The sequence below is a fragment of the Leptonychotes weddellii genome, chromosome 4 (assembly GCF_054177405.1).
Source record: "Leptonychotes weddellii isolate Sample4059 chromosome 4, ASM5417740v2, whole genome shotgun sequence".
Classification (NCBI taxonomy): Eukaryota; Metazoa; Chordata; class Mammalia; order Carnivora; family Phocidae; genus Leptonychotes; species Leptonychotes weddellii.
In genome coordinates, this window is record NC_138372.1 from 16,732,950 (window position 1) to 16,802,656 (window position 69,707).

General features: G+C 51.5%; 2 protein-coding genes and 1 long non-coding RNA gene across 8 annotated transcripts in view; 1 reads left to right on the top strand and 2 right to left on the bottom strand.

The window, feature by feature from the left end:
* Nucleotides 1-8,901: 8,901 nt before the first annotated feature.
* Nucleotides 8,902-25,663, bottom strand: LOC145721202 (uncharacterized). 5 transcript variants are annotated; one of them, XR_014144730.1, is made up of 4 exons: nt 25,168-25,662; nt 22,647-22,795; nt 21,510-21,719; nt 8,902-10,953 (listed from the first exon to the last, which is right to left on the bottom strand). It is a non-coding gene; the product is annotated as an uncharacterized LOC145721202 (long non-coding RNA). The 5 variants fall into 5 exon arrangements; XR_014144729.1 differs by having other exon boundaries at nt 21,611-21,719; nt 25,168-25,649; XR_014144731.1 differs by lacking the exon at nt 8,902-10,953 and adding an exon at nt 12,076-12,170 and having other exon boundaries at nt 25,168-25,663.
* A 9,019-nt stretch (nt 25,664-34,682) lies between these two features.
* GRHL3 (grainyhead like transcription factor 3) lies at nt 34,683-56,206 on the top strand. Its single transcript, XM_006744710.3, has 15 exons — nt 34,683-34,863; nt 37,865-37,926; nt 39,315-39,660; nt 39,917-39,990; nt 40,455-40,608; nt 40,819-40,930; nt 42,337-42,431; nt 44,535-44,693; nt 45,274-45,352; nt 45,474-45,607; nt 47,275-47,309; nt 48,453-48,541; nt 49,630-49,715; nt 51,196-51,260; nt 55,274-56,206. Exons 1-15 carry the CDS (start codon nt 34,798-34,800, stop codon nt 55,386-55,388), a joined length of 1,671 nt encoding a protein of 556 aa, XP_006744773.2. The 5' UTR covers nt 34,683-34,797; the 3' UTR covers nt 55,389-56,206.
* Nucleotides 56,207-58,720: 2,514 nt separating this feature from the next.
* Nucleotides 58,721-69,707, bottom strand: part of STPG1 (sperm tail PG-rich repeat containing 1) — a 50,435-nt gene continuing 39,448 nt past the window's right edge. For both annotated transcript variants that reach the window (XM_081817756.1, XM_006744711.3), the window contains 2 exons: nt 63,664-63,854; nt 58,721-61,444 (listed from right to left, as the gene is read on the bottom strand). In XM_081817756.1, the coding sequence (XP_081673882.1) occupies nt 61,368-61,444; nt 63,664-63,854 (268 nt within the window). In that variant the 3' untranslated portion in view covers nt 58,721-61,367. The remainder of the gene's footprint in view (nt 61,445-63,663; nt 63,855-69,707) is intronic.

Genomic DNA, 69,707 nt, shown 5'->3' on the forward strand with positions numbered 1-69,707 from the left:
TCTTCACTGGGAAGGACAAGGGACAGGTTGAGGAACAGAAATGGCTGGCTCATTCCACTGGGCAGGTGGGAGCTACTTCAGCTCAGGCTGAGGTGGCTCTTAATCCCCAAGGACCAGAGGCTCACCATTTCCCGTTACTGGAGGGGCAAACCCAACACATACAGCTAGCATGGAACTGAGGAGATTTTGTATATACATTCTTCTAAAATTCAGAGGGCTAGGGTGCTCAGGTGGCTCAGTCGGTCAAGCGTCTGCCTTGGGCTCAGGTCATGATCTCAGGGTCCTGGGATCGAGCCCCGCATTGGGGGTCCCTGCTCGGCAGGGAGCCTACTTCTTCCTCTCCCTCTGCCCCTCCATCCTGCTTGTGCTCTCTCTCTCTCAAATAAAATAAAATAAAATAAAATAAAATAAAATTCAGAGGGCTAGAAACTGGTCTCCAGAGACAGCAGAGTCATAGTCACTGCTTTTTTGAGCTTCTGGGTTTCTGAGCTAGATTTGGGAGGTGTTTTCAGCCTCAGCCTCAAGCTCTCTCAGGCTGGGGTGGGCAAGGGAGGGACCAGAGCGAGGAGATACAGTCCCAGTCAACAAAAACACCTTTCTTTTCATTCTGCGGAGTTTGACACACGGGCACGCTTAATAAAACAGGTGGCCGGCATGGTGAACGTAAAGTGCTGATTCAGCCACATCTCTTTCCTTTCATCCTGGGCCCAGGAGTGTTTAACAGCCACACTTAACAAGAAGAAATGGAATTTATCTCCTTAATAAGCCACCCTCAAGTTGCTCTGCTTAATCATGTTCATCTCCCAGGAAGCTGGTGGAGGGGAGCCTTTCTGGTTATATTAACAATTTCCCTGGTGTGCCTAAGAACTCTTGAGACAGTCCTTTAAGAAAACAACAACAAAGAAAAACCATTGATCTGGTTTTTTTGGAAAAACAAGTTTATAAAACATAGCACCTTGTGTGCATTCCCAATTTTGTGGGAAAGAGTCCGCTTACAGACAGGAAAATCGTGTGGAAGGTTGAAAATGTTAGCATTGAATGGTGGGGTAACGTGATTTTAAAATTTTTAGTTATTTATTGCCTTTAGAGATTTTGATAAACTCCTTCAACAAACATCCATTACGCTTGAGCATTCAAGAAAAAAGTAACCCCTCCCCAAAAAAAGAAAAAAAAGAAAAGTAACCCCCAGGATAGCCCTGGTAAATCGAACGCAATCTTGGCTCAAACGAACTCTCCAACTCAGACAAAAAGTCTAGATGTCATAGCTAATTTCTGCTTTTATATCCCCTTCCTAGTTCAGCCCAGGAGTTGAAGCTAATGAGAAATTATTGTTCATTGATTGTGTTTGCTTCTGTAGTACATTTTCCCCCTAGTCCTGGCTTCTTCCCGTAGTGAGAACTGTCACAAAGTACGCAGCTGTCTTTCCACAGACCTCAAAAGTTGGGTTTCTCCTAGCCTCTGCTTTATCCTGAAGGCCAGGGGTTAGGACTACTGTATGGTTCTCCGAGGTGGGGGGCGGGGGGTGTTTATAGAAATTTGCTGGTTCAACCTGGGTTGGGGCGACCAGAGCCTCGGGGGGTGGGGGGGCAGTGTTCTCAGCAGGAGCTAGGGTGAGCAAGGCCTCAGAGAGAGGCTTCTGGTACTCTCTTCAGCCTCCTCAAAAACAGCCTGATTCCCTCCCCACCTGCAGTTAGGCCTGGAAAGTCTTGACATCCCCCTACTGAGGAAAGAAAGAGAGGGGTTTATAAAAATGATCTGGAAGATCAGGAAGATGACAACAGGCCATTTGAGAGTAAAACATTTTTGGCTGATGAAGCCTGAAAACTGATTGTGAACACCCAGGTGATAGTTTCCCAGGGATGGGGAGAAACACCTGAGCCCCCCCCCACCAACCCCGCTGCCCGGGGGAGTCCGCTGATTGCTGGGCAAGGCTCCTTGGATGTCTGCCTGAGCCTCCCTTCTGCCAGGCATGGCTGAGTGGCCCGGGGCTCCCCTGGGCCTGCCGACCCAAAGCTGCTATTGCAGATAGGAGGCTTCAAGCTTCAGAGGGGGCCCACCTCCCAGGAGATTATGTACCCGGCCCCTCAGCAAGGCTTATGTGAGGTGGCGTGATGGGTGAAATGGGGGACTCGAATGAATACCAGGTCCACACTGGGCACTCAGTAAATGAATCGCATAAAGCAGTGGTTAAGGATGTGGACTTTGGAGCTGGTTGCTCTGGGTTCACATCGCACCGAATGACCACTGCATAGGAGTTTTGAGGGAATTAGGTATGACAGCTGACATGCAGTACAGAGATGGGCCTTGTACATGGGAACTTGGGGAGTGAAAGAGAAGTTCTGTAGCTTGATTATAGCGGAGGACACGAGATATTATGTATTCGTTGAAGCCCACAGAACTATACACCACAGAATGAACTGTACTTTGTGTAAATTTTTTTAAAAACTGGCTATCTTGAGGATTTCTCCTGGTTTTGACATACTATGGATTTCCTCACCTGTGAGATAGAATTGTTGGGGGGGAGGGTGCCTGGGTGGCTCAGTCAGTTAAGCATCTGCCTTTGGCTCTGGCCGTGATCCCGGGGTCCTGGGATGGAGCCCCAGGTCAAGCTGCCTGCTTGGCGGGGAGTCTGCTTCTACCTCTGCCTCTGCCCACTTGTGCTTTCTCTTTCTCTCTCAACTAAATAAATAAATTATAAATAAATAAAATCTAAAAAAAAAAGTTGTTGTAAAGGAAGAATAAAATTGATATGATTTTGCTCATGGTGGGAAGAAAAGGGTCTCTATTCTCTTAATGCTTCATTCATCCACCACCCTGTCCTAGTACCAAGCTGCCTCCCATCCCTTCAGGATTCACCTAGGAGTGGCCGAGGATGGTCAGTTAGAACCTCTTTCCATCACCCGAAGCAGCAATACCACAGAGCTGCCCTGTCCAATATGGTAGCCACTGGTCACGCGCGGCTACCGAGACTTGACTGGAGGCGAGTGCCACTCAGGACCTGAATTTAAATTTTATTTAATTTTAATTAATTTCTATTTAGATTTGGAAACTGAATCAGTATAAAATATTTTCCTATTAAGGACCACTTCATTGTTTTGGTAGGACTACATTATATTTTTAATATATTTTTATCATTAACTTTTTTATTGAGATGTAATTCAATACCACTAAATTTGCCATTTTATTTTATTTTTTTTTAAAGATTTTATTTATTTATTTGACAGAGAGAGAGACAGGAGAGAGGGAACACAAGTAGGGGCAGTGGGAGAGGGAGAAGCAGGCAGAGAGCCAGATGCGGGGCTGGATTCCAGGACCCTGGGATCATGACCTGAGCCGAAGGCAGACGCTTAACCGACTGAGCCACCCAGGCGCCCCTAAATTTGCCATTTTAAAGTATACAATGCAGTGGCTGTCAGTATCTTCACAAGGTTATGCAATCATCACCACTAATTCCAGAACATTTCGTCACCCCAAAAAGAAAACTCATACCTATTAGCAATCACTCCACATTCCCCTTGCCCCCAGCCTCTGGCAACCATAATCTACTTTCCGCCTCTATAAATTTGCCTATTCTGGACAGTTCACATAGATGGAATCATTTAGTATATGCTCTTTTGTGTCTGGCTTCTTTCACTGAGCATTTTTTTTAAGGTTTCATCCATGTTGCACTTATTCCTTTTTATGGCTGAATATGTAATATTCCTTTGAATGAATATACCACCTTTTGTTTATTCATCAGTTCATGTATATTTGGGTTGTTTCCACTTTTGGGCTACTAGCCCATGAAAATGTAGCATCCAGGGGTGCCTGGGTGGCTCAGTCGGTTAAGCGTCTGCCTTTGGCTCTGGTCATGATCTCAGGGTCCTGGGATTGAGCCCCACGTCCTCAGCAGGGAGGCTGCTTCTCCCTCTCCCTCTGCCTGCCACTCCCCCTGCTTGTGCTCTCTCTCTCTCTCTGTCAAATAAATAAATAAATAAAATCTAAAAAAAAAAATGTAGCATCCACATTGAGATGTGTGGTAAGTGTAAAATATATTCCAGATTTCGAAGACTTGTACAAAAAAAGAATATAAAAATACCTCGGTAATACTTTATTAAGTTGACTGTATGTTGAAATCATATTTTTTATCTGTTGAGTTAAATAAAATATATCCGGGACGCCTGGGTGGCTCAGTTGGTTGGGCGGCTGCCTTCAGCTCAGGTCATGATCCCAGTGCTCTGGGATCAAGTCCCGCATCGGGCTCCTTGCTCAGCGGGGAGCCTGCTTCTCCCTCTGCCTGCAGCTCCCCCTGCTTGTACTCTTGCTCACTCTCTCTCGCCCACGTTCTCTCTAACAAATAAATAAATAAAATCTTAAAAAATAAATAAATAAAAAAAATATATCCTTCAAAAGAAATTAGGCTGCAAACAAGGCAGGAGAGGCGCGAGCTGCTGAGGAGGAGGGCAGCTTCTCATCCTCAGCTCACCGGGCGCAGTGGTGGACCCGAAGGGAGGAGCGGGGCTGCCTGGGCAGCCAGAGCAGCCGCTTGGGGTCCCCCTGCCTTGGCACCAAGGGCAGCGGCGGAGAGGGCAAGTCCAGGCAGGAGTTGGGAGATTAATTCCCCCCTGGCAGGGGACCCGAACCTAGAATTACGGGCAAAAGGAGTAATTGCAGTGGCCAATGGCAACAATGGCTTCTCCTGGCGCCTGGCCTGGGCTGGGCTGCAGAGCTGCTCAGGTCCCCACAAGCTCCCGGGCTCCGCTCACTAGCCCAGGAACAAGGGCAGCAACAGGAGAGGCCTCCTTGCCCCTGGCACCAGGCACCTGGCTCCTGAGCGGCCTTCGGGAGCCTGGAGCCTGGCCCTGCGCTGTCATTACCCTGCAGGGTGGTGGCCTTGGGCAAGTCCCTTCCACTCCGGGCCTTGTCAGGTGAGGGGATTGGACTAGATGATCTGGACTATTTTCCAGCTTGAATATTTAATATAACTTTAATATTATTTAATAGTTAATGTATTTTAAAATACTTAATATAAATTTAATATTATATTAAGTATGAATGTTTCATATTGTAAATGGAAAAGTCCTGAGTCCAACAGACGTGAGATGAGTCCCGGCTTCCTCCTTACCATTTGTGTAACTTCTCTGCTCTGGGTTTCTCCATCTTTAAAACGGAGTCAATAGCAAATAGTTCCCTCACAGTGTTACTGTGAGGTTTAAATCAGATAATGGTTGCTGACACTTAGTGCTTACTAGGTACCAAGTACTGTCCTAACTGCTTTGCACAGATGAGGGTGCTTAATCTCCCCACGAAACCCTCCAAGGCAGGTCTTATTAGTCCATCGCCAAGTGCATATACTGACTGTTTCAGAGCAAGGGTTTCGAACCCAGGCTGTCCAAAGTTCCTGCTGCATCACGTTAACCACCCCCCAGCACAGATAGGAGGAATAATAAATCCTCAGTAGATACTAGAAGGCAGAGGGAGGCAGAATCCCATGCTTGTGGATATACTTCCGTGGAAACACTATTGAGCTCCCCACTGAACAGACAGGGACACCAAGCCCAAAAGGATAAAGTGACGTGTCTTGGGCCACCGCCAAAATGGTGACAGTGCGAAACCCAAGTATCCTGGCTCAGAGCTCCCCTAAGTATTTGAAACTGGAGTGGATCTCGAGTTACACATGCAAATCTGCTGGCAGATCAGTGGCCCCAACCCAGGCTGATCTCAGAACTTATCACTTGGCTGATTAACATCTGAATATCAGGGCAGTGCTTCTGGAAATGCCTTTGTCTTCCTCTGTGTACAGTCCCTGAATTTCATCTAGGTAGAATCCTTCGTTGTTAGGTCTTGCATTTAATAAGAACTGTCTGCCCAGGGCACTTCAAAAATCACTCTTGGCTTCTGAGACTCAGTTCAAATATTTCTTGAGTGTTTACTGTGGGTAGAACATGTACTAGGCACAGGACTACACAGAGATGAAGGAGCTACCTCCCTACCCTGCCCTCCAGGAGTTCCCAGTTCAATCAGACAGATAAAAGAAAATCCCTTGCTCAAGAATAATTGCTGCTTAAAGATGGACAAAAATGATAAAAGCCAGTGTTGGTGATGGTGCAGAGAACAGTCACTCTCCTTCCCTGCTGGTGGGAAAGGAACTTGGTACAGCCTTTCTGGAGGGCAGTTTGGTAACAGGTATCAAAAGTCCTAAAATCGTGCCTACCCTAAAATGCTGCAATTCTATTTCCTGAGATTGGTCCCAAGGAAATAATTGTGGCTGGGTGCAAAGATTTAGCTGTAGTTATATTAATGCAGCATTGATTATAATAATGAAATACAGGAATGTAACAGGAATGTCCATCCTTGGGTGACTGGTAAATGAGACCAGGTCTTCCATACAAAGGTCTTCATAGAATAGTTAATGCTGGAAAGAGATTCACATTGTTGCCTAATGGGAGAAAAAAGGCAGGTAACAAAGAGTATCTATGGAGTGATGTCATTTTTCTGGTAAGAATATGTATTTGCGGGGCACCTGGGTGGCTCAGGACATGGTCCCAGGGTCCTGGGATCGAGCCCCACATCGGGCTCCCTGCTCCGCAGGAAATCTGCTTCTCGCTCTCCCACTCCCCCTGCTTGTGTTCCCTCTCTCGCTGTGTCTCTCCTGTCAAATAAAATCTTAAAAAAAAAAAGAATATGTATTTGCTATGATAAGAGCATGGCATTATTTCAACCCTATAACATAGATCATTTCTTTAAAAAATTATTAAATAAACTTTTTAATAGATGCTGTCTTTAATTTCATTTTACAGTTGAGGAAATGAGGTTCAGACAGTTTAGGAGACTAGCCCACACGTGTACAGCTAGGATTAGAGTGCAGCTCAGACAGCCTGTGCATTTAATCCTGGGGCCAAGGCCTTCCTGTAAGTGGAGAAAAAGGTAGGGAAGAACACGGTGGTTCTCTTTGGATGAAAAATTAGTTATTTATTAAATGTATTATTATTTTATTCTTCATTATACTTATCTGCATTTTCATTGCTTTTCTCTCTCTCTCTCTCTCTCTAACCATGGGTTGTTACTTTATTTCAAATAACACTGGCCTATTGACTCTACAAATCAAGAAGACGGAACACTTGAACTGTCAAGAGGGTTTTTTCCCTGCCACGCTCTCCACCTGCCAGGGGGTGTTTCAGGCTAAGAGCCAGGAAACCCTAAGGTCTAGTCTTCAGAACTACAATGAGGGGAACCTCATCCCCAGCCAGCCCCTCTCACAGGATCCCAAAGGGCAAGGTTCCAGCCAAAGGGGTCCAGTCTTCCCACCAGCCCCGGACCTCTGAGGCCGGGACCTTGCATGCAATTCAAAGGTGGGCACTCGGGTCACTGTGGCCCCATTCCTCACTTCAGAATGAACTAGGCAAGGAAAAGCCCAAAGCAGGTGGCAAGGATTCTTAAAAAAAAAAAAAAAAAGTTTCATGTTTTTCCCAAATCAGCTAGGGATCCCCCAGTCACCACCCGCCAGGGAGTTAGCTGACTCTTTCTACTCCCTGAGCTGACTGGCTGCAGTCGTAACTGTTCCTGATTCAAACTATCTGTCACAACTGCTCGTAGAGTGTCCCATCCTGGGCTTCCACCCTCTGAGGAAAGGGAGAGGCTGGAAGCAGGCCAAAGAATTGTTTGAGGGGGGTGGGAGGCGGGGGAGGGCAGGGAATTGAAATCCTACTGAAAACAGCAAAATGATAGCAATAAACTCAACAAACATTTACTGAGAACTTAAACATGTTGAGAGGTTTACGTGCTTTATCTCATTGAATCCTCCCTCAAAACTGGTATTACACCCATCTCAAAGGTGGGAGAACCCAGGCTGAGTGGTATCGAATAATTTGCCCAAGGTAATGTCATGCAGCTGATAAATGGTGCATGCAGTTAGGACTCGACACCCAAGTCCTCCTCTTGCTAAGCAGCCCCTTCCGGGACCCATGGGAGCCCGTAAGAGCCTTTACACCCCTCAGAACACACACGCACACACACATTTTCAATTTCAAGGAAACTGTTTTCAAGTCCCTTGGCCAGAAGATCTCACATTTCTTCTGGATTTATGTGATGCCACTTTGGAAATAGTCCAGCTCAATGCCCTTGAGGCACTCTGGGTTTGTCTGCTATTGTCAGTCCTACACGTTTCTGTGACCTTGGGTCTCACTATCTCCATGTAAAACGGAGACTGATAATAATATACACAGACACATCCGCACACAGTCATACACTGACCAGAAAGTTGGAAATATACTATGCTTTTGCCTGTATTATAATGTAATGTAGCTAAACCATTCGCATTTGTTATTCTTATTTGCCTGTTTTCAGACTTAATGGCTACTCTGTTTACAATCTTGTGGGGGTTTTATATATATATGTGTGTGTGTGTGCGTACATATATAAGCACATGTATGTATAATGAAGTGTGTGAGGAATTTAGCATACAGCCTGACACACAGCAGGTGCTTAACACATGAGATCTACTGTTGTTTTCCTTTATTTTTATGAATCTGGCCTCAACTCAATCTCACCAATGTCAGTTCATTGCTGGCTATGTGCGGGCTCCCGGGGGAAGCTCACATGCAGTGGGGGAAGGAAATAGACACGCTCATGAAGACTTCTCCTGGAGGGCGGTCTGTATGAAAGTGATGTGCTGGGGCACCATGGATGGCTCAGTCGTTAAGCGTCTGCCTTCGGCTCACGTCATGATCCCAGGGTCCTGGAATCGAGTCCCGCATCGGGCTCCCTGCTCAGCCGGAGGTCTGCTTCTCCATCTCTCTCTGCCCCTCCCCCCTGCTTGTGCTCTCTCTCCCTCTCTCTAATAAATAAAATCTAAAAAAAAAAAAGTGATGTACTGCCTGTGTAGACAAAGTGCTTTGAGAAAATAATGGACAAGAGAGTGAATTATTGCCAGGAAGACCTAAGTGGTATGATTTTTATTCTTAGATTAAATGTACAATACAGGTAAGTGCACAGATCTTAAATATACAGTTTGGTGAATTTTGACAAAAGTATACAGTCATGTAACCACCACCGGAATCAAGATAGAGACTATTTCTATTCCCCCAAAAGCCCTTTTGTGCCCACTCCAGTCAATGCCTACTCCACAAAGGCAACCACAGCTCTATTTTTGCCATAGTAGACTAGCTTATCTGTTCTTGACCTTCGTATAAATGGAATCATTCATAGTGTCCTTTCATGTCTGGCTTCTTCCATTGAACATGGGTGACAGGTTCTAATCTGGGGACCAGTTTTTCGATCTTCATTCATTCATTCATTCATGCGTGCATGCAGCATTCATTCACAGTCTCCCAACCTTTTGACCAGTCAGGAAGTCTGTTCATTCATTCACTCAAAAACAATTTATCTGTGACCAAGGTCTGGTTTGATTATTCTCCATTCCTGGCTTTGGTCCTCTGATTATGAAACAAAAATTTGGTAAACACTGTCTGCTGTTGTTTCAAATTCTACTCCCTCTCCTTCCACAATCTAGAAAATCTTTGATCTGTCCTGGGCATCATCATCAAGTCTTAAGAAAATCTTCATTCCCATCAAGTATATGTTTCTTGAAGACCCTACTGGGCAGGAATCACCTTAGATTATTTTGTGAGATTAGCCCCAAGAAACAGGAAAGGCTTAAATCAATGAAAGCAAGATTAACTGCAAACTTGGATGGAAGGCTGGAGGTAGAATTTCCCAAAGTGTGTTCCACTGTGGATCACTGGTTCTCCCGTTATCACAGGTATGAAGCAGGGACAGGGAAGATGATTATGTGGACACCTCGGTTTGGGAAACCCTGGGTTGAAAAAGCAAAAAAACCCAAACAACAACAACAACAACAAAAAACAAGTCTCCTGACTGCTGGACTTTTCAGAGACTTGACTGTGATTGTTCATTTTTTTTTAAAGATTTTTATTTATTTATTTATTTATTTGAGAGAGAGAGAGAGAGAAACAGCATGAGAGGGGAGAAGGTCAGAGGGAGAAGCAGGCTCCCCACTGAGCCAGGAGCCCGACGTGGGACTCAATCCCAAGACTCTGGGATCATGACCTGAGCCGAAGGCAGTTGCTTAACTAACTGAGCCACCCAGGCGCCCATGATTGTTCATTTTTAAGAAGAGGGTCTGGTGTGCAGCTTTGCCCAAGCGGTTTGATCCCAGAACTTTTTCTGCCTGGAACAACTTGGGCATTCCTGTGTTGTCCAGGACGCATCTGTGGGATTCCCTGACGTGACTTTAGAGAATTCATAAGTGATTGGGGTCCAGCAGAGGTAATGGAGCAAACTGCCCGGGAAGGTTGAGCCAGAGCAGGGTAGAGCCAGGCGCTGTGAAGAAGAGAGAGCTACTTCCTGAGGAAGGTAGGAGAAAAGGGGGGAAGGGAGTGGGCTTGAGCGGAAAGAAACTTCCCAGCCAGAAGAGGAGCTGGCTCAGGCTGGACTGGGGCCTAGAGAGGATATCCATACTGCAGAATTTCTATGGAAATATTCTCCTCACAACTGGCTGCATCTGGATGCTGCATTTGCTGGGTGGAAGGAAAAGGAGGAAAGAGTTCACGGTTACTGGCCATTGGACATGACAGTGACTAGGAAACCGAGTCCCCCATCACCGTCTCTACTGCTAGAACTGCCTGTTTCCCACAGAGGAGAGGCTGAGCTCTGCCCTTTCCTGGCCCGGCTTAGACAAGTCACCTGCACTCGCTGTGCCACAGCTGTCCCAGCTGTTGGGACCAGATGACCAGGTGGGCCTTCCAGAAAAGAGTCTGAGATGTCACAAAAGATGGGCAGATCTGGGTCTCATCACCATCGGGGCAGAGCTTCCCCAACAAGGCTTCCAGCAAGTTTGCTCACAAAGCTGTGGCTGCCAGATGTTCTGGGGTGATTCCAGCCCAGGTGCAAGTCCCAACTCCACCGGTCACCTTGAGCAAATCACTTTACTTCTCTGGGCCTCAGCGTGCCCACCTGAAAAATGAAAATCGTCATATTTTTTCCTCATGGTGAAACTAATAATTTTTTAAAATAATAAGATAATGGGTATAAAATATTTGGCACGTGTTGGGCACTAAGGGCTTCCTAGAAAGTGCCTCTGTTTGTTACCACCAATAAATTCCTCCAAAGCCCATTGTCTCTGTAAAAGAAAATTTGTTACGTTAAAATGGTTAAGTGATGTTTTACTGTAGGGGGGAAAACTGGTAGAACTAGTTGAAACCAATTGCTTTTTATTTTCTGTAAATCCCACCAATCGCATCCCCCTGGGGTCAAACAGGGCATAAGAATAACTCAGTGGGACTCTGCACTAACGGACACTCCTGTGGGGAAGGCCTCTCATTCCCGGGGATGCCAGACGCCTCCTCTATCCCCAGATTTGTCCCCCTGCTGGGGGTGACTCAGACTGCATGAGAGGGGGTGGGGGCGGGGACTGTGTCAGAGGTCACTACACCAAAAGAAAGAAGAAAGAAAGAAAGAACGAGAAAGAACGAAAGAAAGAAAGAAAGAAAGAAAGAAAGAAAGAAAGAAAGAAAGAAAAAGAAAGAGAAAGAAAAGAAAAAAAAAAAGCCTTCCATTTCCCTGGCGGGGCCGGTTTTATAACAGATCACTACACCCCAGGCTGCAGGGGAAACATCGTTCCCTTGCCATAAACTAATCCATTCTGAGGAAGTGAAGAGTAACTGCTGCCTGAGGCACTCAGGGTAACATTCTGGGGTGTGATGTTTGAGGCTGGCCCTTCATTGTGATGCAGGATTCGCTTTCTAGCCCCGTGCCTACCCTGGGGTCTCATGGTGGCTCCAGAAAGCCTCTTGGGGTCTTGCAAACAGTTCTTGGGGTTGATAAGCTTCAGTGTAGTCGCTGCTGGATGGTGGGGTGGGGGACGGGGGACTTCTGAAGATGGTGCCAAGTTGCCGGGGCTTGTGAAATGTGATCCTGGCAGATAAAGACATCTGGTACTAATTCTTTCTTCCACTCTGTTTTCTTTTGGGGGGTACCTTCAAAGTCACAGATCACAAATCTTAGCTAAAAAGAACTTGAATGACCTTCAAACCCAAACTTTTCATTTCACAGTTGAAGAAATTGGTTCAGCGAAGGGTGTTAACTTGCCTAAGGTCAACACGGCCAATGAGCAGCAAAACTGGAATTCAACACTTGACCTCTTGACTCTTGGTCCAGTGCTCTCTCCCCCACTGCTTAACAAAAGAATGGGTGACAGCCATGTGCCAGGCACTGTGGTAAGTGCTTCACATGCATTTAATCCCAACCATCCTATGGAGTCAATACTACACCTGTTGCCATTTTATAGATGAAGAAAGAGACTCAGAGAAACAAGTTATGAAGCTCAGGGTCACAGCTAACTAAAAGAGTCAGGTTTCAAACCTAGGCCTGGCTAGAGACCTGGAGCTTATAATCATTAACACTAAACTATCTAAGGCACAGTAAGTCTTTAAGTTGAGGACCTTAACTTTCCCCCAAACCGCCTCACAGGTTTCCGGGAGCCTGGAGAGTGGATGAGAGTGAAACAAAAGCCTCCCAAACTTGTCCTGTCCAGATGGGGCCGAGCGTAAGCTGTCAGTTACCCAAGTGCAACCAAATGAAATACGGTGGCCCTATACTGGGTGATCAATTCCGAGGCCACTGATAGTTTTGAAATATGGCCAAACAGCCAAAGCCACTGGCTAGAGTCAGGTCCCTGTCATCTGCCAACCGAGTCTCTTCCTCCTGGAGGTGTCCTCAGGGCCCATTAACAGGTAATCCTGGGGGTGTCTGCTCATGACTGGGGAAGGTGTGAATGACAGAGCTCATTGTGAAAGGGGAGAGGGCTGAGGCTGCAGCATCTCTTCAAGGACAGCTGTCAAGGCATGACTCAGATTTCGACAGAGTCTGGGCAGAGAGAACACTCATGCTCACATCCCCTCTGAGGAGAAGGAGCCTAGTGACTAACGTCCATCACCAGGTGCATCTGCCCTGGGCTGGGTGCCGTGGTGGCCAGAGCAGAAGAAGAGACAAGACAAGGAACTCACTGTTTCCCTGGGAGGCAAGATGAGCCACCCATAATGACAGCAACAACAGCTGACATTACCAGGACTTAGCGCACAAGAGCGGTGCGAAATGCATGTGTGAAATCATTTAAATCCCTCCAAGTTATGCCTACTTTCAAGATGAAGAAACTGAGACTCAGAGAGATCAAAGTACTTGCCCAAGGTCACCCAAGTAGGAAATGGTAGAGCCAAGATACGAACTCAAGTAGTTCGGCTCCAGAATCCAAGATCTCAGCTAGAGGTGCCCTACTGCACGCACACGTGTGTGCACATGCGTGTGTTTGGGGCGGGTGCTCTGCGTACAGATTCTACGTCACCTGGAGGGGGAGACTGGAGGTGCAGGGCTTGAGCTTTAGAGACAAACGTCCCGGGTTCGAATCCCAGCATGGTCATTCTAGGGCTGTAGGACCCCATCAAGTTCCCTGGCCTCTTCATGCCTCTGGTTCCGCATCTGTGAGTTAGCAGCGGTGACTGTATCTAAATCTTTGTGCGGTTGTCGGGATTGAGTGAAACAGGGCAGGGAAAGTGTTATCACAGTCTTGGCATATACTTAAGTGCTCAAAAACTAAGAGCTCCTGTGATACTTTTTAATGATTCATATTCACACAGTAGGCCAGAGAAGCTCCTCCCCTTCCTACTCCCCACTGCCTGACCACCTGCCACCAAACTGAGGGCCTCAAAAATCTTCCGGGCAGGGGCATCTGGGTGGCTCAGTTTGTTAAGCATCTGCCTTCGGCTCAGGTCATGATCCCGGGGTCCTGGCATCAAGCCCCGCCTTGGGCTCCCTGCTCAGCAGAGAGTCTGCTTCTCCCTCTGCCTCTCCTCCTTGCTCTTCCTCTCTCTCAAATAAAATTTTTAAAAAATCTTTAAAAAAAAAAATCTTCCAGGCAGATCAGTCATGGATTCACAAAAATCCAAACCTGAATGTCTGGGGTCCAAGGTCGAGCACTTAACCTGTGACTACATGGCCTCTGCCTTTCTTTTTTCTTTTTTTTTTTTTTTTAAGATTTTATTTATTTATTTGAGACAGAGAGAATGAGAGAGAGAGAGCACATGAGAGGGGGGAGGGTCAGAGGGAGAAGCAGGCTCCCCGCCGAGCAGGGAGCCCGATGCGGGACTCGATCCCGGGACTCCAGGATCACGACCTGAGCCGAAGGCAGTCGCTCAACCAACTGAGCCACTCAGGGCCCATGGCCTCTGCCTTTCTAAGAAGGTTCAGGGCTCAGGAGACCCTGGCAGATCCCTCCCCACCCCCTTCTCCAGTGAGATCAGATCTCAGCAAACATCAGGGGCAGGCCTTGAAGGAAAACTGTAAAGAAATAGCAACAACAACGGACCTTATGGGTTGGTTAATCGTGCCTACCTGAACCTCACTGAGTCTGGAGCAGGCCCCACCTCACCCCGCCCCACCCCACTCTAACCTAGGAATGCATCGCTGACCCCAGTTACCCCTGTTCAGCACGGACACACCAGGGCTCTGTGTCCAAGCCAGGCCTTGGACATTTTCCTTGTAGTTCCTTAGGGAAACCCTCATCTGAACCCTCCAAGCTCCCAGTTTGACCCCTGCAGATAGATTAGAGGGGGAAATACATTTTTAGCCACGGGGGTGGTGGGGATTAACAGGCATTCCTCAGTGAAGCTCTTTTTATTTGGAAATGGGCAGTATCTTTTTTTTTTTTTTTTAAGATTTTATTTATTTGACAGAGAGAGACACAGCGAGAGAGGGACACAAGCAGGGGGAGTGGGAGAGGCAGAGGGAGAAGCAGGCTTCCCACGGAGCAGGGAGTCTGATGCGGGGCTCGATCCCAGGACCCTGGGATCACGAGCTGAGCCGAAGGCAGATGCTTAACGACTGAGCCACCCAGGCGCCCCAGAAATGGGCAGTATCTTATTTAATGGCCCTTTTAAGATGCAGGCTGGTGATGGCCTGCAATGGGGGTAGGTCCAGGCCCCTGGAAAGAGTGGGCCTCCAGGGCTGGGCCAGCTGGGTTCTGTTCTTTCCAGTGGACCCTCTCTTGGGATGGGGGCTGCTTTCCCTGGCTGCCTTCTGCTCTGACCAGTTCTTGGCAACACAGAAAATCTCCAGACAGTACTCTGTCTGCTTCTTCCTTCCCAGCTCAGGGACAAGCCTTCTCTGATTTGTTACTTTTTAATAACTGTAGTTTCTTTCTTTCTTTTATTAACAGAAGAAATAATGCCCACAGATAAGCCAAAAGAATAAAATATAAATGACCCCTGATCCCATTATCCATGATACTCTCTGGTGTGTGTCCTTCCTGTTCTCTATTCATATCAACGGATTTTAAAAACAAGAATGGAGGGCGCCTGCGTGGTTCAGTTGGTTGGGCGACTGCCTTCGGCTCAGGTCATGATCCTGGAGACCCGGGATCGAGTCCCGCATCGGGCTCCCTGCTCAGCGGGGAGTCTGCTTCTCCCTCTGACCCTCCCCCCTCTCATGCTCTCTCTATCTCATTCTCTCTCTCAAATAAATAAATAAAATCTTTAAAAAAAAAAAAAAAACAAGAATGGATTAGGAGCACCTGGGTAGCTCTGTCGGTTTAGCAACCAACTCTTGATCTCAGCTCAGGTCTCAATGTCGGGGTCGTGAGTTCAAGCCCCGTGTTGGGCTCCATGTTGGGTGTGGAGCCTACGTAAAAAAAAAAAAAAAAAGGAATGGACTAATTTACTAAAAGTAGAGTTTGAGACTCAAAAGTAGGAACTCAAACCCAGCTTCAAGACCCAGAGGCTCCCTGGAACGACCCTGGGTAAGTTGCTTCATGAATGGGCCTCCCTTTTCTCATTTGTAAAAGGATTTTAACAGTAGTTACCTCCTAGGGTTGGTGTGAGGATTAAATGAGATTAAACACTGAGCCCTGCACACAGTAAGGACTCATAATGCTAACAACTGTGCTATAAACTCAGTAAATAACTTCCAAGCACTAAGGGGCTTTCTGCAGCACCTTGCAAACTGTGGCTCAGTATGCAACTACATTTGGGTATCTTATTTATTTCACTGAGCTTCTGTTGAAGAGTAAATTAATTCTAATTTTTCAGGATTATAAACAATGCTCTGATGCATATCCTTGCAGATAACTCTTTGCACACAGAGATTGCTTGCTTAGACTAAATTCCTATGAATGAAATTGCTAGATCAAAGAGGAGCTAAAATCTAAAGCCCACATTTGGACTGATTCATACTCCTTCCAGCAAGGAGGGAGCCTGTTTCTCTCATCCTTGCCAACACTGGGGTTTGGCATTTTCTTTTCTTTCATCCTTATCAACTTGATAAGTGAAAAACAAAACAAAACAAAAAAATAACTTGTTTTCCAGGTATTCAGAGACTTTCTCTTGGTTTTTTTAAGGGATACTTTGGGGACAACTTTAGACCCCATAATGATTCTTCCTATCCAGAGCACTGCTAGGAAGGAATACAGGTGGTGTTAATGGCAGAATTGTGATAAAAATCTCAAGTACACTACACAAAAGGGTCTGGATGCTGCCCACCCTGACCCTCTACGAGCACAACTTCCAGTTCCATGTTTTTTTATTTTTATTTTTTAGAAGATTTTATTTATTTGATGGAGACACAGCAAGAGAAGGAACACAAGCAGGGGGAGTGGGAGAGGGAGAAGCAGACTCCCTGTGGAGCAGGGAGCCCAATGTGGGGCTCAATCCCAGGACCCTGGTATCATGACCTGAGCCGAAGGCAGACGCTGAACGACTGAGCCACCCAGGCGCCCCTCCTTCCATGCTTTTAAATTTGAGCTATATTCTCTGTGTAGGGTGAGTGGCCTATCCCTCTACTTAAGTCCAGTGATGGGATAGAAAAGAATATTATGATGGAATGTTTACAGAGCTTTTAGGTGCATGCCCAGGATAGCACTTTTGGGACCCATTAGGATTTGTAAAGGTATCTAGGGTAATGCTTTATCCAAAATCTGAGGTTCCAATCCAAACTCCTTTGCTTAAGTAGGGATGCTTTCTCTGAGCATCGAGTTCAAATGGGGCCAAAAATACATCACCCCCTGGCTACCACCATCCACTCTGGCTCACCAGAGGAGGTAAAGCATAGGAAAACATGTTCTCAATTGAAAAGAGCTTCACTCATCAAACAGGCTATTAACAGGGTTTCTTGGGTGGTTCAGTTGGTTGAGTGGCTGCCTTCGGTTCGGTTGTGATTCCAGGGTCCCGGGATTCAGCCCTGCGTCCCAGGATCAATCGAGCCCCGCTTCCTTGGCCTCCCTGCTCAGCGGGATGTCTGCTTCTCCCTCTGCCCCGCCCTCTGCTTGTGCTCTTTCATATAAATACATAAAATCACAAAACACACACACACACACACACACACACAAAACAGGGTGTTAACAGAGGTTGAGTGCTGAGTGCTGGGAACTAAGCTGTGTGCTGAGGCTGTAAGCAGGTGGTGGCTGAGGCGGACCCCCTTCTAAGCTGGGTGCTCACCTATAACCCTGGCTATCTTTTATTAGGTACCTATGGTTTACTTGCCAATGGCTTTCCCCTGAGATCTTATTTAACTTAATCTTCAAGTCAACCCCATTGAGGGGTGATGGGGAAACTGAAACTTCCAGAAGGGAGTCACTGGTCCAAAGGTATATGCTAATGAGAGGGAGCACAGCAATTCAAACTTTGGAAATCTTCTCTGGGGAGTGGGGGCAGAAGGCAACAGCTGATTTGGCCAGAATGTCAACTACCTTGTGTAAATTATACATGTTCATCCACTTTTCATTTATTCAACAAGTATTTATTGAACACTCATGTTGAGCCTGGGATAGGTGCCCCGTAAGATTTAGTTTTCCCGGTATGGTTTCTGCAGTCCAGAAGCTTATAAATCCATCCTACCTTACAAATCCTATCAAGCCAACCTATCTACTTTCCTTCCTTTCTTCCCTCCTGCCCTTCATCCTTCCACGCACCAAGGCTTTGTTCCAAAAAGGCATTCAGGAGGCTGAAAGAACGGTTTCCGAGGCTTTAAGGTCAGGTGGACATTGGTCTGATTCTGTCACTAAGGAGACAGACAGGTGACCTTAGCTGAGTTACCTCACCTCTTGGAGCCTGTTCCTCTTCTGGAAAATGGGGAGCTCAGGAGAATGACAGGATATGCACAGAAAGCACCCGGACCTGCGTCTGGCCCGGACGGTGATGACGGCACACACTAAGGATCTTATCTCCTTCAATCCTCACAGCAATCACTTCAGTGAGGAGGAAACTCAGGTAACAAGGAAGAAACCTGCTTGTCCAACGTCTCAGGCAGTTGACTGCAGAGTTGATATCCTTTAGTAATTTGTCAATACTCCAGGAGCCAAGTCCGTCTGGGGTGGATTAGGTGACCCCATTTGACAGGCAGTAACGGGATAAAGCATCTGAAGCAAGTATCATGGGATGAGTGCTCGATAAATGATAGTAATTTGAATGAAGGCAAGATTAGAGCTGATTCCTGAGCTCCCTGCTAGGAGCCTGCGAGTTGGGTAGCCCCCGTTCTCCATTCATGCACTTCACAGGGAAGCTCTGAGCAAGGACTCTGAATCTTTACTAGCTCTATCTCCGCTTTTGCTCCGGGAAGAATGGGGACACGGGACCACCTAGTTAATGGGCATTAAAACTGGGGTTTTTGTGGGGGTGCCTGGTGGGCTCAGTCAGTAGGGTGTGTGACCCTTGATCTTGGGGTCATGAGTTCAAGCCCCACGTTGGCTGTAGAGATTACTTTAAAAAGGTAAAAAATAAAAATATTAAAAACAAAACAAAACTGGGGTTTTGCATAGCATTTTGAATTACAAAGCAACGCAAGATCAGTACAGAAACTTGGTAGGGGAGAGGGAATAGGGAAAAAATTTAAATTCTGTCATTTTTGCACCTACAGAGAAGTTACATTTGGGAATTTGCCCTTTCAATATTTTTATGCAGGTCAAGAGATTTTCATTAAGTTCTGGATAACCATAAAGTCTTAATGTGTTAGGAAAAAACAGGACCGTTAGCACCGTGTCCAGTAGCCCAAGTCCTGTACTGTGCAATGGCAGTGTGATCGTGCGGTACCCGACCTTCGCAGACAAACAAAACAGTCCTTGCTCTTAGCACGTACTTAAGTCGGTAGTCCTAACCTTCACGCCTCCCTAACATGCCAAGAGTTTAACGCTCTTTTGAAGATAATCCTGGAAAGGAGGAGGAGGGATGAAGGACCATGACAGCTTCCAGAGGGGGCAGATCATGTGTTGAGAAGAGGAACATTTCTTCTCCGGAAGTAATCCAGAAAAGGAAAACTAGATGATTTGATATGCAACTCCCCCCTTACAGTGATTCATTAATCTCGTCTCAGAGGGAGGGAAACTGAGACCCTGAGAGAGATTTACCCAGTCATACAGCTAGGAAGTGGTCAGGCAGAACTTGAGCCTAGCACGATCCCTGACTTCATCTACTCTACAAGAACGGAGGCAGGAAGATGTGGGTTCAGATCTCAACTCTTTTACTTACTAGCTCTTCACTTCTGAGATGTCATTTAACTCCTGAGTCAGTTTCTTCATCTGTAACATGAGGGAACAGCTTCCTCATGGAGTTTACACGAATATTAAATGAGAAAAAAAGGTCCTTCCTAACAACGATGGAGCGCTTCATGCCAGGCGCTGCCCAGTGCACCTCACATGAACCGTCTCATTTCATCTTCACATGACCCTCACTCTACAGCTGAGGGAACGGGAGGCTCAGAAAGTCTAAGTCATTTATTCAACATGACATGGTTGGGCCTGGATGTGAACCCGGATCTGTCAGACTCAGAGCAATACTACCAGCTAACATAGACAACTCTCAGCATGGTGCTTCCCACATACAAAGGGCAAAATAACAGCTACCATTATTTACTGTTGCTCTCATGAATATATAATTATTATGTCACATGTGATCAGCTGATCTCTGTTTTCACCCTCCTCAGCCGAAAAAGAACAAGAATTGGGCCGATCCAAAGAAGGGAAGAGATGGCAGCCCAGCCTAGGCCTGGGCCATGCCCATGCTACACCGGAGGATGAAAGGGGTGGGTGCAAAGCTGGGGCAGTGTCTCTCTCAAACCCTGGCATCTCTCATTCGTTTAATGAAGGGCTGGAACAGCCCGTACCTCACATCTGGGAGGCAGAGCTCCTGCTGAGGGGTCTGCCAACCTTGTAAATAGTCTCTTGGTGTCCCTGTCTACCTATCCTAGACCACTAGTCCCTCCGTCCCATCCAGGGCGCCCTCCCGTGTTTGCAGACCTGGGGCCCCACTGCTCCATGATTTGGGCCTCTGCTGATCTCGGCAGATGGGTGCGGGTGATTAAAGAGGCAAAACCCGGAAGTAGAGAGAGGACCCATTTAAAAAAGTCCAGCGAGCACAGACACGCCGCCTGGAATCCCAGCCTCCATCTGAGCCCAGCCAACATGAGTCACCTCCACAGCCCTTTCCCTGTGAGTTGCAACACAGCTGACAGAAACTCCCAGCCTCTCAGGAAGCGGGCAGACAAGTGTGCCGTCCTTTGGGCTGCAGTGAGCCTTGCAGTTGCTGCCGGCACCCAGTGGCTCTCCTGCCACCAGTAACATCTGTGAAGTGGTTGGACACCAGGCTCTGCTCTTGGATCAAATCCCAGCTCTAGCTCTACCACTTCTAAGCTCTGCGGCTTGAGTGACACACTTCATCACTCTGTACCTCAGTCTCCTCAGCTCTAAAACAAGGATCACCAAAGTGCCCGCCTCACAGGGTCGCTGGAAGCCTGACGTGAGACGAGGCGTGTGAAGGCGTGGCACGATGCCTGATACCCGGTGTACTGAGCACCAGCTGCCTGCCCGACACTAGCAGGCACTGCAGATTCACCAGTGAGCGAGACAGACAAGGTCTTTACTCTTACGGAGTTCACATTCCGAAAGAAGGGGAGACAGACAGACAATGAGAAAAATATCAGAAAGTTGTAAGAGCTTTGCAGAGAACCCAGTAAAGTGGTGTGATACAGTGACTGAGTGTTCACTTTAACAAGGGCAGCTGCGAAGGCCTGCTCTGAGCTGGTGGCTTTATTAGCAATTACTGTTACTCTTTACTATTACTTGTCAGGGCCCCCTTGGCTGCCACACACACAGCCTCCGGTGAGAAGCCAACGTCTGACAGTTCTCAAACCTGGTACCCCTTCTCCATAGGCCTGACCTCCCCATGAGAGAGCTCTCCTGTGGATTCTGACTTTACCCTGAAAACCTCCATCATATTGGCAGGAGTAGCTGAAACCCCGCCCTTCCCTGAGAGAGAAAGGAGTGGGCCAAGGTGAGGCTCCCAGGAAGACAGAGTAAAGAGATAATTTGTTAAAAGGGAAGAGGGGGTGGGCAGAGAACAGAAAGAGAGAGGGGAAAAAAAACAGATACCAAGATCTCTGGCTTAGATTTAATTTCAAATTAATCCTGGTGGAAGCTCTAAAAATAGCTCTAGCATTCTCCTACTTGTGTTTGTGGATCTTTTGGGTTTACCAACCTTGTTCTTTACAGGGGCAGCTCACAGAAATTATTCCACAATTTCTTAGTCTGCCAGGCATCTGATTCTCCTGTGTTTCCAATGAGGAAGAGAGCACTTACTAGAAGGTGAAATGACCAGCTAGCGAAGGCATCAGAGGCGGCCGACTTCAACCCTTCCATCCCTTCTGTGTTGGCCAGAGGCACTGGTTTGCTCATATCTCATTCAGATCTGCATCACACCAAATAAAAGGTTGCCTCCCACCCTATCCCTGGCCGCCCCTCTGCCACCAACATGCACACACACACCAGATTGTAGACTCCTCCAGAACAGTGACCCCTGACTTCTTGGCCTCTGTCTCCTCAGAACCCACAGTAAGGCCTGGGACCCAACAGGTGCTCAGTAAGTGTCTGCTGAATTGAGGCCACTGAGAGCCAGTCAGTGGAGATGACTGAAGGGACAGCCAGACTTGGAGATGACTGAAGATTCAGATCTGGGCTCTGACACTCACTAGCTCTGCCCTTGGGCAAGTCAATTTACCTCTCCAGCCTCCGTTTCCTCATCTGTAAAGTGTGTTGGGAAGGAAGGGGTGCAATATCTACCACAGCGGGTTACTTCGAGACTCAAAGAACTCACTTGAATAACTGTAAAACATTATTCAGAAAGAAGCTATTACTATCCTAAGGGGAAAGCTCTGAAAAAAAGGACGGAGGCTCACACAGAGACAACTCTCCCCCTTGCCAGCGGGAGGGGTGAATCTGCACTCTCCTTTGAGAATTCCCCAGTGGCTGTGAAGTATTTGATGGTGGGCAGAAGAAGGGGCAACGGAATTGGGGCGGGGTGGGGGGGGGATGTTCCTGAGTATCCGGGATACTAACTAGAAACAGGAATCAAGATTTCCTTTAGCCAAGTATCTGTCTCTGTACTTTTCCTCTAGCTATCTTCTCTCCAACACTTTTTGCTGCCCTCCCTCCCTCCTCATCTCCACCTCCCACCCCCTCACCTAGGAAGGAACTGGCCAGCTCCACCCAGCGGCCCCCTTAGCTCCGCCCCCAACGCGGCAGGCCAAGAGTTAACAGCTGCACCTGTTGAGGCAAACCTGCTCTCGCCGGCACCTGTACCCACAGCCAATCAGCACCAGTGCTGCCGGGAACCTACCTGTCAGCAAAATCCCGACACTCGAACCTCAACATAAATCAAACACTTCCCTGGGCAGGGAATGTCTGTGTCAGGCAAGAATTAGAGACAAGCGGTGGGTCAGCAGAGCCTCGGTGCTGGTGTGCGTCTTGGTCTTGGAGCCTGGGAGCCTGGGAGCAAGAAGATGTCGAATGAACTTGAGTGAGTAAACACTGGTGGATGCCTGGCGCTCTCCGAGCGTGGAGGCTCGATGGGGTTTCCAGAAGGGGGAAGCGCAGGGAGGCCGGCGCCAGGATTCACAGAGCAATTTGTAAGGGTAAATGAATGGGCTGACGATTTCACTTTGGCGTGTTGAGGCAAGCCCTATCTCAAGCTAGAGTTGAATGTTTCCCTGGGAAAATAGGTTTTTTTGTTTTTTTTTCTCTGTCTGCTGAGCAGTTTCGAGCCAGGTGGGGAAACACGGGACTGAAACTGTGAAGGCTTTCGGCACCACTTTCTGATACCGTGAAGGGACTTGGAAATCGGAGACAGCCCCAATTCCATCTAGGCTTTTCTATCTTCTTGCCAAAAGGAACTTCTTTGAGGTAGTTCTAAGAGCTGTCTTAGGCACAGAGTTGGGTTTCTCTAAAGGGACTTGTTTGTTGGGTCCCAAGTGGGAAGGTTACAGAATGGTGTTTAAACATATGCCCTCTGAAGTCAGCCTGACCTAAGTTCAAATCCAGACTCTGCTCCTTATGGGGCATGTGATCTTGGACAAGTCATTCAACTTACCGGAGCTTCATTTTCCTCATCCAGAAATGGGTACAAGAATGCTTTGTAGGAATCCTGAGAGAGTTAAGTGTGATAAAAGCTGTAAAGTGCTAGGCACAGAGCCAGGGTCTGAAGATGCATTAATAAAATGCAGCTGATTTTATTCAGAGGCAGTTCTAAGGCTGAAGAAGCTGAGATGTGGTTTTCAGTGAGGTCGTCTCTATTGCCTGGCAAGATGCAGGTGACTTCCTGCCCGTATCTGGGATTTAGACTCCCCACTGGCTGACGTTGACCTTCACCACGGGCCCCCTACTTCAGGTCCAGATCTCAGAGAAGGTGGGATAAGGCTGGGATTCGGGGCTGCTTTAGCTTGGGCTCAGGGAGCTGGCAGAAGCCAAGCTTCTAAAACATATACTCTCCTCCTCTTGACATGCTCAGAGGTGAGTGAGCAGAGACAAGGATTGAACAATCTTTTTTTCTAGCTACCTCTCAATAGATTGTTTTAAGAACGTGAGACCGGGGCGCCTGGGTGGCTCAGTTGGTTAAGCAACTGCCTTCGGCTTAGGTTATGATCCTGGAGTCCCGGGATCGAGTCCCGCATCGGGCTCCCTGCTCGGCGGGGAGTCTGCTCCTCCCTCTCATGTGCTCTCTCTCAAATAAATGAATAAAATCTTTAAAAGAAAAAAAGAAAAAAAAAAAAGAAAGAAAGAACGTGAGACCGGAGGGGGCAGTTGGTGGGTCCTAACTACAGACAGTGTTCCATGATACCGGCTAGCTCTTGAGTTCTCCTAGGTTAGCCAACTATGTTCGTAGTACACTCACTGGGCATCAGATTTCTCTTGAACAAATTCCCTGGGGTTGACAATGTGTTGACAACTGGAATAAGAGCAGGGGCACTGGAGGCACCATGTGGGTTCAAGTCCTGGCTCTGCCACTAATGAGCTGTGTGACCTTGGGCAAGTCACTTCACCTATCTGAGTCTCAGTTTCCTCACTTGTAGGTTGTGGGCCATAGTGGTACCCACCTCATGGAGTTGTTGGGGGATCTGGACCACTTAGTTTAAAGCCTGGTAAGGAGCAAGCTAAAAATACCCTTGTTACTTCATACAGAAATAACCAGTGAGTATTTCTGAACCTCTCGCTATTTTTCCACACTCTGAAAAGAGACAAAAATCTTAGGCTGTGTCTTCATCCCACTTGGATCTGCCGGTAATACTGCAGAGGGTTCAGACAGAATCTATTCATTGGTGCCCCTCAGGGGGTGGGCGTCCTGAAGCTGGGTTACTCCAAAAGAAAGTTTCCTGATTTTCTCCTCCTTAATGATTTGGGTTTTGAAGTCAGATCCGCTGACAGTTGAGGCTTCTCCGTTTGGGGTGGGGTGAGGGGAACTGTGCCTGCAGAGTAATTGCAGACAGGCTCTGAAGCGACCATTTGAGATTACAATGACAGAGCCTCAGTGCCTGGGGGCTCAGCTACCCTTACTGAGAAGTGGGGGTTGGGGGGGGATCAAGTGCTTGGCTTGCAAGTTTTGAGCTGTTGCGGTTGGTGCTGCTGTGGCCCCTGGCTTGGCTGCCGAATTCCCCCCAACAGTGCCTGCCGAGGGCAGAGGGCTGGTCCTAGCGTCCATCTTGAGCTCCGACAGAATGACAAACTCTTGTTAGGCCTTGGTGTGGGGGGAAAGGCCGAGCTTGCATGGGGCTTAATTCTGCCACTGAGCACCCGTAGAGGGTCCTGGTGAATTTGTTTCTCCTCCCTGACCCTCGGTTTCCTCCTCTGTCCAACAGGGGCTATACACACCTACCTGGCAGGGGAAACAATGCGCTCCCACATGTGGGCCACCTGGCCCCGGGGCTGGAGCTCCTTAACCGCGAGCCCGATCCCTAGGCCTGGGGAGGAAGGCGGCCCTTCGAAGGCCGGGTCCTGGGGTGCATGGCGGCGGCGTCAGATCCCAGCTCGAGGCAGCTGGCGGGTGGAGCGCTCCCGCCTTTCATGTGGTTGGGCCCAGCGCTTGCCGGGTGCGTCTACCAGCCTCCGGGCCAATGGGGCCGCCTGGGGTGCCGCCAGCCAGCGCCGCCGGCTGCCCCCAGGCTAGAGCCGCCCTCAAGGGATCCTGGGGAGGCTCCGGAAGTCGCTCACTGCCTGTGGCTCTCTCGCGGGAAAACAGCCCGCGCCTGCGCACTGCCCGCCAGGGCCCCGCGTGCGGGGGAGGGGGGAGGGGGCAACACGCTGGCACGCCGGGGTCTTAGGCCGGTTGCCGTGGGTCTTCCCGGCCACTCTGGAGTTACAAGGAGAGTGGTGCTCCGGGGCCCACTGTGTGCCAGGCGCACCTGCACTGGCTCACTCCTCCGGGGAGGAAATGAGGAGCCGGGAGATGAAGTGATCAGCACACAGTAGGTCTATCGAGTGGAAGACAGAGAAGCGAGCGAGGCGCACCAGGATTCCCCTCTACAGTCTTGCTCAGTCTGCAGACTGGGAGCCCACCCGCCGCCTGGAATCTCCCTCCGCAAAGCCCTGGAGAGAGAGGACTGAGGGTGGGAGGGGGACAAAGAACGTCCCAGTGGGTGACCACAGGCCTCTGTCTCCGCTCCGTGTGATCTCCAGGAGCGCCAGGCTCCAGACTCCCTGGAGCGCTGAAAGAGTTAACCAGGAACGCCTCCCCGCTGCGGTTTTGTGGTCGAAACCATGATTGCCAGGAGCAAATTTTTGTCGTGCACAAGGTGTGTTATTAAAAGTCGGAGTTACGCTGCTGGTGAATGAAAAGTTAAAAGCCCTCATTAAGCTCCGCCTGTAAAACAGGCGGACTAGAGCTGAGACAACCCTAACGGCGGAGGCTTAGGGTGCAAGGACACTCCTGAGGTTCCTGCTGCTCGGGCACAGTGAGGCCCGGTCAGGTGCCTGGAGCCACAGAGGGCTTCACGGGAGTCCACACAGAAGAAGGCCAGCGGGGGGAAGGGCCACAGGGCTGAAACACAAATAGCATATGCTGGAAGCTTTCCCTTTGGTTGGAAAAAAAAATAATAGCCAAGCACTGATTGAGAGCTGACTCCACAGCAGACTCAGTGACCAGTGCTTGATAAATACATTATGTCCTTTAACCTTCCGGACGACTCAATGAGGATGGGAGTATAAATTCAGTTTTGCCAAGGAGGGGTCTGAGACTTGCCCCAGGCTTGCTCAAGATCTCAAGGAAGACCTGGGATCTTAACTAGGTCTTAACCGAGGGGCTAAAATGATGCTCCACACCAATATGTCACCCTGCCTCCTATCTGTACAGATACCGAAAAAGGAGGAGACATGCCAAACTTCTAACAGTGGTTATTTCTTAGTGGAGGAAAGCAGGTGAATCTAGCTCTGCTTCCAATTTTCTCTCCGTTTTGCATTTTATATATTGTGTTTTACATACCTATGTTACTTTTGAAATGGGGAGGGTGAGGAGAGGGAGTCATTATTTTTCAAAGGGAGAATTATTGGTTCACCTACAAATGGTGTTCTCGAAATATGGTTCCTGGACCAACATCATCATCTTCACCACCTGGGAACTTGTTAGAAATGCAAATTCTCAGCCTCACCCTAGACCTACTGAATCAGAAATTCTGGGGGTGGGGCTCAGCAATGTATGTTTTAACAGGCCCTCCAGGCGATTCTGTTGCATGTTCAAGTTTAAGAACCATTGGCCTAGAAGACCTGGCAGAGGATTGGGAGGCAGGAGGTTCCCAGATCCTTTTCTGACCTGCCACGTAGTCGCTGGATCAGCAGGCTGAGAGTTTTGCTGCGGGGGGTCACACTATGTTTGAGTCTAGCTCTGCCACATGTGGACCAGGTGACTTTTGGATGAGCTCCTTAACCTCTCTAGGTGTCAGTTGCTGTGTGTAAATTGGTGCTAACACCCCCCCCCACACACACATACATACCCCTCACAGGGCAAGTATGAGAATGAAAAGGCACAGGGCCTGATGCTTTTATTTATTTATTTTTAAAGATTTTATTTATTTGAGACAGCGAGAGAGAGAACAGGGTTGGGGTGGGGAAGGACAGAGGGAGAGGGAGAAGCAGAGTCCCCACTGAGCAAGGAGCCTGACGTGGGCCTCTATCCCAGGACTCTGAGATCATCCCAGGACCCTGAGATCATGACCTGAGCTGAAGGCAGATGCTTAACCCGCTGAGCCACCCAGGGGCCCCGGGCCTGATGCTTTTAAATAACAGTCCTTTTCCTTCTTCCTCTGTCTTCCTTCCCCTCTCAGGAGCTCAGCATTTGCAAAACGGAGCGAAATAATCCTGGCTGGCTGCCTCCCTCCAATCCTTTCATCTTCTAAAAAGTCAGAGCAACTGACCTAGTAAATGTCCTAAAGGGAAATTATCTCACCAATATTTGGTGTTATTTCCCTGGTGGGTGGAGCACCTGGGCGGCAAGAATTGGAAACTCTTGAGGGCAGGGACAGCGTGGTATTTACGTTTGTGTCCTAATACCCAGCACAGGGCCTATTATAGAGTAACCCTCAGTGAATGTTTGTTGAATGAATCAGTGAATGAATGAATGAAGGGATGTGGCACCCCGGGTTTACAGGTGGATTTCAATTTCTTTCACATCTCAGTTGAAAGAGGAAAAAGAAACCCCTGGAAAATTGGACAGGAAACCAAAAGAAGAGCATAGGATGAAAGATGAATTCCCGTAGAGGGCAGAATTTTTCAAAGAGGAGAAAGTGAGTTTCTGGTATAATTAGAAAATGGCACGTAATTCATTCCCATGCAACTAGAAGCGTTGGCCGGGGCTTGACCACCTTCACCCTGCCCACCCGAAGCCAGATGATGCTTGCCTCTCTTATCTGGGAATCTCCAAGCTTCAGGTTTCCTGCTATGGCTAGGAAAAGATGTCCCATTTACAGGTGGGAGAAGGTGAGGCTGTGAGTTGTCGTGCAGTGTGCTGGGGGCTACCCCACAAAGTGAGTTTTAGTAATAATAATAATAGTTCACGGTATTATGCGCTGGCACTCTGCTGATTACCTGCATTATCTCATTGCATTTCCCAACAGTAGTACCTCACAAAGCTGTAAAGATGAAGTAAAACAACGACTAGAAATTGTTGGGCCAGCACCTGGTGCTTGGTAAACCCTCAAGTGAATAGCAGCTATCCTATGAATTCTGTGAGGTTTGTACTCCCGTCTTTCCCCCTTTTACAGGGAAGAAAGCCAGGGCACAGAGAGGTCAAGTTGCATCAAGTCCCACAGCTCATAACTAGCAGAGCTGAAACTGGAACCAGGTCTGGGAAGCTCTGGGGCCCACCCGGGAGACATGAGCTCCCACTACCTCATTCACAGTGGAGGCACTACAGAGCCGTGCCCTAGAATGGGCTCCACCATGTTTCCATCCAGGACCCCAAAGAGCCCCCAGCCTGTGACAAGGCACATTTCACAACCTGGGCATCCAGAAACCAGATGGGCCACTGGCAAGCACGAGAACCCCGGAGCGCTCCTGTCCTGTCTAGGGAACACCTTGCATGGTGCTGACTGAAAAATGATTCTTCCGTGAGCAGCTGTAGCAGGGCCTCCTTGTGGGTAATTACTGAGTGTGATTGATCACTGCTGAGGAGGCTGGGTGGCTCACGACAGGGTTTGGCAAGTTATTGGGTGTATCTGGGTGTCAACACCCAGCTCAGGTGGCCCCTGGAACTCTTCCTCCTTAGGCTGAATGGAAGTGGGACCCAGCTCACTAGATCTGTCCTGTGTCAGGCACGTCCTTTGGCGGGGCTTGAGCCCCCCAAGCTCCCCTTGGTGAGTTTCCTTCTCCCTTCAGCAGCATTGAGTAAGAGTCCTTCCTTTTACATCTCTGAATTATTGAGGTGCCTTTGAGATGGGGCAGTGATTCAACTTAGTACCAGATAGGAGGCCAAAAGACTCAAATCTCAGTCCTGCTCTATGCTGTGTCATTCGGCAAAGTCACACCTTCTCTGAGAAACTAGAGTTTGAAAGTCCCTTTGCACCCTAAAAGTCCTCAACTGGTGGCTGAGACACATTTACTTAGTCTCATTGGGAGTTTCAAGTGGCGCTCAGCCAGAAAGCTGTGGGCATCGAGAGTCCAACAGGACTTGGGATGAAACCCACTTCACCACCCCGGGCTTCCTCCATCCTGGTGCCCAGAGTGATGCATGGTAGAGTCAGGAGGCCAAGAGTCTGGCTAGGTGTGGATCAGCTGGTAGCACACCCCTCCCATGCTGTGGGCCCAGAGTGAGCTGCTAGGGCAAGGCCCGGTCCACACGAGAGCCCCTGCATGGGCGGTTTGCACAACCCCACGGGCTAGAGACAGGGAGCTCAGGAAGGGAAGCTTATCAGCTAGATGCCCGATCTCCTCTCTCTTGATCTTCTATTCAACTCTCTCCCAAAGGGAGGAGAAGCTGGGCCAGGGAGGCTCTGAGGAGGCAGCCTTGAGAAGGTTCTTGATACTAGAAACCAGAGATCTCTGTTCTAAGCTTGATGTTATGACATACTAGCTGGTTGGCCTTAGGCAAGCCAGTGGCACTCTCTGTGGCTCAATTTTTCCTGCTATCACCTGGGGGAGAGTCATGCGTTCCCTCCCTACTTTACAGGGGCGTTGCAGGATCAGAGGTGATGACAAATGTATGAGAAGCATGTTGAAAAATACAACACGCCATGCAAATGTGAGGGATTATCAAATCTCTGACTTGCGTTTCCTCCTTAGGGGGCTGGCCTTCCTTGAAACAAGGCAACGTATGCAAAAACCCTGGCACACAGTAGGTGGGCAAGCTCTGGGAGCTGTCCCAGGCTTATGCCTTGGATCCTGTGGCTCCTCTCCTCAGGAAGATCCAAGGTCCTCCCCACCTATCTCCTTGCTCCCTTCCCCCCAACCCCCAAGCCCTCTTCTTGACCACACCTAGTCACTGCCCAAAGTTCAGGCAGGTCAGGCTTCTGCTTCCTTTCCTTCATAGCTTTCTTCGCCTCTCTGACATTAGCCGTTTGTTTGTTTTTGTGGTCATGACTGTCTTGCTGCCACTAAAATGCAAGCAGCCTGACAGCGGGGATGACCTTCTTTACTTGTTGGCCGAGGACAAGGCCTGGCACATAGTAGTTCCTTGACAAATAGTTGTTAAAATGAGGGATGGATGCCACCCCTATTTATTGGGTTTTTCTTCTCTTCTACTTCCCTTTTTGGAAACTAGTGGTCTGTGGAAAAGTGACTAGTTGTGGAGTTAGATCCCAGGAGGCCTGGCTTTGTAACTCACTTGGCCAGTCGCCTGGAACAGGTCCCCGAGCATCCCTGTTGTCTGTTTCCTGGTCTGTAAAGTAGAGATAATAACACATGATGTATGTTGGGAGGCCCCGTGAGATAATGAATGTGAAAGTCAAGGCAAGGGGTTATTATACTGTCTCTTTTTTGTTTTTGACATGGAACCTCGTTCACAGACAGGAGGCTTAGGGAGGATGTTAATATAAGAACCTCAGGCAGAGTCTCCCCTTGACTATCATTTGGGGCTTCTGAGATGATGGTGGTCATGATGATGGTGATGATGATGGCTATTATTTACTGAGTGATTATTCTCTGGCAGGCTCGAGGCTAAGCCCGTTTCCTACGTTAATACGCTTAATTCTCCTAACAGCCCAGGAGATTAGCCCCGCTCTAAAGTAGCCATCCCTGGTGACTCCATCACCTGACTGTGTTTTAATTTTCTTCACAGCACTTATCACTGACTAAAATTAACTCATTTACCTCCTTGTTTATGGTCTGTCTTCCCCAATTAAACTGTAAGTTCCATGGGAGCAGAGCCTTATCTGTGTCTTGTTCTTGGCTGATTCCTCAGGGCCTAGAAGAGTTCCTCACTGGGCACACAGAAGACGCTCAATAGACCCATTTAGCAGATGAGGAAATAGCTACGTCCTCTTGCCATCTCCTCCTCCCCCATTCTCCCTCCTCCTTCTGGTAGCTGAGGAGTTCTGCCTTGGGCAGGGGCATCAACGGAGAATTTGTGGAGTCCCTGGGGAAGGTGACTGCCCACGGTGGGGGTCACTTGCCCCTCCCACCTTGTTCTTGCTCTGTCACCCATAAGAAGGGCTCAGTCCTTGGAACTCTTCACATCTCTCACCCACTGGGCCCTCAATCCTCAATTCCAGTGTTAAGAGAACAGGGTACCAGAAATTCTTGGATTTCAGGCTTTGGCACACAAGTCAATGCTAATCTTACCGGCAGTCAAGACTTTCTGGAAGCCAAATGCTTAGCCTTGGAACATGAAGTGGATCGGTAGCATGAGCAGGCGTGGGGACCAGGACACTAGGGTTCCCAGCTCCTGGCCAGAAACTTCCAGTCCTCTCACTTTCTTACTCAGTCCCTTCTGCCTTGCGTGGGTGGAAAATCCCTGTCTCTCTGTCAGTGGACCATTGGTTCAATGTAGTCCAGAGGAGGGGAATTTCCAGGATAAGAAAGGCATCCTGAAAGGAGACTAGCATGGGGTAAAAAACGTCTTTGAGTCCAACAGGTCCAGGTTCAGGTTGAGCTTCTACCACCTACCGGCTGAGTGACCTTGAGCAGGTACTATTACCTGTTTGAGTCTCAATTTCCGCAAGACCTACCTCTCAGGGCAGGGGCCCAGAGTTGAAGAGAGAGTGCAGAAAAGCTGTTGGCATGGTGTCTGCCTATGGTAAACACGGAAGGTCCGACAGCCACTATGCAGCAAGGACTCAGGCTCAGGGATCCAGCAGGATGGACTGGAGACGCTTGTAGGCCAGAAAAGCCTTCCAGATGAACAGCAAACACTGACCTTTTCTTCCTGATGCAACCTTATCGTTGTCTTCAAAACTTTAATTTTTAAATAGGGTAAGAGAAAACTAATAACTCCTCAAAGCTGATAACGGTCATTCCACCAGAGTCAGCGGATTGGGGCAGTAGGGCCCAGATCTGCCATTGACTTGTGGGGTGACCAGGTCTGAAACCACTTCGTAGCCCCTCGATGTCTGGCTCCAAGCTGGGTCCAGAGCCCAAAAATGGCTCTCCTGTATTAAGCATTTGTTACATGGCAAGGTCAGTTCTAATCATTTTTCGTGTGGCGATGCCCTCAATCCTCATAATCCTACATGGTGGGTGCTTTTATGAGACTCATTTTACAAAAGAGGAACAGTGCTCAGCACTGGGGATCCCAACTGACATGGGGGGAGGGTGTCCACCGGGCTTTTCCCTGCTTCTCCCATGACCCCTCGGTCGGGGAGTTCTTTAGCCTGGGGCTGGGAGGGGGCTGGGGCCAGCTACCCTGGGCCTGCTCTGCAAATTCTTCTAACCCCAGGCCCAGGAGGCAGCGGGGAGGGGCCTCTTTCTCACTTCTCCGTCTTAATGCCCTTGATTTATTGCAGCAGAAACTTGGGGTGTGCCTCCCTTTCTGCACCCCTAGAGCAAGAAGGTTTCTGTCATTTCTCTTTCCTGTGTGACAGCTCCCAGAGCCGACGTCCCGCACCCTGGGACCCAGGGAGATGGAGGGGGGTGGCACTGGGCCCCGGGTGAAGCCCCGGCAGAGCTGCCGCCCACTGTCTGCCTGGGTGCGGGCTGCATGCCGTTCCAGCTCAGTCTGGGAACGTGGGCCCGAGTGCAGGCCAGCAGAGGGGCACTTCCTCGCCCACCCACGAGCCTGCCACGGTGTCTGAAATGCCACCCCTTCTTGCATTATGGTAGAACAGGGCGGCTCAGTGGAAAGCACACAGCTTTGGTACTAGACAAGCCTGGGTTTAAATCCTGGTTGTGTCATGGACTAGCTGGGTGATCTAGGGCATTTTCTTACCCTCTCCAAGTCTCAGCTCCCTCATCTGCAAAACGAAGCCAATGATCCTTACCTCGTAGTGTTCTTATACGGAGCGGAGCTTAGGGATGGAAAGCGCTCATACATATTCTGTGTCCCTAACGTGAGAGAGTCTATGAGGCTCCCTTAGGAAGGGGGCCATCGGACCATGAAGTGCCCACTTCATCCCTGGGGTTCTCTTGTCCCGGTCCAGCCCCTCCCATCTACTCAGCTACCACTCTCCTTCACACACTCTTTGCTCTAAAGTGAACACACTGGAACTTTCCCACCTCTGTGCCTCTGCTCACCACCAAGGAGCATGTTTTACACCAGTGATTCTCAAAGGGTGGTCCCCAGACTACCAGCATCAGCAGTACTTAACTGAATCAGACTTACTGAATCGGAAATGCCAGGGGTGGAGCCCAGAAATCAGTGTTTTTAAAAACAAGCCTTCCAGGTCCTTGTGATGCAGCTCAAGTTTGAGAACACTATCCTGTATCACAGCATCATCCTCCTGGAGCTCCAGGAGCTTGAGCGATTCCCTTAACTTCTCCGAGCTTCAGCTTCCTTGTCTATAAAATAGGGACAAGAATAGTACCCGCCTTACTTGGTTGTTGTGAGAATTCAGTGAGAGAATTCATGGAAAGTGCTTAGCTCAGCACCTAAAACGTGGCCGATGCTCAATAAAGACTAGATATTACTTTTAATAATACATCATCATTATTCTGCATCACGTCCCTATCCCGGTGCCCCCCCTTCACATTTCTGCATGATATAATCCTCAGTGCTGAGGGCCCCCAACTGAGGTGTCTGCTTCCTCCAAAGAGCCTCTTGTGATCTCTTTCCTTTGAGCCGGTGTGGCTTGTCTCTTGGGCCACCTGCTTTGTATGTGTCTGAGTTCTCCGCACAGGGCCCGATTCTGCCTTGTCCGTGTGCCCTGCAGCATCCCCTTCCCCTCCCCTGCCCAAGTTCCTGGCATTTGGGCAGCTGCCTGGTCCCTCTGCAGTCCATGTTGGTCTGAAACGCCACGTCCCAAGACTGGGTTCTGCCCACATGCTTCCTCACCACACTCCCTAACTGGCAACCATGGCCAGCCTTCTGAGTCTTTCATGGTCTGGAGGGGAACTTCTCACTCTGGGTTATCTGGAAATTTTGTTCTTTGCAGCTTGTCATGATTTCCTATCCTTCTTATGCTAAATCCCCTTGAATAAGTATCTACATGGAAGCATTTTAATTGAATCCTCTGCGAAGCTCTGCAAGGTTGGGGTTAGGGTCTTGGTGTCATAGATGAGGGGACTGAGGCCCCAGGTCGACAGCTTCTACATGGCAACATTTGGAATAGACTGAAAGCATCTAGCTCCTGAATTCAGGTACGTTCTACTGCCCCAAGCTGCCCAAAGCGGGACAGAAGAAGCAGTTTCAAGTTTTCAAGACTGGTAACTCTTTGAATTCCTGGGCATTGTCCCGAGGCTGAGCATTCATGGACCTTCCTCTGGGACAGCCTAACTCTGACCTTCCCTACTTGCCTTCCAGTTTCAGGTCTGTGCGACTGCTAAAGAATGACCCGGTCAACTTCCAGAAGTTCCCCTACACGAGTGAGGATGAGGCCTGGAAGACCTACTTGGAAAACCCGTTGACGGCCGCCACGAAGGCCATGATGAGGGTCAATGGGGACGATGACAGTGTTGCAGCCCTGAGCTTCCTCTATGATTACTACATGGTACGTTTGCCCCCGCTGGGCCTGTACCCCTCTGACTGAACGCACGCCTTCGCTCTCAGGCCTCACGGCCCCACAGCCCACGCCTGGCCCCACACCGTGCTTTTTCTCTCCTCTGGGTCTTCACACATGCTGTTCCCTCTGCCTGGCCCCCTTCCCTTTCCCCTGGCTAAACCCTCCTCTCAGCTCTGGGTCTCATTCCTTCACTGAGAAAGGCGAAGGCTTTCTTGGGTTTCCCGTTCTGTGCCTCCAGGTACCCTCAGCAACTACCATCATTATCCTCGACTCTTTAGAGACTTGGCCAGCAAGTCTTTAGAAACTTTTCTTCATTCCCCCATGACTGAGCTCTTGGAGGACGGAAACCGCGTGGTGATCATTACTCAGTCCTCAGCACCCCATAACTGCTTGCCACACAGAGCACCCGGTGCATATTGATGGAATGGATCGATGTCTTGGCCACACACCCCCCCTCACAATAGCACCCTCAGCCTCTTCTTTCTGCCCCTGTCCCTTAGGTCATCCCAGTTGCCCTGTCCTCCCCACCCGCCTGTCCCAACCCCACCACCTAGAACATGCCTTCTGCTCTTGAATCCTTTCCTTTTCTTCCCAAGGCCACTTTCACTTGCCATGTCACCTGTCCCTGTCCAGAGTGTCTGACTATCCTTCCTGCCCTTGCTCCCATTCTGTGTAATGTAACACCTCCTGACAAACGGTCCTTATGGTTCTCTAATGGTTTCCAGGGCCTTGGCCTTGACTCTGGGAGACTGTCAGCACCTGAGAACAGGAATGAGGCCCTCTCCTATCTGACCAGTTGGCCATCACAGATCCCTAACACACAGTGCCCCCTCTTCCCATGCCTGTGCCAGACATTGCTCATGGACTCCAGCCTGCCTTCTCCCCGGGGGTACAGGAAGCTGAAGAATCTTTCTCAAGCCAGTACTCCAGGCAGCCCCTACCCATCCGTCTGAATTATCACATGATAGCAAACTTTCTCGTTCTCCCTAGGCTGGGTGATTGCTCCAAGAGACTTTCCCAGATTTGAGAATGGGAAACATAAACAGCCAATTATTGAGATAACTGGCTTTGGACTTGAAGATTTAAAGCCACTTTGTAAATAAGCCCTCAAATTTCCTGACCCGAGAAATATTTTATCTACCTTACCCCAAGGGGGAAAGCACACTCTCCGTGTAAACTCACAGGCCAAGGATGGGAAGTGTGGTCTCAGATACGAGAAGGCCCCAAATTTTCTTTCTGGCTTTGGTTCTCACCATGGAAGGGTGTGGTTACCCTACCTTACTTGCTCCCCAGCAGACCCATAGCGTGCTGATAGTGTTTGGACCAGGCCTTGGGAAAGAAATTTGTATTGACTCCCTCAGGCTGGAGATGTGGTGAGAGCCAGAATCCTAGGCCTGGATTTAACCCCCAGGCTGGGATTTACAGTTTGAGGTTGGACCATAATGTGAAATCCAGTATCATCTTCCCAGGCAAAGGGCCATTCCCAGGGCCAGAATGGTGGGGACAGGTTCTGGAGGTGATACCTGTCGTGGTTTTAGTGAAAACACCTGCCCCACCCCCACCTCCCCATTTCAGAGCACTCTGGGTTCAGAACAGCCGCATGGATAGTAAGGACGGGGTCTCATGATGTGCGGCGGGGATGGAGTTGGGAGTTTGAGACCTGATCTGGCCACAAACTGGCAGTGTGGTTTTGGGCAATATACTTCTAAAAGTAACAGCGTATGGTTTCTTACTGAATGCCAGGTTCTGTGCCTGGCACCTTCCCGCATGCTCTCCCATGGGGTGTGAGTAAGAGCCCAGGCATTGGAGTCCCTAGGCTGGGTTGGAGACCTGGTTCTGGCTTTATTAGCCAGAGGTCAAAATGACCTGGATGCTCTAAGATACAACAACATTATAATTATGAAAAGTCACATTTAGATAGTGTTCTCCATGTGCTAGGTCTAAGCACTCACAACAAGCTCAGGAGTGGGTGTTACTATTATTATCCTTGTACAGATGTGGACAACGAGGTACAGAGAGGTTAAGGGACTTGTCCCCCAGGGCACACAGCCAGTATGTGGCATATCTGGGAACTGAACCCAAGAAATCTGGATCCAGAGTCCATGCTTCTAACCACTGAGACAACAGAGCCTCTCCGGGCCTCAGTTTCCTCATCCATATAATGGAGATGATATTAGTAGCTATTACAGAGTGGTACAGGGCTTAAATTAGAGATCACATAGAAGGTACCTAGTACAGGGCCTAGTGCACAAGAAGTACTAGACTAAAAAACAGCAAGCAAGGGGCGCCTCGCTGGCTCAGTTGATAGAAAATACAACTCTTGATCTTGGGGTTGTGTGTTGGAGCCCCATGTTGGGTGTAGAGATTACTTACAAATAGAATCTTAAAAACCAGCAAGGGGCACCTGGGTGGCTCAGTCGGTTGAACATCCGACTCTTGATTTTAGCTCAGGTCATGATCTCAGGGTTGTGGGATCCAGCCCCATGTCGGGTTCCTTACTCAGCGGGAAGTCTGCTAGAGATTTTCTCTCTCCGTCTCCTGCCTCTTCCCACCCCCACCCCCCTTCTCTCTCTCTCTAATAAATAAATCTTAAAAAAAAACACACACAAAAACTAGCAAGCATTATTTTTACTAGTAAATCTTCAAATACTCTTGAAGTAGGTATTATAATCCCCCACTTGCCATATGAAGAAACTGAGTCTCAGAAAGGTGAAGTCATTTATTCAGAGTCACACAGCACTTTTAAGTGGTAAAGTTAGAACTTAAGCCAGATCTGCCTGACTTCGAATTCCAGGATGCCTAACAGCTAATCTTGAGGTACTTCTTCTCACTCTCTAACTTGGGACTCAGACTGACTGATGGCCAGCCAACTCCAAGGACTGGCAGGTTTTCCCCCCAGTGACCAAGGTAGTTCCTCTGTCTGGCCAAGGCCGCCCGAGGGGGTCGATCTTGCCATAAATGCATAAATCCCTCTTTCCTCTCCACTCAGGGCCCCAAGGAGAAGCGGATCCTGTCCTCCAGCACTGGGGGCCGGAACGACCAAGGAAAGAGGTGAGGTTTGCTCAACCACCATCTCGGCCCCTTTCCTCATGCTCCCCTCCACCTCTGGGCTCTTAACAATCGGGCACAGAAGGCTCAGTGCCCAGGGCCCACAGGACTCTTAGGGGCCCATGGAAGTGAGAATTTATTTTAAAATCAGAAGAAAATAATGAATATAATCCAACCTGGATTACACCTATTTTTATACCAATGCAACTGTAAAAAGGTATTTTAAAATATATTTTTTTAAGGTGGAAAGAGTCCGAAGGCAAGAGACTAGGGCCCACTGAGTCATAATGAGACCCTGTTCCACTAGAGAGCCTGCAGGCCATGTGGGCTGGAGTTTACTGAAAACAAACTTCAAAGCCATGGTCCAGGAAAAGCCCCGAAGGCAGCTTTTCTGTCCTAGCTCCAAAACCCTCCTCCCTGCAGTCTCACGGGGAGGGAGACCTGGCCTGGGGGAGGGGACACCTGGGTTCAGGTACTTCTTTCCTCTGGCTCTCTTGGGCCTCTGCCTGACATTATAGCCTCGGGGCGCTGATGTTCCCCTCCTCCTAGAAGGCAGCCCAGGCCATGCTCACGGCCAGATGGGTACTAGAGGGACCCTGCCCTTTCTCTACTCTTCCCCGACCCTCCTCCCCCACGCCTCCCCACCTACCATGTAGGGCCTCTGCTGGGAAACCTTCTGGGCTTCTCTCTGCCTTCCAGAAAATCCAAGCTGCTAAGTCAGGCATTATGGCTCATGCTGCTGGCTCAGGGCCCCTCCGTGCTAGGAACAGTAGGGTTGTGCATGGGACTTTTCTGAAAACTAATTTTTAAACATGTCGTTAGCTTTTCTGATTACAAAAGTAATACCCGTTTGTTATAAAATATTCAAACTCTATAAAATATATAAAGTAGAAAGTAAAAGTTTCCTGTAATCCTACTCCCCTGCCCCGCTTAACAGTTTGGAGTATACCCTTCCAGACCTTTTTCTCAACATATATTAACTGTACTGTGTTAACAGTAATATCCACTCCCCCTCTCCCCCTGCCCCCCCCCCAACTGTGTAGATGACTCAGTGCAGTTGTTTTAAGGTGGGGACATTTGACTCTGGGTAAGAAATAAATGAACTTTCAGCTTTTAAAATGACCAAGTACTATAAAAGATAAAGCAGATGTTTTTCCCCTCGACCCTGAGCCTGTACTTGGTTCCATTCTCGACACCCTCCTCCCTGCTCATCCCTGTGACAAACTGGCCTGTTACTCTGTCTTGCTTCATGCACATCGGGAAGATCTAACATTACGTGGGATTAAAGAAGGTCAGTGGGTCAGCGTGATGGTCACCCTCCAGTCCAACTGAGGGTCCCCTCGCCCCTCAGAGAGAAGAGGTGCACTCACTCAGCCCTCCTCTGTCCCCAGGTACTACCATGGCATGGAATATGAGATGGACCTCGCTCCCCTTGAAAGTCCCACGCATCTCATGAAATTCCTGACAGAGAATGTGTCTGAAACCCCAGAGTACCCAGATGTGCTCAAGAAGAATAACCTGATGAGCTTGGAGGGGGCCATGCCCACTCAGGGCAAGGCAGCTCCCCTCCCCTCCGGCTCCAGCAAGCTGGAAACTGGCTCTGTGGACAGTTACCTGCTGCCCACCAGTGATATGTATGATAACAGCTCCCTCAACTCCTTGTTTGAGAGCATTCATGGGGTGCCACCCACACAGCGCTGGCAGCCTGACAGCACCTTCAAAGATGACCCACAGGAGGTGAGGGCCCACCCCCATACCCCTCACAGCATCCCTGGATATGTGCATGCATGTGCAGAAGGAGAGAAGACAGTGAGGAGGTCAGAGGTTTGGAATCCTTGGGATAAAAAGTCCTAGAGCAGAGGCAGGTCTGCCATGTACTGTTGTCCCAGTTGTGCACTGCATAACCTGCATAGCTGTATGGGACAGCTCTGGGATGAGGCCCCAGCAGCCTGAATGTGGCCATTTATTCTCTTTGAATTATGTTTCTCTGCAGTCGCTGCTCTTCCCGGATATCCTGAAAACGTCTCCAGAACCCCCGTGCCCAGAGGACTGTCCCAGCCCCAAGAGGTAACTCAGCCCCTCTGGAACCTTGGCCACTTGGACGGTAGGCAGAGGCTACAGACAGAGCCTCACACTGTCCCCAGAGCAGGCATCGTCAGTGAATGAAAAGAGGGGAGTGAAAGCACATGAAAGGAGAGAGACAGATTTCTACATTTCTTTCTTGGGCTGTGACAGGGAGCTCAGAGCCCTGTTCAAAAACTGAGGTTCTGTTGCCCTTCATCTCCCCTGGGGCTTTGTCACCCCTCAGGGGTCTCTCTGGTTTCCATTATTTGTTATTCAGCAGGATTGTGGCTCAATGAAACCATAAATAGAAACTCCGAAAATGAGGAAACTGAGGTCCAGGGGTAGGATGATTTCTCAAAGTCCCACAGTAAATCCCCAGCACATCCTCAGCCTCCTGTCGCACTGCCCTCTGGGATACTCCTGCCTGCGAGCTCAGCCTCTCTGTCCTCCCCCTCTCCTCCCTGCAGTGACTTTGAGTACACCCTGGGCTCCCCCAAAGCTATCCACATCAAGTCGGGGGAGTCGCCGATGGCCTACCTCAACAAGGGCCAGTTCTACCCCATCACCCTGCGGACCCCGGCAGGCGGCAAAGGCCTTGCCTTGTCCTCCAACAAAGTCAAGGTAGGTTGTCCCTGGAGCAGCTCGGGAAGGGACTAGGATGGTTGGGCCAGCCCGGCCTGACAGGGACCCTAGGGAGGCGGTGCCACTGCCATGGAGTGGGGGGACATGGAGGCAAAAGGGCAGGGCCGCTGGACCAGGGCTCTGGGAAGGGATCGGGACTGCCTGGGCCTCTCCTGAGGCTGGGGGTCACAGCGGCCGCTGTGCTTGCAGAGCGTGGTGATGGTTGTCTTCGACAACGAGAAGGTGCCCGTGGAACAGCTGCGTTTCTGGAAGCATTGGCATTCCCGGCAACCCACTGCCAAGCAGCGCGTCATCGACGTGGGTGAGAGCCCCCCCAGAACCCCCTCCCTGGCTCTCGGTCTGTCCCTGTCCCTGTCTCTCTCTCTCTCTCTCTCTCTCACACACACACACACACACACACACACACACCCCAATTGGGTCTTTCTTGCCCTGCCCCTTTCCCCAGGCCCCTGTGATCTCGGCGGGACTTAGTTCTCACCCCAGCCTCCTGCCTGGCCCCTGTCTCCAGGTCCTGCGCTGTGGGGTTTGCAGGGATTTGCATCTGTGGGCTGGAAGCAGGGGCTTCTTTTCTGTGTTGCTTTGGGGTAAACAGTGCCCTAGAGACCCCAGCAGTGTCCGATAAATAGACCCCTGGGATACTGGCCTGCGTGTCCCCGTGGGGGGCTTAGCCCATTGAGACACAAATGCCTAAGAGAACAGAGCAGACTGCAGTGTGATGTGGAAGGTTGGAAGGACAGTGCAGGGCAGTTCTGCTTTGGGAGCTGGGACCCTGGGGCTCTGTAAGCAGGGAGAGGGCCTGGGGAAGGGACACGGGGTGCCACTTTATCCCGGTCCTGGGCCCCGGGATGTGTGGGAGGCACCGCCCATCCTCGGGCCTCCAGGTTCTGACTCCGTCACTCTTTTCTTGACTGTGTGACCTGTGTGACCTCCCTTTTCTGGACCTCAGTTTCTTCAACTATCAAATGGAATAAGGCCAGCTACCCTGCCTGCCTCCAGTGCTGTTTCTTCTGCCTTGGAGTCGCATGCCCTGGAGAACACGATATCACTAGAAACAATCCCATGACATGTCTGAGAGGCCACATAGCAAGTGGGTAGGAGCCTGTGTCCAGGGGCCAAAGCTGAGCTCCAGTCCTTGCTGTGCCTTTTTTTTTAAGCTGTGGCACCCTGGCCAAGTGACCAGACATCTCTGAGCTTCATTTTCTTTCCATCTGTAAACTGAGTGTTCATAGCGTCACTGTGAGGATTAACTGAGGGCTCGCCATACTGACGTGTTCAGTGAGTGGTGGCCGTCCCCCAGTTTGCCCACCGTCCGTGCGATGGCTCGGCGTGAGGAGTCCCAGAGCTGCTACGCTTCCTGGTGCTCTTACCACCACCAGCACTGCTCTTACTCCTTCTACTACTACCGTGTCTGGGAGACCCCCCCAAGTCCCAATCCCACTGCAAACTCGAACCTCCACCCAGAAGTGATGAGGGCCCTGGCCTAGCCGGCCAACTTAGGGATTCTCTGTGGGGTTTGGGCACACCTGCTTCCCAGGCTGGACCTCAGTTTTCCCATCTGTAACCCAGGGCACAACCATCAGTTTCCCCCACCACACTGAAGCCTGGTTCTTGGGGGAGAGGGTAGCCCGGCTCCTAACTGCCCCCTCCCCAGCATGTCCCCAGATCCCTTTCCTCCTGACTCTCCCTTCTGGTCGCCTGTGGTTCCAGCTGACTGCAAAGAAAACTTCAACACCGTGCAGCACATCGAGGAGGTGGCCTACAACGCCCTGTCCTTCGTGTGGAATGTCAACGAGGAGGCCAAGGTCAGTGCATGGCTGTGACGGGGCTGGGTCCCTCGGAAGTCCCCAGGTGGGGATATAGGATTGTGGCAGCTGCTTTGATGAGCGTGCCCGTGGAGGAGGCAGGATAGAGAGAGGAGGAGAAGCACAGCCTTCCAGAAAGGCTAGGCCTACGTCCCAGCCCTGTGACCGTGGCTGCAAAACTGGGGTGCAATGAGAGCACCGACTGAGGGATTCACATGAGGATCACGTGTGCTAAGTAAAGGGTAGAGCCCAGCCTGGCTCAGCAGTGGGGGCTGTTGTTATCAATCCCATCCACCCATTCACCAGATGGGAAAACCGAGGTCACACAGCCAGCCACCGATGCACCAGGTTTGCCGACTTGCAGGCCAGTCAGGGTTGCAGGAGGAAGCTTTGGAGTCCGCAAGGGAGGCCGCAACCCCAGTTACATCACTTCCTGCGTCCAGTAGAAGGGAACAGTAGTCTGCCTCCTGGGGTTGTAGTGAAGATCCCCTGGGATCATGCATGTCTCAGAGCCGGGCACAGGGCCAGACCCTTGGGAGAGGCCTGAAAGTGGAGCCTCTGGTGATTTTTTTCATCCCAGCCACTCAGTGACCAAGGCCAGCTTGCTGTGTGCTTCTGGGCCTCTCTGTGCCTTGGTTTTCTGTTTGGAGAGCCGGCATTGTGGAAAGGGCACTGGTCTGAGAGCCGGGGGCTGGGTGACCTTGGGCCTGTCCTTTGCTTCCTTGCGCCAGGCTTACCCTCTCAGACCAGGGTTGGGTCCAGCGCATGGCAAGGACATTTCTGGCCTGGACAGGCTGGGGAGCTTGCCTTATGGGGGTGGTCCAGGCTGCCTGGAGAAAATAGAGCTGAAGGGGCTCTGAAAACTCAAAGGGAGGCACAGAAGTGAGGGATTATTATTATTCAAACAGATGCCAGGGGCTGGAGGAGGAGTTGGGGCCTCTGGTGCAGGGAGGCGGGGGAAAGAGTTTCATAGGAAGGGAGAGGTGGGTTTCGGCTAGGATTTTCTCACAGCCCCTTAAGCCCCCGGGCGTGGGTCTTTCTCATGCAGCTGGGTGGGAGCTGCATTTGGGCTGAGTTGGCTGAGGGGGAGGTATGTCTGGCATGCGCCCAGGGGCCTGGCCCCCACAGCCAAGGAGGGAAGGGGGTCTGCTCAGGCACCGCACCCCTACCTGTGCAGGTCAGGATCATTTCCGAGGGAAATGTCCCAAAGAACAGTGGCCAGTCTGGAGTGGGGTGTGGCCCTGGCACCCCATGTCAGGTAGACCATCACCAGGTGAGCCTGCCAGGGAGTCCCAGCTGAGACTCAGCCCAGACTGCCATCGGCTAGGCCTAGGCTTTGGGTTGAGACCAGCAGTCACACTCACAACAGGTCACTACATGCCCAGCTCAGTAGGTGCTCCACGCGCCCTCACAGCCACGTGAGGTAGGTTTAAGTAACCCCATTTTGCAGATAAGGAAACTGAGGCTCTGTGAGGTTAGAGCACTTGTCTCAAGCCACGTGGCCAGTGAGTGGCAGAGCCCAGCTTCCCCAACCGAAGTCCGGGTGGCCGCACGCCTGGGCTCATTCTGCTGGAATGTGGAAACATCAGCAGGTCACCCCTCTGCTCAGAGCCTCTGCTTCCTTGGCTGTAAAATGGGGGTGACAGGTCCATTGATGGCTGGAGCTGGTGGTCAAGGGTGCAGAGGGGCAGGGTCTCACCCCTGTGGCCCGGGGCCAGCAGGAAGGTGGTCTTCCGGGGCTGGGGGGAACGGGCTATGGCCCTTCCATACTCCTCACTCTGGCTGGCAGAAAAATGAGGCTCTGGACTTTAACGAAAGCCCACGAAGGACCCCTAACCTCCCTCCCAGGGCCTTGACCCTTTGGGCTGCCCTTGGCAGTCTGGTGGGAGCTGCCTCACCCGCTGCTGAAGAGCCTGGGCTCCAGCCTGGGCCCTCCCCACACCCAGTGTCACCTGGGGATGTCCATAAAAGAGGTGGTGATGGGTGCCTGCCAGGGGTGCCGCTCCCCAGGGGCACAGTAGGCTCAGTGATCAGGGTGCTTGTGGGACAGCAGGGCTGGCGCCTAGGGCAGGCTGTTTCTCCAGCTCCCCTGTCTGTCCCCAGGTCTTCATCGGTGTCAACTGCCTCAGCACAGACTTCTCCTCGCAGAAGGGGGTGAAGGGAGTCCCCCTGAACCTGCAGATCGATACCTACGACTGCGGCTCAGGCGCTGAGCGCCTGGTGCACCGAGCCGTCTGCCAGATCAAGATCTTTTGTGACAAGGTAGCTGGGGTGGGGGGTGGGCTGGGAGGGAGAAGGGCCAGCCCCCACCGTGCGTCCTCCCCAGCCATGCGGGGCATGTCTGTCTCCCTCTGCTTCTTGCTCTCCACACGTCTCCCTCCTCCGTGTGCTTGTCATTGTCTGTCTTGGCCTCTAAGTCTATTTTTCTCCCTCTCTCTGCACTTCTGTCTCCCCTCTCTGTCTCTTTCTGAAGATCTCTTTGTAGATCTCTCTGAAGATCTCTCCATGTTTCTTTCTGTGTCTTGTCTGTCTCTCTCATGTTTCTCTTTCTTCTTCTTGTCCCTCTCTGACTCCACTTCCCTTTTCTCTGTTTCTCTGTCTGTTCTTCTCCCTCCACGTCTGTCTGTCTGTCTCTCATGGCCTGGACTGACCTCAGACAGGGCTGGGCTGGGCTGGGCCCGGCGGGGTGGGCGCTGCTACTTTCCCATTTCCTGGTCTCACTCTGGGAAGAAAGCAGCCCTAGAAGGCTGGCAGCCCCGGAAGGCTGGCCCATAGTTAAGATGCAAGGCAGCCAGCCCCTCCCAAGGCCCTTGGTGACCCCCTTCCCCCTCTTCCCCCGCAGGGAGCAGAAAGGAAAATGCGGGATGATGAGCGGAAGCAGTTCCGGAGGAAGGTCAAGTGCCCCGACTCCAGCAGCAGTGGTCAGTGGGGATGGGCCAGGGGCTGGGCTGGCCTGGGGCGAAGGGAGAAGGAGACTGGAGGGCAGAGGCTGGGGGTGTGAACGGCGAGGTCCCAGATGCAGTGCCATCCTTTTCCCATCAGGCATCAAGGGCTGCCTGCTGTCCGGCTTCAGGGGCAACGAGACCACGTACCTGCGGCCCGAGGCTGACCTGGAGACCCCGCCGGTGCTCTTCATCCCCAACGTGCATTTCTCCGGCCTGCAGCGTCCTGGAGGGGTGAGGGTCTCGGCCAGAGACGGTCCCGGCCCCCCGGGTGGGACCTGATCGGCGCAGACCGGTGGCGAGCACCCTGCCACTCGGCCACTACAGGCCAGTTTAGACGTGTTTAGGTCCGATATTTTTTACATCAAAATGAAAATGCTTTTATTGAATCCCATGGGATTAAAAAACGTACGCATGTTCATACAACATTAATGACCTTTTCTACTGAAGAGAAGAAGGTCAATGAAGAAACGGACCTTATAACCGTCGAAACGTTCATGCTTGGGGCGCGCATGGAAGTTTCTGATTTCTGAGCCCCAAATTAGATGGCGGCCGAATCCAAGCTGGATCACGGTGGTCATGGCAACGCTTGTGAGCGCTCACTATGCACCAGGCACTGCTCTCCATGCTTCCCACGCGCCACCTCCTCTCCCCATTCCTACCGCCCTACCGGATGGGTACTGTCATTCTCCCCGGATTCGTGGGGTGGACGTTGAGGCCCAGAGACCAAACCCCACAGCACGGGCAGAGCCAGGGTTTGGACCCAGGCACCTTGGCTTCAGAAGCCGAGCCCGCGAACCCCAGCTACACCACCTCTCAGGCCGGGGAGCCCTCCTTTGAGGTAGATACTGTTGTCCCTCCATTTTCCAGAGAAGGCCGCACGGCAGGTCAGTGGGGGAGTCAGGATTGCAGAGCCTGTCTAGTAGTTTGCTTCCATATTAAACAATTTGACTATTTCCTTCCATCGAGGTCCCCCCCCCGCCGCCTCCCCGTGTAGGTGGGAACGTTTGCAGAAATAGCTCTTGCTGTCCAAGCTGTGTTCAGTGCACTCACCTCAAACAGTAAGAGGCTGTGGAACCAAAAGAGCAGTCAGCACTGATGTGGCCGCTGGTGCACACCTAAAGCCCTTCCTGTGTCCACCGTCCTCCCTTCACTGCCCCCCGGGCCCCGGAAGCGCTTCTGTGGCCCCCTAGTCCGGTGGCTACATGACCCCAGTGTCTCTCCCCAGCCAGAGGCCCCAAGTCGGGAGATGACTGCTCTCATGGGATTAAGGGCCCTGTGGCCAGGTTGACGGCTGCTCTGTGGGGAAGAGGGAGGCCCCCAGGCTTTGCCCCTGTGAGCCTGGGTTAGGGGGGCGGGGAGGTCTGAATCCTGAATCTGCCTCCTACCGGGTGTGTTACCTCGGGAGGCTCTCCACCCTCTTGGGCAGGCCTGGGTGCTTCCCGTCATGGGACTGGTGATGCCTGGGCCAGACAGCACAGTGCCAGGCGCTTAGGGGGGTTCCAGAGAGTGCCCTTTACCCTCACCCCCCTTTCCCCTTGTGCTTCTGCTCCCACTTCCCAGTTCCCAGCTGCACGGCAGTGTGCGGTCCTGGCCCTTCTGGGCAAGCCGGGGCTCAGGTGGGGCTCATGGAGTCCACCATATTTCTTCAGCACCTCCTGTGTCCATGGAGTCCTTGACTCATTCTACCTGGGCTGGATCCTACCTTTCGACTCAAGATCTCAGCTCATTTAAGAGGACTTAATCTGAGCGGAATGGGCTGGAAACGCATTGCAACTGCATCTCCCCTCCTCCCCCCCACACCCAGAGATTGGGCCCCCTCCCCCCAGAAAGCCTCCAGCAGTGGAGGGCCCCTCTCATCTTCCTCATGTGATGGAAAATGTCTTTCCTCTTCATTGCAGGCCGTGCCCTCGGCGGGTCAGAGCAGCTCCAACAGGTACGGAGAGAAGCAGCTAGGGGCCTCCTCACCCACCCTGCCTGGCCCCCTACTGCTTGTGCTGCCGCCCAAGCCAGGGCCTGGGCGCTGAGGAGGCAACCGGGAGACTCTGCCCCCAGCCCCCAAGCTAGATTCAGGCTCCTTTCTCACTGAAACTGCCCACATTTTTATGGGTTTGTTTTATGTGAAAAGTTGGCAAATCTCTGGCGAGACACATGCTTGTAAAAAGGGAAGGAAGAAGCCTCTGAGATGGTAGTGCAGATTTAGACAGCAGGGAGGGGACGCTGTGCCGCAGGACTGACCATGGGGTCCACCGCCCCCCCCCAAGACTCCAGGAGGCGAGGGAGGGGCCCGGCGCCTTGGCCCCTCCTGACGTCCTTCCCTCTTGGCCTAGAGATCTGCCCGAGTGGGAGCACGGCCTCATGGGCCTGAGGCCGAGATGAGAGGGTGGCGTGTAAAAGGGAAGGCTCAGTTGTTGTTGACCTCGGTGTCCTCCCCCCCCCCCCGAAGAAGGGGTACTTTTCATGCGGGGCTTCCATACCAAATCAGGTCACTTATCCCCTCACCACAGCCCCAGCAGGTCGGGCAAGCAGGGGTTATTGCTCTACTTGACTGATGAGGAAGCAGAGGCTCAGAGAAGTGCAGTGACTTGGCCAAGCTCACACAGTGCTTGCGTAGCATCTGCATGGACCCTAAGTCTGCCTTACTCCAAATCCCACAGCCCTGCCCCCTCTCCCTGCCTCCTGGCCAAGTGGATTCTTTCAAAAAAGAATCCTATCGATGGTAAAACAACAGTCAGCATTCACCGAGGCCCTGCTGTGCACCACACGCGGTTCTAGAAGCAGTTTGTGTGATCTCCTGCAGCCTCACAACTTTATGAAGTCTTGTTGTCATTGTCTTGTCACCCCATTGGATAGATGGGGACCCTGAGGGACTAAGAGACTCCCCCCAAGTCACCCAGCTAGTGAGTGGGATTTGAACCTAGGCAGTCCCAACTCCAGAACCTGTTGCTTTAACTGCCATCCCACTGCTTTGGGCCTGCCCTCATGGGATCTTCTGAGCTCTGGGGCCCCTTCCAACTCTGGGATCCCCCTGGGTTCCTCACGAGCCCCTCCCTGTCGCCTCCTCCCCGCCCCCCGCCAGGCTGCCTCTGAAACGCACCTGCTCACCCTTCACGGAGGAATTTGAGCCTCTGCCCTCCAAAAAGGCCAAGGAAGACGATCTTCAGAGAGGTACCTTGACTCCCGGCCCATCTGTTCTCTGAGCCCACCATAGAGCCCCCAGCTCCCCATGAGGCCTGCCCCAAAGCCTCAAACACCCACCATGGCCCAGGCAGCCAGGGCAGCATCCGTCCCAGCAGAGAGGGCACAAGGGGCCGCCTTACTCCTCTGAGTTGGAGTTGGGCCAAACCTTGAGGGTGGGGTGGGGGCCAGGGGAGCACCCAGAGTGCTTGGAGAGAGGTCCATGGAGCTGGAGGGCTTCTGCTTCCTCTGGCCTTGTTGGACATGGGCATCCTGCGGCAGTTGGAAAAGGCAACAGGCTCATTATGTTGGGCAAGCCCCCTGCCTTCTCTACTGGGGGTTGCGAGCAGAGTTGGGTTTCCATACCTGGCGTTCTGGCTTTGACAGCCTGAATCTGTGACTTCCTGGGAGAGGGGGACATGCCCAAACCTCTGGGGGCTGTAGCTGATTATCAAGGAGAAACCAACCAGCAGCTAAGATCAAAAGCTTCCGGCAACCTTCAATTGAGCCTTGTACTGCACTTGGTATTTAAAATGTCATGTCATTAATTCCCCAACAACTCTGTGAAATAGAGGGCGGGGCCACCTCTATTTCCCATGTGGATAAAGTGAGGCTCACTGATGGAAAAATGTCTTCAAGGTCACCTAGCTGGCAGGTGGTAGAGCGGGGATTGGAAGTTGCCCAAATCAGCACAGTCTGAGTGGGACCTGCAGAGCTGGGTGGTATTTCCCCATCTGGGTACAGACCCTCAGCAAGGATTTGCCCTTTCTGCAGAAATCAATCTCATGTTAAAAATAATATTTTGGGGGGCGCCTGGGTGGCTCAGTAGCTTAGGCATCTACCTTCTGCTCAGGTCATGATCTCAGGGTCCTGGGATTGAGCCCCGCAAGGGGCTCTCTGCTCGGCAGGGAACCCGCTTCTCCCTCTCCCTTTCCCTCTGTGCCGTCTCTCTCTCAAATAAATAAATAAAATCTTTAAAAAATAATAATAATATTTTTAAAGATTCTCCCATCCCCTGAGGTATTCCCGGGCTGATCTGTCCTCCCCTTACCACTAAACCCCATCCCTTTGCCTCTCAGTTCTGTTGTATGTGCGGAGGGAGACCGAGGAGGTGTTTGATGCTCTCATGTTGAAGACCCCAGACCTGAAGGGGCTGAGGAATGCGGTAAGAGGCTCTGTGACAGCCCCCCAGCCCTGGCCAGACCCCACTCTGTGTTCCTGTCCCCCACTCTTCACTCCACAGTACTGATTTCCCACAGGAAGGCTCTGAGGAGGAATATGCTGGAACGCTGGCTTTCTGATGGTCCACCTGTCCCACCCCACTGGGGGGGTGCCTACAGGCCTGGCTGGTGGGGGCGTGCCTCTGTGATGTTATCTCCCAGCCAGAACCCTGGCTCCACCCTGGGAGGCACACACACCATAAATCCTCCTTAATCTGATGGCTGCTGTCTGACAGGCCAGAGCTTTTTGTTGGCTTTGCAAACCTGTTTCTGTTTTAATGGGAATGAAACCCAAAAAGGCCAGGCCCCAGAGACACTCTTTTTTTCTTTTCCAGGGGGCCTCATTCCTCCAGCTTGTGGTTGGCTGGGGGGCGCTGGCGGGGGGGCGGCGAAAGGTGGCGTCTGGGCAAGGAGACTGTCCCCAACCCCCCAAACTGCCAGAGAGCGGGTGGAACAGCTTTGAACGAAACCCACAGCAGCTTTGTGGCTCAGCTAAAAACTGAGCAAACACAAGACTCCAGCTGGGCTTGAAGGTTGAACCACACAGGACAGCCAGAGGGTTCCAAGAGGGCGGGCTGGGGAAGGGAAAATGAACCCGTAGTAACACCAACTACCTTTTACTGAAGACCCACTACGTGCCAGGCATTTTGTCAGGCATGCGACGTTTGCTAGCTCACCATATTCGTGTAATACCACCAAAAAGTGGGTACTATTATTATCTGCTCATTTCCATGAGGAAACAGCCTCCCAGAGGTCAGGTGACTTGCCAAAGTGGCTAGAAGTGACAGAGCTGCAGTCCAACCCAAGCTCTCTCCACTCTGCTGTACCCTACTGGTCCCTTCATGGATCATCCGTCCTGCTTGGCTGGAACCAGCCCCAGAAGCTGGCCTCACAAAAGGCCATTAATGTCACTTAGACTCAGAATCTTTGGGCCAGTTTAGTCCCTTCTTCTAGCAGCCCTATGAGGTAGGCAGGCATGACCATTTCCACCACTAGCTTGCCCAGAGTTGGCAGCTGCTGAGTGGGGGGCCCCCGGCACTGGCATGATGTGGGTCTGGCTTTAGACAGGGGTTGGGGGACCTGGTGGATGCTCCTTGGGATATATTACAGCTACTAAACGTGCAGTCTGTCAAGAGTTTGTTGTGATGCAGGAAGGCTTATAACATACGATGTGAAGTAAAAGAAGTTCTATAAAGCTCCATGGGGAATACAAAAAATCTGCACCCATGGCCAAAAGATGGGAAAGAGTGTACCCAGATGTTTATCTCTGGGAAACAGGATTACGGACAGTTGTAATTTTCTTCTTTGTATTTTTCCACAGTAGGGATGTATATTTTATAATCAGGAAATAAAGTCATAGTATAAAAGGCTGGAATAGATCCAGTTTGGGCAGCAGACAACAAATCCCCTACTGTTCTCTTCCAGATCTCTGAGAAGTATGGCTTCCCTGAAGAGAACATTTACAAAGTCTACAAGAAATGTAAGCGGGGGTAAGTGCTCAGTACAGCTCTCCCTCCCATTCCTCCCCCCTTGCTGCCCCTTTCTATCTAAAATGTTGGCTCAGGCTGCTCCCAGTGGGTTGGCTTTGTGGCGAGGACAAGGCCTTGGAGTTGGGCCGAAAGCCCCCAGTCAGGCAAGACCACCTGTAGAGACCAGACATTGACCAGCACCGGGAAGGAAAGGAAGGGCAGACAGATGGAAGGGTCTTTGTAGAGACCACAGGTAGAGGGCCCGTGGAGGCCCAGAGATCAGACGACCCGGGTCCAAATCCCAAAGCCACGGGACAGCCAAGTCATTTGATTATAATGCTGGTGATCCTGACTACCATTCCCTCGTCCGCCTACCACGTGTCAGATGTGGGGCTACACATACCCCACTTAACTCTCACAGCCACACTACGAGGTAGACACCATGACCCAGCCTTCACAGATAGGGAAACTGAGGCTCAGAGGTGCTAAGCAGTATTCAGGGCCGGAAGCAGCAGAGGAAAGACACGGAGGCAGAAGGGCCCATCAGTGTTGCTACCGGTCGAGTCAGGGGCCCAAGGAGGGAGCGGCTGGCCAGGAGTCTGGAAAGGGTGTGGAGATTGGGCCCCGGATGCTCCACAGGCCTCCACCCTCAGGTCTGGATGAGGCAGGAGGGAGTGAAGCTTTACCTTCCAGAGGGCCAGGCAGTGTGGCACCTACTCTGGGTTCCTGGGGGTTAGTGCTAAACACCACAGCACCCTTTACTACCTGCCCAGGAGAGTCCTCGGCAGCGGGGGGAGATGGAGGGCCATGTGGTGACTGCTTCTCCCCCACCCCCACGCCAGGTTTTAGTCCCCCTGGTCAGAGCCAGCGAGCTGGACCCTCACAGCCCTTGCTAACCAAGTCCCTGCACCAGCCCAGCGTGGGGCCTCTGGGCAGTGAGGAATTGTCGGCGTCATTCCTTGCCCAGAGGACCCACTCCCGGCCCCCTGCCTGCAGCTCAGACCCTGTCCTCCTGCTCTGGACAGTGTAACTCCAGCTACACTTACTGGTGGCCCCTGGAAGGTGCTTGGGCATTGCCCCGTGGCCACTCTGCAGGCTTTCCTTTTCAGAAGGCTTTGCAAAGCCAGGCAGGTTTTGTACCCAGGCTGAGGCCCCATCCAGGCAGGCCCAGGGGCTGGCCTCCCACCCTCCCTCCTCTTTGGTTCCCACCCAGCCTCCCACAGAAGGGCAGGGGGCGGGGGGGGGGGGAGGTGTGCAGTCCTGCAGCCCCTGGGAAAGGACCCGTTTGGTTTTGGTTGTATGAGTGTCTAGAGTTTTTGTGTGTTTTTTTCCTTCCAAGTTTCGGTTTCAAACTGGGGCTCACACACTCTCTGGGGCGGAATCCACCTCCTCGCAGAGGGCAGGCTCTGCTTTGCCCAGACAAGCCCAGCCCCACTGCCCCTTCGGTGCCAGCGCCCGTCCCCACTCCCACCCCCACCCCCACCCCCACTGCGGCCCCACCTGCTGCCGGCCTCCCTGATGGGTCCCATGGCAGGCTGGGCCGAGGGGCTAGGAAGTGTGTGTGTGTGTGTGTGTGTGTGATTTGGGGGCGGGTGTATGCATACGAGGATGCCCCAGCCCCACTGGCAGAACTGCAGATCCTTCCCTTTAACGTTAGCCAGCTATTTAAAGCCTAATTTAAAAGCTTCCATGTGTGGAGCACTTTCTATGTGCCAGGCGCTGGGCTCAGGAACTCCCAGGCATCATCTCATTGACCCTTTGAGTTTGGTATGACTTTCTGCATTTCTACAGATGAGGAAACTGACGTTCAGGTGGGCCCAGGGTCGCGGTTAGTAACCAGCAGGAGGGATCCTAGCCTGTCTGAGGCCTGTGTAAAGAACCACTACTTTATCTTGCCTCCTGCTTGTTCCTCTGACCGCTAAGCAGTGTGCAAATAGGGGCTGTGGCCCGGCCCTTTATGTGCCTAGCCCCAGAGCCCAGGGCATCACTTAGCGGCCCTTCAGAGGCACCCCACACCCCCAACCACCAAGACCTCAGGCCTAGGTCACCTGAGATGCGTAAATGAGAAGAGTCTGCAAAAAAACCTTTAGGGAGAGGAGAGGCCAAGCTCCTCTGCCACATGTCCCTCATGTCACACTCTCTTCCTCTGAGGAACAGAAAATTCTAATCAGTGGCCTCGCTTATTTTCCCGAAAGTCCTGTGGACAAAAGTAGATAACAATCAGCTTTACAAGCACCACTGAGTGCTTGAAAGATGAACAAATACATTGTTTTGCTGGCAGCTGGCCAAGGGTTTCGGGCAGCCCGGGACAGAAGACAGCTAGAAGCTGGCTAGCGACAAGAGGCCCACATTCTGGGGCAGCGGTTCCCAGCAAGCCCTGCCTCTAGGGCCCAGCTGTCACTGACCTCTGAGAGGGAGGGGTCTGGGGGCTTGTCTGGGGTGCCTGGTGTGGAGGTGTGCACTCTGGGCCCGCTGGCAGCCCTGCTGGGGCGTGGGTGGGAGGCAGCCTTCAAGTTCATGCAGGCAAGGCACTCGGTGCCCGGCACCTAGAAGCACCCCGGAAATGCCACTATCAGAAGCCAACACAAACCTGGCCGCTGACCAAGCGCTCACCCCTCTGGCCCAGCCTGCAGCCCCAAGATGGAGATCCCTCTGTGAGATGAAAGAATGGCTGACGGGATCTGAGGAAGTGGGAGCCTGTAATTAGACACCAGCAGTCAGCACCCCGGCCTGGGAGCCTGAGCCCAGCCCTCCTTCCAGAAAGCAGCCGCATCTGGATGCTACTGCACAGATGTGGGATGTAGGCCAGAGGCTTAGGCTCACTGCTTTGGCAAGGTCTCCATCCTCCGGACCTGGGGGATGGCAGGGACGGGGCTACCGCCTCCTGGGGGGGGGGGGTCCCTGGAAAAGCAGACAGCTACCTGCCAGGAGCCCTATCCTGAGACCCATAGCCCCCCACTCCTGCCCCACTTGAAATAACTTTGCCCCCATCTGAACTCTCCCCCAGGCCTGGATTTTGCCTTTCTCATATATGCTGCTTCCTAACTTATATTTGTAGTGTTGTTTTTCTTTCTAAAAAATGGTACAGTGGAAAGAGACAAAAGTCTGGATGCAAGTCCCAGCTCTGCCATGTGTTACTGTGTGACCCTAGGCAAATGACTCCGCTTCTTTGAACCTCAGCTTCCCCATCTACCAACTGGAGTAAAAGGGTTCTAAGGATTCCTTTTTTCAGGCCCTACTAGATTCTAAACTCCTGGAGGGCAGGGTCTAGGATCTCTGTGTGGCCCTTGTTTTTGTTTGGAACAAGACCCTGCCCATGGAGAGGCCTCAGTCAACGCTAGTGGGGTGGATGGATGAAGACCCCCGCCTCCATTACAAAGGGGGAGGCTGATGTGGTCGGGCCCGGAGGCTCTTCATCAGGAAGGCAGCTGCTAGCGGGGGGCCCTGGGCATACACTGTGGCTTTGACGCTCTGCGGAGGGCCACAGCACGGAGGCCCTGTCCCTCTTGGGTTGGCCCAGGTCCCTGCCTGAAGAGCATGGGGAGAGAGGGCTCTCCTCCCCCTCGAGTCTCTCACGCCACCCGTGAGGTTTCAGTTTCATGGGGGTGGAACTGAGAGGGGCCTTACATGGCACCTGCCTCTGGCTCAGGCAGGCACACCTGAGTGACACATCGCAGCCTCCTATTGAACCCAAACCACGCTGGTCCACCCACCACGCCTCTTGCGCTTGAACTCTCACTTCATGTCCGCGGCCCGTCTGGCCTGGGGACGAAGGAGCACTGCGTCTTCCCCAGTCAGTCTGGTGCAGTCGGGGCCATGGTTGGAGGTGTGGCTCAGCCACTTGGGGAATGTGCCTTCCACTGCCAGGTGGGACAATGAGTACCCACCTTTGTTGTTATGACGGTCTGGAGAAAGTTCATGAGGTGCCTGGAATGTTGGGGGCGCCCAATAGGGAGTACTATCATCCTTACCACCAGAGGCCCTGAAAACAAGGGGCCTGCCACATTCTAGACACATCTCCTCTTCTCTTCCAGAATCTTGGTCAACATGGACAACAACATCATTCAGCACTACAGCAATCACGTCGCCTTCCTACTGGACATGGGGGAGCTTGATGGCAAGATTCAGATCATCCTCAAGGAGCTGTAAGGCCCAAGCATCCACCCCCCTCGGACCCCTTGGGGTAGGGGTAGGCTCCAGGCAAGGAACCGTCTGGGAAGTGGCCCCACGCCACACACAACCTCTCCTCATGCCTCAGTGCTGTTACTTGAATGCCCTCCCTGAGGGAAGAGGCCCTCACATTGCAAACCCACAGATGCCAAGGTCAGGAAGGGACCTAGGAGGTGTCCTGACCTGAACCTCAACTCGTGCTTGAATCTACGCTGGATTTCCTGCCAGTGCCGGCCCAGCCAGAGACAGCGCCAGCTTGGCTAACGTCCCCGCAGCCTGTCTCCTCCTCAGAAGACTGTGTTCTCTCAGTCCATCTCCTGGTTGGCTATTCAGATGGTGGAAGCGGACCCTCTTTCCCCCACAGCTGCCTGACTCTTGTCCGGCTTTCATTCTTGATTCTTCTATCCACTTCAGACCCTTTGGTCAATTAGCTGGAAAACTCTTTTGATTTTCAGTGTAAACAATTTTTAAATGTTACCAGAGTGGAAACACTCTCTTTCTCACGGATTTCCTCAATACAAGATGTAAATAATCGAGCTGATTGGTTGGAACAAAATAGCTGCTGTAAAAGAAACAACTTCCATGCCTGTTCACTGATGTACACATTTCTTATTTACAATTGTCATTTATGTTATATATATAGAAGTATATATTGTATATACATGCAACATTTTATATTTTTCATGGATACATTTTTATCATTTCAAAAAATGTGTATTTCACATTCTTGGACTATTTTTTTTTAGCTGTTATTCAATTATGCATTTTGTATACTCACATGGTATTTAGTAATAAAAATCTCCCTATGTATTACTTCAAATACTACACATGTTCCTTTTGTGAAAGTCTTCCCAGGAAGGGAGGGTGAAAGCAGATTAGGCCCGCCCCCTTCCGTCCTGCGGGTGGTTTACCCTGGACTCGAAGGCTGGTGGCGCGTCCTGGGCACTGGAGAAGCAGAGGTGCCCCCGGGAAGGCAGCAGGATCCTGATGTCGAGATCTCTGTCTGGCGTGGTCACACAGGCTGAATGTTATGACCTTGGGACCATTGACTAGAGATGGAGAAGTCCCGGGAAGGTCAGGATGGCCTTGCCACGGACCGCACAGCTGGGGCCAGTGGGCAGAGCCCACGGCTGGGAGCCACGTGGCCTGAGTTCCTGTGCCACCTCTGCCCCAACAGTCCGGGCCAAGTCATTTTCCCTGCAGCTGACTCGGCAGCTTACAGAAATGGGTGCTCCTATGTCTTCCCAGCTCTGCGGTCATGACATCATGTTGGTACATGGGGGAGTATTTATGCCCCAGAAATTGACAACTGCTACAAATCAAGGCCTTTATTTCCTCTAGGGAACAAATGACAGATCAGAGCATCTGTCCTTCTTTCCTTTCTTCCTTCCTTCCTTTGCCAGCTTCCTAGCACACCACCACCTCTAGGCCTCAGTTTCTTTAGCTATGAATGAGGGTTCTACGTGGGTCTTTGTAACTATCATCTTTAGAGCCCCAGAGCTGATTGGTGGGTCTCAGAGGCCACCTCGATATGGGGGAGGGGACAGCTGCAGCCTCTGAGGATCCTCCCGACTTCACTCATGGTGGATCAGCTTTTCCCCTTTTACACATCAGGGTTTCCCGTAAACTTTTGTCTGAACAAAACTTTTAAACCGTTTGTAAACCACAGATGCCTCCAAGGGCCTCTCAGCTCTGACAGTCGGAGCCAGTGGTCTTAATTCCCACGGCCCTGCCTGGAGTCACGGCCAGGGCCAGGGTCAGGCCAGCGAGGCCCGAATCTCAGGCACAAAAATTAGGAGGAGTCAAAGAGCTCAGGAATCAAGCGAAATCAATGCAATGTTTTTTGGGTTTTTGTTTTTTTAAATAAAGGCAAAAACAAATCCACAATGAACAAAATATCAACATTTGAAGCCAGGATCAGTATTACTTATGTCTCCTGTGACCTCAGACACCCGTATGGCTTGCATGTCACCGGCTCGAGGGACCCTGTAGGCATCCAAATGGCTGTGTCCATTCCAGGCCTCACGACAGCTATGACGTCACCCAAGCTGTCAGCGCAGGACAACGCGTGAGGGTGGGATGGCAGGGTGTATGCAGGGAGTCAGCACATTGCCAGGCGCACCGGAGGTGCTCAGCCTCTGTTCACTTCCTTCCTTCTTGAGCTTCCTGCCAGAAGCAGCTGGGGAGCCGGCAGATGGTGCTTCTCCAGCTTGGTTTCGCCCTTGGAATCACCTGGGCAGCTTTTATCCCTTTGCCCACTGCCCAGACCCCACGGCCTGGAGCATTTCTTTATCTATTTTTTAAAATTTTATTTGTTTTGGGGCACCTGGGTGGCTCAGTTGTTAAACGTCTGCCTTCGGCTCAGGTCATGATCCCGGGGTCCTGGGATCGAGCCCCGCATCGGGCTCCCTGCTCCGCGGGAAGCCTGCTTCTCCCTCTCCTGCTCCCCCTGCTTGTGTTCCCTCTCTCGCTGTCTCTCTCTCTCTGTCAAGTAAATAAATAAAATCTTAAAAAAATAAAATTTTGTTTTTAAGTAAACTCTACACCCACCGTGGGGCTCAAACTCACGATCGCAAGATCAAGTGTCACATGCTCTACCAACTGAGCCAGCCAGGTGCCCCCGCCCTGGAGCATTTAAATCAGAATTTCTGGGGGTGGACCCAGACCTCAAAACTTTTTAAAGCACCCTGGTGATTACAGTGTGCAGTCAAGGTCAAGAACCACTGCTCCACAGAGGCCATAATTATACAGGCCTTGAAGCCTTTGTCATCTGCCAGGGTCTGGCTGGATTAATACACACAAGGAATCAGTATCTGCGCAAATCAGAGCATCTGTCTTCCTGCCGAGGGGTTCAGGAAGAGAGCTGGGCAGCCCCACACCCGCCATCCAGCAGCCGCAGTAAAGCCACGAGGGCTCGGTTCTCCTCAGCAAAGCCACCACATGATGAGACCAGGGCTGTCAATGCCTATAAAAGCCATTTGAGCCTCAAAGAGAGGCCTGCCCTCTGAGAAGTCAGGGGCCAAGCATGCCTCCTGAGCCTGACAGCTGCCATTTTAGGACCGTCTTTTACTCCAAAGAGTCAAAGGGGGAAAGGAGCTAAAGTAATTGCTTTCCAAACAGGAGTGACTTTAGAAAGGTGGCCGTCAGCTGGTGGAGAGTGCATCTCCTGCCTGGTGGCTTTCCCCTGGAAGACAAGAAGCCAGTGAGGGGGAAAGGGATGAAGGAGGAAAGCAGGCGTGAGGTATGAGTGAGTGAGGGAATGAAGAGAAGGAAGGGAGGGAGGGAAAGAAAGAGGAGGGAGGGAGGGAAAGAAAGAGGAGGGAGGGAGGAGGATAAATAGGCGAACAGCAGACAAGTGAGCAAATGGAAGCCAAATGGAGTTGAGCAATTAAGTGTATTTATTAGACCTTCACTACCCTAAGTGTCGTCCATGGACCAGCAGCATCAGCATCGCCTGAGAGCTCGCTAGAAATGCTTACACCAAAAACTAGTACAATGTTCTATGTCAATTATATCTCAAAAAAAAAAAGAAAGAAAATGAAATGCAGACTCTCGGGTCCCATCCCAGATCTACAGAATCTGCCTTTTATAACAAGCTATCCAAGTGATTTGCATGCACATTAAAATTCGGAAAATACTTTAATAAACTATCATTGTATCCTAACCCTAACTGGGACACATTATCATCATGCTGGGAACTTTAATACAGATACCAAGGCCCAGACCCTACCTCAGATTAATTAAATCAGAACTCTAAGGATTGGGGCCTGGGCAGCCTGTCTCTGTAACAGCTCCCAAGGTGATCCTAACGTATGGCCAGGGTCTGAGAACCGCTGGGCTGGACAGCGCTGTAGACAGCTCATGACATGTTAAGAGAGGCTAGACATGGTCAAGACAGACCCTCCGAGTTCAGGGCCTCAGCTCCACTCATGTCTTTGATAGAACCCGGATTCAGACTGGCCAAGGGCAGCCCTGCCATTCTTTTTCCCAGAGTCCCCTTTTTCCTGACCCCACGTGGAGGGGGCTCCTCTGGAGAGACGGCCTTTACCTGCCGGTGCTCAGCCTGGCTGCCCGAGGGCAGGAGAGGCCTGGCTCATTTTCCTATACATTTCCCAGCCTCTGCCCACAGAGACCCCAGGGCCGGCGGCGTCCAGCCCAATCGTCTGCTAAAGGTCCCCCAGGGTCAGAGGGACCTAAATCTCAAGGCGTTGGGGTCTGGCCCCATTGTCAAAAGTCTGGGTTCAAAGAAAGGTACAGCATCAAGTGCCAACTTTGCAAGGGTCTTCCAGAACTTCTACAACCCAAGGGGACAACGGATGGCCTGCAGAAGTTTCCTTTAGCCCCAACAAAAAATTTCAAGTTGAAAGATGGTTGTCAACATCTCCAATCAGGAGATTTCACATTTTAAAGACTTCCCAGATTCCATTGAAACTCTGCAGATGTGGCCACAGTTAGCTGGAGCCGTGTTGGATGCCCCTTCAGACGAGCGGCCTCAGCTCCCACTCCCTATCCCGGCCTTACCTACTTTCCTCTACGCACTACCTGCCCAGCCCCTGGAAGTGTTGACCTTGAGCCCCGGAATTTGAATCTGACTCTTCTCCTTCAAGGAGAAGCTACGGACCCGACAGGAGGGGAACACAAAGCATTCTGCCCCGAGGTCCAGCCTTGCACGGTGCTTTGCCAGGTGCTCCAGGCCACCTCCCACGCACCCCAAGACAGCGTGCATTGGCGGGAATCTGGGGTTCACAAAAAGGCCAGCTCTTGTGAGATGCAAGAATTCAGTTTAATTGGCTATGGTATTCTATCCTTCTCCCTCCCTCTTCCTCACCCACCCCTCCCCAAAGGGAGGGCCAGTCAGCAGCCATTCTGACAGGAAGGTCGTTCTCTGGTCACAGAGAAAAATCAGAGGCAGGGCCCGGGGAGTGAGACGTCTTGACTATGTGGGGCACGGGAAGGGGGCTGCACCAGAGCCCTGCACTTGCAGACGGGAACAACGGTATTTGGGGAAGGAGGGGATGGGTGCTCAGTTCCAGTTCCCCTTGGTTCTTTGGGAATCTCTTCCTCTTGCCAGGAGGAAACCGATTTGGCGGGCCAGAAAATATCCACTAAAGACTGTGTCGCACTTGAGCAGGAGGTCTGGGAGGAGATGGAGGCCAGGCCTGGGGACAGGGAAGTCCCGGGGAAAGAAAGAACCTGCAGGCGCCAAGTGGTGCGTGGCCTCCCTGCCCCTCAGAATCGCAGTTTCCAGGGCCCTGGCTCCGGCAGGCTCCTGCCCACATGGGCTGCCCAATACTGAGCCACTAAGTGGATGTGGTGGCCTCTCCTGAAGGCGGGTAATGAACACAAGTGACCACGGTGACTGGCTGCCATGCTCTTCCCAAACATGAGATACGAAGGCTCAGCTGGAGGCAAGGGCCCGGGCAACCCCTTCATGTCTGTCACATGCACCTCTGGGCCTGCCCAGCTCCTGAGACTCCAGGGGAAGTCTGCAAGTCAAGGCCGAAGGATGGGAGTGTGCCTGTGTTGCGGTCCTGTGTGGTCCACCCAGCAGGTGCACTCTGGACCCCAGAGCCGTGGCTCAGCATCAGGCTTCTAGATGTGGAATCTGCTGTTGGCCACCTTCTCCCTGGAGTCTGAGCTTCAGCAGCCCCCTACATCCATGGGGAGGCTGCGAAAGCCAGCATGGACAGGTGCATGGCCAGGTAACCAAGGGAGGCCCTGTCCACTCCTCATTTCTGCTCAGGAAACCACCCAGTCCAATCTCCAGGGGGCAGCTCAAGACAAGGACAAACGCAGGAGCCCAGCTCTACACCAGCTAGGGGCGGAGGGGACGGGAGCAGAGCTGCCCCCTGGGGAGTCATCTGTCACTCATGAAATGGGCATTCTCTGAATGAATGTCCTGGGGAACCTGGGTGGGGCAGCTGGTGGCCAGGGTTCTCCCTGAGCTTGTGTGAGTCCCTACAGCACTGGGATCCATTTGTTGTCCTCGTTGTAGAGAAAGGACTGCTTTCCAGGGAATTCTGGCCTATACGTGGCTGTGAGGCAAGAGAGAGGGAGAGAGAGAGAGAGAGAGAGACAATATTAAGAGAGCAAAGGCCAGTTACTCAAGCCCCTGTCATTCTACATCAGAGCTGGCATGACCAGGGGTAGTCCCGTCCCGGCCTCTGTATCTTACACATGGGGAGGCAGAGAGGGGAGGGGACTGGCCTGGCTGAGGCAGGACTTGAACTCTGGCTTTCAGCCTTCTTTAACTCCCTGTAACTTCTTTAACAGAAGAAAATTTACAAAAGAGTTTTCTATCAGATTTGAAAAAACTATGGAGTAAAGCAATACTTCGAAAGAAGCAAGGTGTCACCTTGGTGGGGTTTTGTTTTCATTTAGTTCAGAAATTTTCAGAAGGGAAGGGGTGCCTGGCTGGCTCAGTTGATAGAGCCTGTGACTTTTTTTTTTTTTTTTAAAGATTTTATTTCTTTTTTGACAGAGAGACAGCGAGGGGGGGAACACAAGCAGGGGGAGTGGGAGAGGGAGAAGCAGGCTTCCCGCCGAGCAGGGAGAGCTCGATGCGGAACTCGATCCCGGGACCCTGGGATCATGACCTGAGCCGAAGGCAGACGCTTAACGACTGAGCCACCCAGGTGCCCCGAGCCTGTGGCTCTTGATCTCCGGGTCATGAGTTCAAGCTCCACACTGGGTATGGAGCCTACTTAAAAAAAGAAAGGGAAAAAAAAAAGAAATTTCCAGAAAAGCGAAAGCCATGACAACTGCAGGCACATTCTCTCTAGGAGACCAGGTGCTAGGACCACCTGGGGGTGAATGGAAACTCTCAGACTGATGCTGATTTGGCTAACGAGGGTCCAGGCCGATGAGAGCACCAAGCAGTCCAGACTGATCTGGACCCACCGGAAGCCAAGAAGGCAGATGTTTGCATGGGGCTTCCTCCAGGCCACCCCTCAGGGAAGCCCACCCTGGCGCAGGTGATCATGGCAACAGGAAGTGGTCTGCGCCTGGGCGCCAGGTGTCCCACACTACGTGCAGAAGGGAGAAGACCCTCAGGACAAGCTTCTAGAGGCCTGGGTCACACAGGCTCAGACAAGGATCCTGACTGGGCCCTGGGCCTCCTGGAGAATACCGTGTGTATGGAGTGTTAGTACCTTTGCCCAGCCAAGCTGAGCTCTGCCTGGCCTGACCAGTGACCGCCAGGTCCAACCTCTGCAGTCTTCTTGACTGGATTATCATTTCTACATTTCCAAAGCTCTAAGGATGGCTTTCCCCGTCCTGTCCACCTTACATTTTACTCACCTGCATGTGTGGAGAGGAAGGTGTCTCCCCTACCAGACTGACGCCTCTGGGGGTAAGCACCAAGCTAAGTCACCTCTGTCTCCCCAGGGTGGGAGCGTCACCAGTGTTCACCGAAAGACTGAATTACGCAGACCTGCAGCCCCCTCGGCTCTGCCTTCCTCCTCCCACACCACCTGCCTGCCAACACACCTGTCGGTCCCCAGTGCCACCAGCTCTGGCCGACATAAGGGGGTGGCATAGCTAAGGGGCTCGAAGAGAGCTACAGAGAGGTCAGGGAGTTCAGAGACCAGCTGCTGGAGTAGGTCCCTCATGCTGTTAGCTTCCAGGTAGGTCCCAAAGGTGACAGGGCCCCCCCGTGTCAGCCATCTGGAAAAAGGCAGAACTAGACCGTTCCCAGGAGCTGCTCCAGGGAAGAGTCCCTGGCGTGTCTCGTGACAACAGGGCACGGAGGGCACGGAGGGCACTGAGGGGAGACAGCCTGCTGCTCCGGCCTGCAGCTCTCTCACTGTGGCTCAGCGTACAACTTGCTCTCTGGGCCCTTCCCAGCTGTCAAGTGATTCGGCCAGAGTGATCTAGACATTTCTAAGAACGTGCAATTGTTGGACAATCTAACAAAAGCTATGGCCCCTTTCTCCAAAAATTAGTGTCTTCGTGCTCCAAGTCTGCAGGCAAATTCAGGGTCACAGACCCCTCTGGAGCCCATCTCTGAGCCTCTTGGACATCCATGGTCATTGATTACAAATCCCTGGCCTGGATTAACTCTAAGAGCCCTTCCACCTAAAAACAAAAAACCCCTTTCATACTCCAAAGGTGCAAGCTTAAAAGTATCCCAGATCGACTCTAACCTCTGTAACCTGTTTGGCAAACAGCCTATAAATCAGTGACATCTGATGGCCCAGGAATGACAAACAATCCCAGATCTGGTTTTTATAGTCATTTAAAACACTCCTCTGACCTGGGCCCGGCAGGCCTGGCTGGGACGGGGCCGCTGTCCACCGGCTGGTGCTGGACACAAAGGACGCAGAGGAGATGAAGTGCCTGGGGGGCCCCGCGTAGTCCACGATCTCGTACTGCCCAGGACCTGGGAGGGGCGGCTGCGGGGGCAGGGGCAAAGGCTGCGCCGAGAAGTTCAGGATGGGGTTTTTCCTTCAAAAAAGACAATATGTGAAGATAGCACTCAAGCAGTCTGTCAACCAAGCCGAGACCTGGCGGGTACCGAGTTGTCTGCATGAGGACCCTCAGGCACCAGGAGACCTGGGCGGAGCCTGGCTCCGCTGCTTGTGAGGCGGTGGGGGGGAGGGGGGCCCGGAACCTCACTTTCCCCTTCTGCACGACGGCGGATTCACAGGACTAAACTCATAGGCTTGTTGTCAGGCTGCAAAGAGATGACGCACCTCCAGCAGTCATGGGGGCGGGGGCAGCACAGAGCGAGAGCACAGTAGGCACTTTACAGATGTCGTTGCTGAACTGGTCAGGAAATGGGACAAGGCCTCCTGAATTCTAGCGATTTGCCACTCCAGATCAAGAGACCTGGCCAGCATTGACATTTCAGAATCCTACTAAATGTCTTCCTGGCAAGGCAGGATGTGCGAGTGGGAAAATACTTGGTTGGAAATCAAGAGCCCTCTGCCTCACACTTACCATTTACACTGAAATTGTTCCTTTCCGGGTTTATCTCCTTGCCCTTCAGGAAAAGGAGTCTTTTACGTCCGGCATCGAGAGACTACATGAAAGGTCAATGAAACCCATGCTGGAGCCCGAGCTCTGTCGCTAATTCACTCTGGGCCTTAGTCTCCCCATCTGCAGAATGAGGAGATTGGATATGATATCCTCTAAGGTCCCTTCCAGCTATGACCAGGCCATGGTTCAAAGAGGTCCACTGGTTGCCCAGGGAATTCTGGGATTGTTCTGGGAATCCCACTCCTCTCTCGGCCGTGCAGTAGAAGGCTGCCCACTCCTACCTCACGTCTGAGGCTTCGTCTAAGGTCTTTCACCAAAAGGAAAGGGAAAGTTCTTACAGCACCGAATAGCCACAGGAGACTCACCCCAGCTGGCAGCCAACCCACCCAAACAGAGGAGGGGACCGGGATTCCCGGCCATTGGTGCCCTGCTGCCCTTTGGCCAACACCTTTGGAAGCGAGGGCATTTTTAAACTCAGAGAGCTAGAGGGGGCCTAGGGATGTCTTATCCAACCTCCTCATTGTGCTAAAGAAATTGGAGCCCAGAGAGAGGAAGCGAGTCCCCCAAAGTCACCAAGCCAATGAGTGGTAATACCAGCTCCAGAACTCAAGTCTCAAGGGCCTAGCAGTTTGGGGAAGGCATCACGGCCGAGGGGAACCTTTGAGATTTCGAGTCATGCAGACCGGCATCTGAATTCCAGTCATCCCACTTACTGGCTGTGAGACCTCAGACGAGTCCCTCGACCTCTCTCTCCCTGCAGCAAGGAGCAACAACACTCTCTCTCTGTATGGTACTTGGTGAGTGGAGAAAGGAAGGCACTTGGCTTTGCACCAGCCCACAGTAAATGCTCAATAAAAGCAGCTGTTGTTAGTAGGATGGCCCTGCAAGCCCGCTGCTTGGTCTCAGGGCAGCAATGGAGCCTCAGAAAGAGGCTAGGGGGCCCCTTGCACAGAGTCACCCTGGGGCAAGCTGGCCACTCCCACTGCCAGGCTGTTGAAAGTCATCGTCAATCTGCTTGAGGCTCACATCTCAGGACAAACGGACAGCTGGCTGGGATGCTTATATTTAGAACAAAGGTGCCCACAGGAAAAGGAGAAAAAACCATGCCTCTTTCTTGCCCTCCAGCTGACATGGAAGAACTAGTTGTAGTGTGTGATCAACCACCTCTCCCCTTAGAAATGAAAGCAGGCTTCTCCTTGTTCTGGCTTGTGTCACCCCTTCAAAGCACCCCCAGAAATTTGATGAGTGTGGGACTGGCATCACTGAGAGATAGGCTTGAGTCCTAAAAGCTGGAGCCAGAATGAGCCAACCACTACATGAGGTCACCCCAGGGGTCTGGGTCACCCCCGGGCCCCATTCTTTGAGAAGGCCATGAGGTGTCTACTCTCCTAACTGGGGACAGTTTGCGGGAGGCTGGGCCAGTGTCTCATCAGGATTCTTGGCAAGAGGGCCTAGAGAGATTCCTTGCCCTCCACCCCATCCACGTGCCCAGGAGAGGCTCAGCACCGGCAGCTCGGCTCTCTGGATCCTTAAAGAGCACCAGCCACATGTGCAGCCATGTGCCAGGCACTCTGGGGAGTCCAGACTGTTCTGTGCTAAGACACAGACCCTGAATGCTCCCAAGGGCTTGACAGTCCCCTGCTAGTGCCAGTCGTGGCTGGTGATTAAGGAACTACAAGCTCTGCACCCACACAAACTTGGGTTTGAATCCGCACTCACTAGCCGTGTGACCTTAGAGAAGTCTCAGCCTCCCTAAGGCTCCGTTCCTTCATCTATGAAATGGGCGATAATAATACTTTCCATCCAGGTTTCTTATGAAGATTAATTGGTGCTTTACTTGTATTATTTTTTTTAAAGCAAGAAATATTAGAATAGAGGTAAAAACACTGCACTGGGGAGTGGGGTCGGAGGGGTGGGGGGATTCCAATTACGTGAATCCAGAACTCTACCCTAGAAGAGCTAACGTTTGCCCAGCAAGGTAAGCAGGAATTCTTCAGGTAGAAAAGGGCATTTCCCACAGAGGAAACAGCAGGGGCAAGAGCATGGACGAGGCATGAGCTGCAGCTGCATGTGGCAGGAATTGGGACAAGGAGGCAGACACTACGGAGCCTCCTAGACTACCTTCAGCCCTCAATGCACCCATGACTTCTAGGATGTCCACCTGTTTCTGACCATCCACCCTCACAAACCCCGATGAGAAGCTAAATGAATAGCTCCTATTTATGGCCTCTCCATCCAGCCTAACCTCCCATGCCACTTGCTCCCATTTGACCTTCCGGAAACCCCCAACACAACACTGTTCGACCACGCCTTGCCTTTGCCTGCGCTCTTCCTTCTGCCAGGATCACCTCCTTTCCCTGCCAACTCTGATCAGTCTTCACATCTCACATCCTTCCGGGAAGGATTTCTGTGGCCCCTGCCCTCCCCCTGCCCCATTGCCCTTCCTGGGGCTCCACAGAGCAGCATGGCTCCTGGAGTCAGCTGGACCTGCATGCCACTCCTTGCTCCACCACCTTCATCTGTACTCTATGTAACAGTACTGTCCTGCAGGGGAACTGGCAGCGTGACGCTAGGTGACATCCACAAAAGCTCTTAGCTCAGCGCAGCTGGGCCCTCGATACATTCTAGCCCTTCTTCTTTTCTCTGTACAGAACATGCTAGGTTTTCTAACGCTCTTTACGTGCCTAGCTCTTTAAGGCGGGGGACTGCATCTGACTCATCTTTGAGGCCCCATCCCTATTCCCCAAGACATTTGCTGAACTGCAGAGAAAAGCGGAGGGGTCTCAGCAAGTCGGGGAGCCCAGACATCTGAACCCCACCTGACAGTTTTAACATCGTTTGGGGCTGCTCCCTCCACGGCGGGGTGGGGCTGGGCAGATCACAAAGGTCATGCTGGATCAGACCCAGGGCAGCCCTCAGTGCACTGTGACCGGGGCTTTTATGAGCCTCATTGCTCAGTTATAAAAGCCAACCTGGTCCTGCCCCGTAGAAAGAAAACATCTATCAAAGGCTCTGAGTTGGCCACAACTGGATTAAGTATGTTTGCAACTCCCAATGTGAACTGTTTGCAAATCGCCCAAGAATAATGAATGTCTCCGAGGACTCAGCAGGTCACTCGGGGAAGGCATCCGAGACCCTCGGGACACTCCCAGGCACCGATTCACTCTGCCTCGGGGATTCCCAGGGTTGGGCGGGATAAAGGGGCAATTTTTTCTCATCATTAAAGGGCAGCCGGTTGCCTCTGGGGTGGAATGCAGCATCTGTTTAACAGGGTAGAGGGTGACAGATTACAGCCGCTTGGGAAGAAGCATCCCATATCTAATTGAAAATCCCAGGGGAACTTTAGGTGGGCCATGATAATTACCCAAATTGGCGCAGGGCCAACAGGGTTTGATTCTTCAGCTCTGGCTGTGGCAGGACAGCGTGTCTGTGCAAAACCAGTGGCTTAGAAACTCCAGGAAGCAGATCAAGGGTTAGAAAGATGTCAGTGGGCGTTTCTCCTCCCTGCTGGCGAGCGTGTGTGGAAGGCAGCACCCGGGAGGGACTAGTTTGATCTCTAAAAAGCCCTTATCCTGACTCACCCTGATTCACTGACTCATCACTGTGACGGTATTGAAGACCTGAAGCGGACACCTCACTTACCTTTGAAAGCCCCCGCTGTAAGCCGATAAATGCTCTTAGCTTTGCGTCGGAAGGTGGCCACTGCAAAGAGACAGCTGTGCGCTGTTCTTCAGCTAGGGAGCCCAGACATGGTCATCCGAACATCCTGCCAGCCCTTAGCACAGCACCTGCCCTCCAGGGGCCACTCAAGAAGCAGCAGGTGAGTACAGACGACCCGCTCACATACCTCAATAAAAATACAAGTTGCGTGTATCGAAAGCTTACCGTGCGCCAGACCTGGTGAGTTCTGGGGGTTATCTTATGTTATCCTCGCAAGCACATTACCAAGTGTTCGTTTCACAATTTGCAGAGTTGAATTTGAATTCCTGGGAGTTAAGGGCCCCCTCCCCACCCCCAGGCTCCCAGAGCTGGGGAGTGGGGAAGGGCGGTTCAGTGCTGGTCTGACTCGGAGCCTGTGCATACACACATCCCCTAGGCCACATTGCCTCTGTAGCTCATTCTCAGCTCTGGGGGCCAGAGGGGGAGAGCGGAGACAAGACAAGCCCATGCCTGGCCCCCTGCCGGCCTCCCAAGCACATCAGCCAACCCTCAACTCCCTGGGCTTCACTTTTGTTGGTGGGTAACATGGGACCAGCCATTCTAGGGACAACTCATATCGCCCGATTCTTCCTGCATCCTCAAGAAAGCAGAGCCTAAAGGTTACTTTTGCAAGCTGGGACCCTCCCCCAAAATAAGGAGCCAAGCACTGTAATTCAAGACAAATAAGGAACCTGGGCTGCTTGCACTAGCCACAAGGAAACCCAGTGATGACTCTCAGGTTCTCTGCCACTGCCCCATGCAGCCCTGGAGAGCGAATAGTGCTCAGACTTGGTGTGGATAAAGTCTCAACGAAGTTACATAGAGATGGGGAAGAAACAATACAGACTTTCTTAGGTGTGGATAAAGTCTCAACGAAGTTACATAGAGATGGGGAAGAAACAACACTGCCTGATGATCCCAGCAGGTGCCCGTCCCCCCCCCCCCCCACTCCTGCCACTCCTGTCCCTCTCTTCCCTTCAGGGACACAGGAGAGGAAACAGAATTCCAATTTGAGAGACTGGAGTCTGGATACTCCCTCAATAGAGGGTATTTAGCTGTATCTTTGCTTTATATTAACTCATTTCTTCGTCATTGAACATAAACCAATGGATGTTTGTTTAGATCACCCCAGAGCACACTTGAGTTTTATCTTCTTGTTTTTTAAGTATAATTACAGATTTCTCAGCTGTATCCTTTCCATGTCAATTAAAAATGTATGTATTTTGGGCCTTCTTTGTGGGTCCAGGCTGGTTCCGTGTTCACTGCCCCTAGTATGTGCTCCTGAATGACATGGTGAGCAAACCCGGGGGCCTGGAGTGTCAGAAATGGAAAGACCTCCCCCTCTTTTCACACATAAAGAAATAAGGCCCACGGAGGTGCTGAGAGCAGCCCCAGACCATGGGGGAAGTTAACACAAATGTCCTGCCCAGGGCACCATGCACTCACCAGGGGGAACCCAAGTTTAGGAGACACTGGGTTTAATAAATTTCTTTACTTCGGGACATCTCATAGCCTTTAATTAGGCCAGGCACACAGTGGTGCTCCCAGGGGCAGAGAGTTCGTATTCAGTGCTTCCTAGACTTGTTACCAAAGATCTGTCATTCACAAAGCATCACAAAA

What these genes read in the sequence shown, in the direction of transcription:
- GRHL3 (XM_006744710.3), top strand. Translation starts at nt 34,798, where the DNA reads ATGATGAGGGTCAATGGGGACGATGACAGTGTTGCAGCCCTGAGCTTC. An exon ending in CGGAACGACCAAGGAAAGAG is followed by an intron (nt 37,927 to 39,314) that starts GTGAGGTTTGCT and finishes CTCTGTCCCCAG; the next exon opens with GTACTACCATGGCATGGAAT. An exon ending in TGTCCTCCAACAAAGTCAAG is followed by an intron (nt 40,609 to 40,818) that starts GTAGGTTGTCCC and finishes CTGTGCTTGCAG; the next exon opens with AGCGTGGTGATGGTTGTCTT.